Source organism: Miscanthus floridulus, chromosome 15 (genome assembly GCF_019320115.1).
Source record: "Miscanthus floridulus cultivar M001 chromosome 15, ASM1932011v1, whole genome shotgun sequence".
Classification (NCBI taxonomy): domain Eukaryota; kingdom Viridiplantae; phylum Streptophyta; class Magnoliopsida; order Poales; family Poaceae; genus Miscanthus; species Miscanthus floridulus.
Window position 1 is genome coordinate 5,330,010 of NC_089594.1, and position 70,708 is coordinate 5,400,717.

Genomic DNA, 70,708 nt, shown 5'->3' on the forward strand with positions numbered 1-70,708 from the left:
ATCCAACTCTTCATTAAGAAAAGTTGTATTCACGTTCATTTGATGAACGAGAAGACCATATGAGCCAGTTAGGGAAAGTAGCACTCGAATAGTGGTCATTCTAGCAACAGGTGAATAAGTATCAAAGTAATCCTCGCCTTCCTTCTGGATATAACCCTTAGCCACTAGCCAAGCCTTGTACTTGTCAATAATACCATCAGGTCTTAGCTTCTTTTTGAACACCCACTTACACCCAATAGATTTACAACCAAATGGTAGCTCAGATAACTCCCAAGTTCCATTAGAAAGAATCGAGTCCATCTCACTACGAACAGCTTCTTTCCAATCATCTACATCTGGAGATGCATATGCATCTATAATAGAAGTGGGAGTATCGTCCACAAGGTACACAATGAAATCATCACCAAAAGACTTTGCAATCCTTTGTCTCTTGTTCCTCACAGGAACTTCATTGTCATCCTCCTTAGGAACTTCTTTAAGTGGTTGCTCAAATGGCTCAACAAGATACTCGATAAGTGTAGTAACATTAGGAGCTATTTCAGAGGAAAATTTAGCATTGCTATGCATATCTTTCATAGGAAATATGTTCTCAAAAAATGTAGCATCACGCGATTCAAAAATTGTATCCATATGCATATCAGGAACTTTAGATTTTACTACTAAAAATCTATAGGCAATGCTGTGGTGAGCATATCCTAGAAAGACACAATCCACAGTCTTCGGTCCAAGCTTACGCTTCTTAGAAATTGGAACATTGACTTTCGCCAAATATCCCCACGTGCGCAAGTATGAAAGTGATGGTTTTCTTCTGACCGAATTCTCATATGGTGTTGTCTCTTTATTTCTGTTTGGAATTCTATCCAGGACATGACTCACAATCAATAAAGCTTCCCCCACCATGCTTTAGATAGATCAGCAGTGTCTAACATGGCGTTCACCAAGTCAGTCAGCGTGCGGTTTTTCCTCTCGGCAATCCCGTTTGATTCGGACGAATAGGGAGCTGTCCTCTCATGAATAATACCATGTTCCGCACAGAACTCATCAAATAAAATAGAAAAGTATTCACCACCATGATCTGACCTTAGATGTTTAATCTTTCTCTCTAGTTGATTTTCAACTTCAGCCTTATAGATTTTAAAGTAGTCTAGCATTTCATCTTTAATTTTCAGCAAGTAAACATAGCAAAATCTAGTTGCATCATCAATTAAAGTCATGAAATATCTCTTTCCACCTTTTGTCAGCACACCATTCATCTCGCAAAGATCAGAATATATGAGCTCTAGAGGAGCCAAGTTTCTCTCCTCCGCTGTTTTGTGAGGCTTTCGAGGTTGCTTAGATTGCACACAAGTATGGCACTTAGAACCTTTAGCAATAGTGAAATCTAGAATTAAACTCAAACTAGACAAACATGACATCAATCCAAAGTTCACATGACATAAACGAGAATGCCAAACACTCGAACTATCATTAATTGTGCCATAAATATGATTCACTGACTTATTACAAAAATCTGCCAAAGATAGGTGGAACTAGCCTCCGCAATCATAGCCTTTACCAATAAATTGTCCATGCTTAGATATAACTACTTTATTGGACTCTAACACTACCTTAAACCCATCTCTTAAAAGAAGGGAGACGCTAACAAGGTTCTTGCGAATAGTAGGGACATGTTGCACGTTCTTCAGTTTCACGATTTTCCCCGAAGTAAACTTCAGATCTACTGTGCCAACACCACGAACAGAAGCATGTGACCCATTCCCCATCAGGATGGAGGAACCTTGGAGCCCCTGGTAAGAAGAAAACAAAGAGATCAGCACACACGTAAATATTAGCACCTGTATCAACCCAGCAACTTGGAGATTGAAACACTGATAGTACAATAGGAAAATTACCAAACCCGTCATCAGCTTTGCTAGCAGTCACGAGGTTGACCTTCTTTTTCTCTTTTCGGTCCGCTCGCTCCGGACAATCTTTAGCAAAATGACCAAGCTCTCCACAAGTGAAGCAAGGCATCTCTGCTTTGTCTTTCTTCTTCTTCTTGAAAGCAGTAGTTGATTTGGCATTGAAAAGCTTAGACTTTCATTTATTCTTGCCATGGTTTCTCTGGACAAAGTGGGCGCTAGCTTTTTTCTTGTTTTCCTTCTCAGTGTTGTCTTTAGCCCGAGCCTTCTCTTCAACATCAAGAGATGCTATCAGATTTTCAACTGATATTTTCTGTCTCTTGTGTTTAAGGCTTGTGGTGAAGTTCCTCCATGAAGAAGGTAACTTTGCAATAATGCACCTAGCCACAAATTCATCAGGTATGACACAATTAAGGAGTTCAAGTTTCTTAGCCAGGCGCTGCACCTCATGAGCTTACTCGACTATAGATTTGTTTGCAACCATCTTATAGTCATGAAATCTCTCCATGATGTACAACTCCTTGCCTGTATCTGAAGCATCATAGGTAGCATTCGGATGATCCCACGGAAGCTTTGCATCTCTCATGTACATCATCATATCGAATCAAACAAATGATCTGACAACACATTACGCACAGCTTCCTCAAAGATCTCATTAGCTTCCTGGAATTTTCTCTGTTCTTCATCAGATATATTTTTCTCGGGCAAGCCATCTTTGACCCAGAAAACTTTCATGGCAGTCAACCAATCTGTGACCTTGACAGACCATCTCTTAAAATGCGCACCAGAAAACTTATCTGGCTTCAGTGCGTCAACGAAACTAGCCATAAATAATTCTGGAAACCTATAATAAGATTTTTGGATTGTTAAATAATTAGACAGTTTCTAGATTAAAATCAGAATATAAATCATGACAAATTGATGAACTAGATTAAATATGTATAGTATACTAGCATGATAGATGAGCATGTTGCATAGCATGAACACAATAACTGATGTAAGCATAGCTCGTACACCAGATAGATTAGACTGTATGAACAAAGAGATTAGATCATGAGAATTATACCTTCCGGTTGTAGATGTAGTAGTTGGTGGTAGAGATGCAGATGGCGATGAAGCTGATGGCGATGTGTCGATGTCGAGGTCGTCGATGAGCGGCGGTGGAACTTTCCCGTTGTCGATCCCACGAGCCTGACGACAACGAAGACGACGTGCCGATGCAGCCTTCGGAAGACGAGCCGTCGTGAAGGGTATGGGAGCAGTCGCGCGAAGCGCGCTTCCCAAAAACCTTATTCGCCTTCTCCCGGTGCAGGATCGCAAAGACGAGGGTTCCAGAGACCTGCTCGCCCGGTCGCCGGTGCACGCAAACGATCGGACTGGGGAAACTATGGCGGCAGCGCAACAGCGAGATCGAGAAGAGGCAAAAACCCTAGCTTAATTGGATGCGTTTTGGCGTGGCCGGAGGTGCCGCGCACCCATGCGATGCGCCCCGCCCGGCGAGCGAGCGTGCGTGTGGACTTCCCTTTCTCCTCACACTAGACTTGAGGAAGTGGAGAGGACACCTATATTTAAGTATGGCTACCTTCACTTTCACAAGCAAAGTGATACAAAAGAGCTCCCACACATCGCCTCTTGCATATATGAATGGGCCTTTGAGATTTATTAAAAATTTCTGAATTTTGTTATTGGGTAAGCCCATACAAATTCCAACAATATACACCTTATTAGTCACCATGTCTCCTCCATGTTTCAAAGTTTCACTGTAACTGCATGTGCACGCGATGGCGCCCTGCACTAGTGGACTTCATTCCAGTATCGCATTGTTGCGCTTTTCCTCGTGCTGCTGCTGGTGGGGGCGGTGCTGATTTTTGCTTTGCCCTTCGAATATTGAGGCGGCTTATACTCCAAATGCAAGCAAAGCATCTGCTACTACTAGTTAGTTTGAAAGAAAGGCAACCTGCTCTACTACTCGAGGGAGGCACAAAGCCAGTTTGGTTGAGACAGGCCTCTGGCAAATTGCCGGCCTAGGCCTGAAGGCTGAAGCTGTCATCATCGATCATCTTCCTCGACTCAAGGAGACCAGCAAATAAGTAAGCTGGTTGGTGCTGCGTGGTGGTTTGATTGAGTCCGATTGCTGCTTGCTTTGGACTTTGGGAGTGAGGCAGCAAATGGCGGCATTGACACAGGCTCTGGTTGAATCCATCATACGTCCCGGCATCCGCACCTTGGGATGACTAGCGCCCTGGAGCCAGGATACACAGGAGCTAACACTCAACCTGTCGCTGCTAACGGAGGCGTTCCTGCAGCTGCTCGCGTCGGGGCTCGGCACGCTCGCCCTCGTCTGGGCCACCGTCGTCCATCTCGGCGGTTACTCCACCGCGCTCGTGAGAATGGATTTCTGGTTCACCACGGCCATCGTCTTCGTTGAAACCGCCAGATAACCAAACGAAACGTGCTTTCAATTTTCATATATATATATATATATATATATATATATATATATATATATATATATATATATATATACACTCAGCCCATCTTCCTTCATTATTCTGAATCCTTTTTTATCTTTAAAAAAAATCCTTTTTTATTTTTGAGACCTTCGGATTCGGTATATATAATATAATTTAGGGTATGTTTGGAATGCAGGAATAAAAAACATAAAAATGGAAAAAATATAGGAATAGAAAGTGAATAGAGGTTTATAACAAAGAGTTGGAAAACGTAGGAATTTTGTGGGATATAGTGTTTGGAAAGGAGGAACCGAAAATTTCAGTTAGAACATTAATACCATTCGAACGTGAGAAATGAGGTACGGTAATGACATTTTTTCTATTATAATAATTAGCAAAGTAGGCCTTAGACCAATGATCCCATGCATGTGGACAACAGCAGTACCGAGGAATGAGCTAGAGGTCTTTTGTTTATCTCCTCTCTGCTCCTTTCGCCTCGGTCTTACACAAAACCAGAGCTAGATGTATTTTTTTCTTACGTTTTGTGAAAGGGCCTGAACCTTTCCTTTGGAATTGGAACATGCATTCCACCATTCCAAACACTACATGACGTCAGCAAAACACAGGAACTACGGACTAAACTTTAGTCCCTGGAACCAAACACCCCCTTCTAAATTACTCTCCTCCACTTAGGAAAGTTGCAATACCCTAGCATGGACCACGGAGATGGGGTGCAGGGTTAATCTTGGCTTCATTGACGATTACATTAATGGGGTCTCCTACCTTCATTGCAACCTTCTATGCCAAATCTCGCTTCTTCATCAATCTATCCAGCACCCCCTTGAATGCGAGCCTAAACCGGAATTTTGTCCAGCTTGTACGTAGCATGTTAGAAAACCCAACATACTCTTCGATCACCACTGCCGCTGCCCAGAATAGGGCACGACCCGCCTTCCACCATACTACTCCAATCACCAAGACTGTGCATTTGGACCAGGAAAGGATTTCCACCAAGAACCTTGATGGTCACCTCTTTTGCTGCTGCCCATGCAATTCTTATTGCACTGAACAAGGCCGCATGACTGAATGGCTTTGTAGTATGAACCCTAAAAATGGCAAGCCAGCGTACATCCTTGATTAATTCATCAAGTTCCGCCAAAAAATCCAAATCCTCCTCCTCCCCTTGCAGATTCAAGCCTTCCAGCTGATCATCCAGGCATGGCTCCCACGACTTCCTCGTGCATCCCTTCCCCCGGCTCCTTTGCAGTTTGATTCGCCATGCAAGTATAAAATATAATGATATATATAGATAATTTAGTTATAATTTTTTAATTTTCTAGAGTTATTCTAAATTATGTTTTTCATATATATATATATAATTTTTAACTTTCTAGCGTTATTCTAAGTTAGGGGTGTTGTGATAAAGGGGCAAAACAATACACAATTAATCCCTCAACTTATGATGAATCATGAGGATAACATCTACCACCAGATATGTAGCGGAAATAATCAATCACAATGCACAATAGACAACGATTTACGTGTAAAACCTCCTCAAGGTGAGGAGTAAAAACCACGGGACCAACCGGTCCACTCCAACCAAACTTCTACTATAATCAACAATGGGTACAAGAAGTCTTCTCTAGAGCATCTAGAGGATTACACCAGCAGCAACACACTCATCAAGTTACAACTTGGCAACAATTACAACCACAACCTTCTCACAAGAGGAATAACAACAACAAACCAGAGAACGCACAAATTTTGTCCACCTCGGTAATCAGTTCATGTCTCACAAACTACAGCTCAACTGTGCATGAAATTTGGTAGGAAAGTATATCCACGAGTCCCCTAACCACTGACCAAAAATCAGCTGAATCGTACACCGGTTTGACCACCCAAACAGATCATCTACTAAAATTGCTCTGTCCTGAAACTACGGTGACCTGAACTGACAAAACTCCTCTCAAATCTGGTGCTCTACTCAACCAATCCTCAAACCAACTGAACAAATCAAAGTACTCTAAGTGAGGAACGAGCTCACCAAGTTTGGTGCCAATGCAACCACGTTTGAGCCTCCAATCACCGGCTTGAAGAAGATCGGTCCACAACCACCAAATCTGGACATATTTGCTTCTCCTTCTTCTTGCTCTCTCCTCTCATGTTTGTGGTGTGTATTCTTGTGTTCTGCTAGCAGCAGCAGCTCTCTCACTCTTGCACTGAAAGGAGGCTAGGGTTTGCCCTCTTTTATCCTTGTTAGGATCAATCTCAACCGTTGGTTCAATCCGAGATCAATGGTGCACAAGCACTAGGCTTGTGGGCTGGTTTTTACTGCTTTGCTAGGCTCCAAAGTCATCCTCCATGTGAAGGGATAGCCCAACAAACTCCTCCTCCCGACATCATGGAGGGTCTCACTGCCTACCAGCAACAAACCTCGAGCTTTCCTCTTGTCATCACCTTAGTCAACATATCTGCCTCATTGTCATCGGTGTGGACTTTCTCAAGCTGCATTTGCTTAGAATCCAACACATCTCGAATCCAATGATAACAAACATCAATATGCTTTGACCTTGAGTGAAAACTTTTATGCTTACTCAAGTGAATAGCACTTTGGTTGTCACAAAATAGCACATACTTGCCTTGATCAAACCCAAATTCTCTAACAAACTTTTTCAGCCACAATAGCTCTTTGCTTGCCTCTGTCGCTGCAATGAATTCAGCTTCAGTTGTGGACAATGCAACACATTTCTGCAACTTGCTTTGCCATGACATAGCTCCCCCTGCATAGGTGATCAAATAACCTAAAGTAGACTTTCTACTATCAACATCTCCGGTCCAATCTGCATCTGTGTATGCAACCAACACAGGATCACTTTTCCCAAAACAAAGTTTCAAGTTAGTGCTACCCCGGAGGTACCTCAAAATCCACTTCACAGCTTCCCAATTTGGTCTTCCTAGATTTGACATAAATCTGCTCACAGTACTAACCGCATGAGCAATGTCAGGCTTTGTACACACCATAGCATACATGAGACTTCCAACTGCTGAGGCATAAGGAACATGCTACATTTCCTTCTTCTTTTCATCAGTAGTAGGGCATTGCTTGGTGTTTAACTTGAAATGAGCTGCAAGAGGATAGCTCACAACATTTGCATTGTCCATCCTAAACTTGCAAAGTACTTTCTCAATATACTTCTCTTGAGACAAGTATAGCTTGTTGGAACTTCTGTCTCTCTCAATTCTCATCTCAAGAATTTGCTTTGCTGGCCCCAAGTCCTTCATGGCAAAGGACTTGCTCAATTTTTTCTTTAGCTCTGCAATCCTAGAGACATTCTTGCCAACAATCAACATATCATCAACATAGAGCAACAAGATGATAAAATCATCACCTGAGAACCTCTTAATGTACACACAATGGTCTAAGCTACTCCTTTTCTAGCCTTGCTCCCCCATAACTGAGTCAAATTTCAAATACCATTGTCTTGGTGCTTGTTTCAGGCCATAGAGACTCTTTTTCAACCTGCACACATAGTCTTCTTTGCCTTTCACAAGAAACCCCTCAGGCTGCTCCATGTATATCTCTTCCTCCAAATCACCATGGAGAAAGGTTGTCTTCACATCCATTTGTTCAACCTCCAAGTTGAGACTAGCTGCCAAGCCAATGATCGCTCTAATTGATGTCATTTTCACAAACGAAGAAAAGATCTCATCAAAGTCAACACCTTTTCTCTGGCCAAATCCTTTCATAACAAGTCTGGCCTTGAACCTTGGATGTGGCGTGTGCTCTTCTTGCTTGGTTCTGTAGACCCACTTGTTTTTCAAAGCTTTCTTGCCCTTGGGCAACTTCACCAACTCATATGTATGATTCTTATGCAAGGAATCCATCTCTTCTTGCATAGCTTTCATCCACTCCTTCTTATGCTCATCTTCCATTGCATCTACAAAATATTCAGGTTTTGAACCATCAGATAGTAATACCACATACTGATCTGAGGGATACTTGGTGGAAGGAACTCGATCTCTACTGGATCTTCTGAGTGGAATTGGTGGATCTTCTGGTACTGGTGGCTGCTGATTCAGATCATCAATTTTAGCATCAAACTCATGTTGTTGGGGAGCATTCTCATCACCTGTACCATGCACATCATCATGTGCATCATCTTCAACATCACCTTTAGCTTGTTGTGGAGCTGGAGCTGCAGGAACTAGGCCTAAATCAACAAATGGCTCTTGCTGAGGAGCCTGCACCTTTGTCTTCACAATATCCTCAATTGTTTGATCTTCAAGAAATACAACATCATGGCTTCTCATAACCTTCTTTGCAATTGGATCAAAGAGCTTGTACTCGAACTCATCTAATCCATAGCCCAAGAAGATACACTGCCGTGTCTTGTCATCAAGCTTTAGCCTTTCATCTTGAGGAATATGAACAAAGGCCTTGCACCCAAACACTTTTAGGTGGTCATAGGAGACTTCCTTGTTATACCAAATCCTGTTAGGAACATCTCCCTGCAAAGGATAACATGGTGAGAGATTAATAAGATAAACTGCAGTCATCAAAGCCTCACCCCAGAAGTTTTTGTGTAGCTTTGCATGTGACAGCAAGCATCTCACTCTCTCCACAACTATCATGTTCATCCTCTCAACAATACCATTCAACTGGTGTCTTTGGAGGTGTAAATTGGTGCCTAATCTCTTGCTCTTTGCAATATGCATCAAATAGCCCAATGTATTCCCTTCCATTGTCAGTGCGAATGCACTTGATCTTCTTCTCAGTCTCTCTCTCAATTGAGGCTTTGAATTGCTTGAAAATACACTTAGCACTTGATCTTTGGACTTCAAGGGAAAAACCTAAACTTTCCTAGAGAAGTCATCAATGAAAGTGACAAAGTACTTAGCACCACCAATTGATCTTACTGACATTTTTGCAAACATCAGAATGCACCAAGTCCAGTAACTCTGGCTTCTTGTGAGGAGGTAGACCTTTGAAAGCAACCCTGTGCTGCTTCCCAGCTAGGCAATCTGCATACTTTTTCAAATGCACACTTTTCTCCCGTTTCAAGAGATTTTTCTTCACTAGCACTGTCATCCGCTTCTCACTCATGTGCCCAAGTCTCTTGTGCCATAGGACACAAGAATCTTCTTTCTCTAATGCATTGATAGAAACACTAGAGAGGTTAGCAATAACATGGTACAGAACTAAAACTTGGTTACCTCTTGCAACTACCAAGTTGTCCTTGGTGAGCTTGCACTTCTCATCTCCAAACTTGCTCGAGTACCCATCATTATCAAGCAAACCAACTGAAATAATGTTGAGCCGAAGAGCCTCAACATGCCTCACAGACTTGAGGACCAATTTGGTACCATTTGCAGTCACCAAATGCACATCTCCCTTTCCAATGATTGCTGCCTTATCATTGTTGCCTATCTTCACAACACCAAAATCACCTGCTGTGTAGTTTGTGAAGTATTCTCTGTGAGATGTAGCATGTATGGTAGCACCGCTATCTGGTATCCAAATCATCTCATCACCATTCACATGGTTGATGGCTGCATCATCAGAAACTACAGTGATCCTCTCAACAACAGTGGAACTAGAACAACCATCATTACCTTCATCTGCGGTGACAATCATAATCCCCTCAACTGCTGAAGTAATACGGCCAACCTCACTGTCACTATCACTGTCTTGTTTCTGTTCTTGCTGCTGCTTCTTTTTACCCTTTTCCTTTTTCCACTTGCGGCATTGCCTTCTTGTGTCCCTTATCATGGCAGTGCCAGCATTCAACCTCAACATTTCTACCTCTTGGCTTGCTTCTACTTTCAGCTCTACCTTTCTTTGGACCTCGTCTCTTGCTTCTCCCTCATGACTCGGTGACCAACACCTCAGATTTAGAGGAGGAACTGTCCCTTTTAGCTAGCCTTCTGGTTTCCTCATTTATCAATTTGGTCCTGACAAGGTTCCAAGTGACAACACCATTAGGGGTTGAATTGCACAAAGTGACCTTCAAAGTCTCCCAAGTGTCCGGCAATGAACCAAGTAGCAACAGGGCCATATCCTCATCTTCAAATGAGATTCCCATGGAAGAAAGCTGATTAATAATGCCCTAGAATGCATTCACATGATCAGCCATAGGAGCACCCTCTTGGTACCTCAAATTCATCAACTGCTTGATCATGAACATCTTGTTTGCACCTTCCTTTCGGGCATACAACTCTTCTAGCTTCTGCCATAATGTACGTGCATATGTCTCCTCAATGATATGGTTCAAAACATTGTCATCAACCCATTATCGAATGAACCCACAAGCTTGTCAATGAAGAACCCACCATTCATCATCAGATTTGTCATTTGGCTTTACTTCAGCAAACACTGGCTTCCAATACTCTTTCACATAGAGTAAATCCTCCATCTTTCCTTTCCAAGCTTGATAATTTGTACCATTCAATGAGATCATTCTGCTGGTATTTGTTTCCATCTACACCACAAGGCAAATCAGCAAGTAATTAATGTGAATACAAGCTGAACACAATCTGAACCAACACGGCTTTGATACCACTCTGTTGGGATAAAGGGGCAAAACAATACACAATTAATCCCTCAACTTATGATGAATCATGAGGATAACATCTACCACCAGATATGCAACGGAAATAATCAATCACAATACACAATAGACACAACGATTTACGTGGAAAACCTCCTCAAGGTGAGGAGTAAAACCACGGGACCAACCGGTCCACTCCAAACTAAACTTCCACTATAATCAACAATGGGTAGAAAGAGTCTTCTCTAGAGCATCTAGAGGATTACACCAGCAGCAACACACTCATCAAGTTACAACTTGGCAACAACTACAACCACAACCTTCTCACAAGAGGAATAACAACAGCAAACCAGAGAACGCATAGATTCTGTCCACCTCGGTGATCAGTTCATGTCTCACAAACTACAGCTCAACTGTGCACGAAATTTGGTAGACAAGTAGATCCACGAGTCCCCTAACCACTGACCAAAAATCAGCTCAATCGGACACCGTTTGACCACCCAAACAGATCATCTACCAAAACTGCTCTGTCCTGAAACTGCAGTGACCCGAACTAATAAAACTCCTCTCAAATCTGGTGCTCTACTCAACCAATCCTCAAACCAACAGAACAGATCGAAGTACTTTAAGTGAGGAATGAGCTCACCAAATTTGGTGCCAATCCAACCATGTTTGAGCGTACAATCACCGGCTTGAAGAAGATCGGTCCACGACCACCAAATCTGGAGAGATTTGCTTCTCCTTCTTCTTCCTCTCTTCTCTCATGTTTGTGGTGTGTGTGTTCTTGTGTTCTGCTAGCAGCAGTAGCTCTCTCACTCTTGCACTGAATGGAGGCTAGGGTTTCCCCTCTTTTATCCTTGCTAGGATCAATCTCAACCGTTGGTTCAATCCGAGATCAACAGTGCACAAGCACTGGGCTTGTGGGCTGGTTTTTACACTGCTTTGCTGGGCTCCAAAGTCATCCTCCATGTGGAGGGATAGCCCAGCAAGGGGTTACTCTATGTATTTTTAAATAATGGAAGACGTTTTTTTAACGGGGAACAGAATAGATATTATGATCTTAATTTTTTTGGCTAAGATAGCAATAGTTATATATGCATGAACTTGTGGTAATTAATATGAAAACTCTCCATTCATTCATATATAGGATCATCGGCTACAACTCAGCACCCGAGGCCAAATTCTTTATCGGTTTTGCGGCTGCTTCCTACTAACTGAAACACGTTTTGTGGGTCACAGCAAGGGCAACAAATATTGTAGGCCTACTCGCCATGGGGCCAGTATTGGTTGCTGTAGCTCCCATGTTCTTAGCAAAGTTTTAAATAGCGCGCTATAGCGGACGCTATAGCGCTATTTAGCGGATCAGGAAGACCAACGCTAAGCTACCAGGATTTTAATGCTAAACGATTTTTCCCGCTATTAGCTGTTAATAGCGTGCTAATTCCGCTAAATTGTGGTTCATTTAGCGCCGCTATTTGGCCTGGGCTTTCATTTCCATCGGCCCAATTAACGTGCAGGCCCAAAGCTGTCCCAGGCATAACCTTAGCCATTCGACACAATTTCCTCCCGAGCTCGAGTGAGTGCTGGCGGTGGCGCCGCCGGATGCTGCTGCTGCTGTGACCGGCGAGGGTGCAAGCTGCAAGACCGGCGAGGGAAGTCGGAACTCGGAAGTTGGCGACGGCAACCGGCGAGGGGAGTATGAACTTTGAACTCACGTATGTCCCTATGTGATGTATGATGTATCATTTATGAACTACGAACTTTGATGTAATGTGTTAGTAAGACTTTGAACTATCTGTCCCTATTGGTATTTGTAATGTTTTCATCTTCTATATCTTTATTATGTGTAAAATTACATGATGTTTGACATATTTTTTGCTCAGCCGCTAAATGGCTTAGCCCGCTATAGCCTTTCTTAGCCTTTTGGAGAGGCTGCCGCTAAGAGGCTTTGCCCGCTATTTAAAACATTGGTTCTTAGCAATAGCATGCATGTCGTTAGCACTTATTCGTCTTCTTGGCATTACTAATCATACTAGAAGGCATGATGAGTACGGAGGTCCCAACAACAACGGCAATCTGAAGCCAGCACTCATCTTGTTCTACAGCCTGGTGCTCGCTCAAGGTGTTCCGCACCATCAATACTACTCTAGTCTCGTTTGCAGCAGAATTGCTATTGCAATCTCAACACCCCGATGATGACCACATCTCTGCAGTTTCAGCTCTACACTCACTGGTGATTAATAAGGACAAAAAACGTTCAGATGCAGCGGTTGACCAGATTTGTGCCTCGATCGGACAAGTTGGTTTGCAGGCTTGTTCGGATGCTACGCTCCTCGATCAGAGAGTCTTGTTTCTATTCCTCAACCTCCGAGAATAGAAATTGTCAGACAAACCAAGAACCTTGATGCAGATATCAAAGGCCCACATCGCACAAAATTGTCGCGAAGCCTAGCTGCGCCTAGCAGACATACCTGGCGCAGCGCACTGCATATCATCCCTACTTAATTTCACATTCCATTTCCATGAAGGTGAGAATGGCAGGCCGCAGCGACGACCTCACTCCTTCCTCAACCAAACAAAAAATGTGGGTTCGTCCCGTCCCACGAACCAGAGACAGAACCATCTCACTCCACCTTGCTTTCCAATCAAACTCTACCCTAATAAACACCGGCCACGAGGAGGTGTAAATGATCAGCTGTCGAGAGCGAGAGCCGGGACCGGGAAGAAGAAACCAGCAAGCCCCTTTTCCTCCATGGACTTGTGATTCTTCGCGAACTTGCTGCGGACCAGGAGAACTGCACAGAGATGTACAACACCATGAATCTTGTGCCCAAAATCATATATAGCGCCAATTAGCAGTGGACTACTTAAGTCCATCAAGAATGATGAAACAACAGTTGAGATTATTGTGAGGGAATCCTTACGCGTGGTGTGCAAGCTTACCACCAGCGGGACAGAAGGTGCACAGAGCAGTAGGAAATTATGCCATGAATTAACAACAACAACAAAATATGGCAGGACAGCTGAAAACATACTTTGGGTCTTGAGCAACAGTAGCGATAGCGACCAAGAAATGGCAGAGAGAGCTACTGAAATCCTCTCAAGGCTAACTCTGAGTAAAGAAACAATGAGCGACTTTGTTGTCGTGCTGCAACGCCTACTTATGGAGCCTCAGGACAGCCCACTGAGAGTGAGAATTGAGGCAGGGAAAGCACTGAGCGCCCTTGTAAGATCCCATGGGGACGAGTTTCGTGACAAGTTTCCAGACATTCAGCAGCTGGTCACAATTATGGGTGCTGCTGATGATGCATACTGTAAGGAGTACCGGGTGGTGACGGCAGAGATGTTGGCAAAACTTTGTGCCAAGTCCACAGCAGATGATCGGGATAGGAACCTCCTCAGCTCAGTAGCGTCCAACGCATTGTCCACGGTATGTTTCAATACCAACTAAGATGCATGCTAATAACTATGTATGCAAAGATTTACATCCATGTTTACCTTTCCCTGCCCATCTTTCAGATTTTCGTCTTCACCACGAGACATATTTACACCAATTTCACATAGATAATAACGGTCTTTTTTATGAAAAAAACAAATAGTGGTAGACTGTTTGCCAGTAAAACAAATTTTCAGTATTTTAGGTTGCAAGTTTTCTTTGTCGTCGTACTAGTAGTGTTCAAACGCCGCAGGTACTGAAACGAATTCGATGAGGTGAGCCGACATACAACAGTTCTTCTTCTCCTCCTCACTGGCAGCTTATGAATCTTTTTTTTCCTTTTCTTTTCCATTGCTGCTGCTGCAGGTACTTAAAGCGATAGTAACTGAAACTGGCATGGACATGAGGTTTCTCGCGTCGTTCTTAGGCCTTGCAGTGCAGATCTGTGAGAAGCTCGCGACCGCGGAGGCTTTTGCGGATGCGGTGACAGGGCTGCTTCCAATGGGGAACAATGTTTTTGCAGAGAAGCTGGAGAGGATCATCGATGAGGTGACGAACGACAGCGACGATGAAATTTGCCTGGCGATCATGAAGTCCGTGACTAAGCTGGTTACGTGGGTGGCAGAAATCGGCACCGCCATCAGCCCTGCTTATTTGGACTACTTCCGGCAGGTGAACATTGTTCAGAAACTGGACGCCGCCGTGGAGGCCATGGCTCACCTAGAAAGGTACGTGGTTATGACCGGCGGTGCTGATGAGAAGGAAGGTCATGTGACGCTTCAGACGCTTGTGGAAACAGCCAAGAACAAGTTGGATTCACAGCAGCAGCAGAGTTAGCATATGCAAACCAAACCAGCTATGAGCGCGGAAGTTCAACTCTTGTCATGTACTCATGTCGTTGTTCTGTTCCCTAGCTTGTATGTTTTTCTTGAGATCAATCAATGTATTGAATAATATCAACAAACAAACATTGTGGTTTTATTTTCTTATGAAACTTGGCAGAGTCCAGAGTCTGTAATAATCGTGGTTATTTTGATTTATGTTCTTAGAGAGGACACAGGCCAGGTAGCCAGAGCTATTTCTATTATGTAAACATAATAAATGTTAGTGAAAGAAATCTGTTCCTTATGCTACAGACTACAGTGCACGGTCACCTTAAGAGCAGCTGCATTGTAGATGAGGTTTGAAACGTTAATCCATTACCACGTCAGCAGCGGTGCTTCAGCATTCAGATGCAGCATGGGCCTACATTTTTCAATAAAATACAACAGCTCAACTTAACTGCCATCGAACAAATAAATGATATTCTATTTATTTATCAATTGAAGCTTCCATGTCTGCTTTCTCCAAATTAGCATTGGTAGCTGCAGTGCAGAAAACGATGAACTCACTGACGATGAAACCGTTGTCGGAAATCCGTCAGAGGATTCAGTGGGTGCGACCGCCAGAGGGTTGGTTTGCTGAAAATAAATTCAGATGGCGCTTTCAATCCAGTCAGGTAGGATGGAGGCTGGGGTTTCTGTCATCAGGGATGCCCAGGGAGCGGTGATCAGGGCCGGTGCAGGTGGAGAAGGTTCTCTGCTGGATGCATTCCACTCAGAACTTGTAGCCTGTCATGCAGGTCTGAAGGAGGCGGCCAGAATAGGGGGTGCGAAATGTCTGGCTTGACACCGATGCTACACAGGTTCAGGCGGCGCTCATGAGTGATGATTTCAGACTACTCAGCAATAGGGGGCGTTATAACTGAGATGAAGTTTCGTATTAGTTCTGAATTTAGCTCTTGTTGCAAACATACTTATAATATTTCGGACTCTCACATGCTTTGCCCACAGTTGGTTGTACTCTTCCTTTTTTTTGAAACATGGTTGTACTCTTCCTAGTGGCACAAACACCACTTGGGATCCTGTACCTCAGGAGCTTAAGGGTTTGGTGACCAGCTATTTGGTTGTGTCGGATGAGTAATAGAAAGTCCGAAATTAAAAAAAAAAAAGAAAACAACGATGCTCCAAACATGATAGTTCCATTTCCAGCGCCAAGGTACTCTGGGTTACTGGACATCAAAATCGAACGCCTGTCTGGCTTTTGGCCCAAGCCCAACAAATAATAAGATACGGCCCAGTGCACAGTGCAGCCCAACAACAGAGTTAAAAAAAATGCATGCCTGCATACATATCCCATCCAGTTGCCACCCCACCATGCATCAAGCAATGATTTCATCATTAAATTTAAGAATGAGTAACCATTCCATTTCCATAGATGATAGATCGATCATGTTGATATGGTGTCACAAACTAATCGCACCAACAAATTACAGTTACAGCAAACGCAAACGGCAAACCCTTGACGGTTCACGCAACCAGTCACGCACTGTTAAGTAGCAGTAGTACTATATCTGTTTTGAAGCCACATGCGAGCAGGATGAACAAGAACAACCATTCAGATTGAGATTCAGCCTGGGAATGAAGAAATGCTACTCCTATCCATATCACCTCATCCGTTTCAACAACCTGAATGCGACAGGACCATTACGCCAATCAAATCCTAGAAATTGAAATTCCTTTTCAATTTGGTTGCCTCGGCTCCATCGGTCCATGCACGAATGAATTTATACGTCAACCCGCCATGAAAACGATGGCCTCCCTTCAATTTGGCCAGGAATTGATGATGATCAATCCCGATCCTCGCCGTCGTCTTCGTCCAGCGAGCTTGACCGCCTCCGCCAGCTCAGCACGCGCCCCAGCCGTGGCAGCCTGATCACCGAGTTTGCCCGCGCCACCCCCTCCAGCGCTCTCCACACCGTCGCCCCCTCCTCCGACGATGCCTCGCCGCCGCCGTTACTCGACAGAGCCCTGCGGAGGCTGCTGCCCGTGAACGGCACGGCCGGCGGCTTCACGTCGTTGCCTCCTGTGCCTGGGACTCGGAGCAGGCTGTCGTCAGGACCAGGAGAGGCCCGCCGGTTCAGGTACAGGCACACGACGGCGCAGTCGTCCACCAAGGACGTCGGGTACTTGCGCCGCCACGCTCGGACCGCACGATCGATCAGCTGCCTCGCCGCCTTGGATGGGTCGGTCGCCGATGACACCAGCTTCACCACCTCCTTGTTCGACAGCACGTCCCAAATCTGCAGCAGGTTTTGAATGGCAGCAAAGGAAAATTCAGGCTTTCTTGCTCATTCTAAGGTTTTGGCAGCAAGAAAAAGTCAGACTTTGTTGCTCGTGCTACAGTAGAACCGCCGTCTGAGACTTTTGTCTATTGCATAAACAATCATTATCAGCTAAAACTATCATGACAAATTGACAATAAATAGAGGATAGTGATATGCATGTATGGTTACGGTTAACAGTTTCTTTTGTGGGTCTAATCTGAAAGGGACTTTTTATGCTATTCTGTACCCAGATCATTTGGAATAGAGTTGCATGCAGGCCTTTCTGATTAAATAAACCAAGGACAGTTAATGGACGGAAAGTGACAGGAATCTGAAACTGCCAATCAAATAAATGATCACATTCCCCTTTTTTGATTACCCCGTCAGTAGCAAGCACCAAGAACTCATCTTTCTCGGACAGTTTCCTGCAGTAGACTTCAGGTGTGCAGATAAGGCCATGGTTCTTCAGGCAGAAGTCACCGAAGGCCCTTGCCATGGCGAGGCCCGGCGCATCCTGGTCCGGCAGCCACATCCTAGGCACGTCCGGTTCGTCGTCCATGGCGAACACTCTTCCCTTGCAGTCCAGGATCCTTGCAAGCTCGCCTGTTGCCATGTGTACAGGAATAATGCAAAGTGCAGTCAAGATGTGTATTCATGTGCATGTGCCGAAGATCATGAGATGAGAAGTTTGGACGCTCACTTGGAAGATCTGGCTTCAAGTCAGTGGTGAGCTGGATGGGGATCAGACGGTCCTTGCTGTCCCTGGTGCAAAGGACAGCACGTGAATCTCCCAAATTGGCAACGATCAAGTTATCACCCTGTGAATAAAGACAGTTGGGAAGCAGAATAAATGAGGCTTATGCTTTACATATGTTGATTTAGCATTTAAGGTGTAGTTTTTAGGATTTGTATCTACAACTGAAAGTCTGAAACATGCATGATTGCAAATGACAGCCAGTGGTTACATTACACAAGTAAATCAGTAAGAGTAGTAGAATCAGTACCTGCCTAACAGCAGCAACTGCAGTTGTGCCGCTACAAATGCAGTCAATTCCTGAATGTTGCCTCAGCTCCTCGTCCACCTGCTCAAATGTCTTCACGAATATGTTCTTCCAAGTGGACAACAGCTGGCTCTCATCGCTTGTATCATCACTGGACGAGCTGCTATCTGACTTGTCAAAGGAATCCAAATCAGTGTTGCTTGAGGGATCTTCTTCAGTTCTGAGCTTCACACTGTTGCTGGAATCATCTTCTTCAGATTTGAGCTTCAAATTGTTGCTTGAATCATCTTTTTCAGGTTTGACCTTCAAATTATTGCTTGAATCATCTTCTTCAGGTTTGAGCTTCAAATTACTGCTTGAATCGTCTTCTTCAGGTTTGAGCTTCAAATTACTGCTCGAGTCATCTTCTTCAGTTCTGAGCTTCAAATTACCCCCCGAGGAATCTTCATCTGAAGTTTTCGGTTTCAGAGCAGAGGCTAGTTTCACTGGAAGGGTGTCGCGAACATGACGAGCAACTTCCCGGCCAAGAGGGCCATGGCCATCAAATACCCCGCAGAAAATGTGGCCTTTGTGGCCAGCAAAGTCCTAAACATCTTGACACAATTGAGACTCATCAAGATCAAGCGAATGGCAGGAGTACAAGAGATAAGTCAATGTACTTGCATTGGAGATGCTAATAATAAAGGTCCAAATATATGGATGTGCCAACATAGCTTTAAATGTTCCGGCCCAGGCACCAGGTTCATGTACAATGCAAGCTCTCAGGACACTGGTAGTGTGGGCAATAAAGATGGTGAAGTACATAATTTCAGGTTGCTAAAAAGATCAGTTTTTTTCCCCTTCTACTAACATCTCAGGTTGTTAGATTTCCAATTCTTAGCAGCTATAGTAGATAGATGATAGATCTAGTGCACTTTGCTCAAACTAAGTTGGTAGATACAACTTGCATTGTATTGGAAGTTGTAGCAACACCATGAACAGATTGCATATTGGCAAAACACACATACACAGCGAGAAGATTAGTCATGTATACGGAAGGGAAATCATCATATTATCCAAAGATATTTCAGGTTTCTTAATTGCTATCATTCTTGCTGGTTGGACAATATCAGCTGTGCAAGGAGCTACCAAGTGCGACGGACGAACTAGTAGGCACAACCGCACAAGCTCTGCAACCAATCCAAGGTGCAAGCAGAGAAGAGAGAGAGAGAGAGAGGGAGGGTTCGGTGATGCACCTGGGAGACGGTCATGGCGTCCTGGTTGGCGCCCTTCCACCCCTGCTTGGTGTGCACGGAGACGCCGGCGCTGGCCAAGAGGCGGCTGTGGAACAGGTCGTCGTGCATCCATGGGAAGCCCACGCCCTCGTCGTCGTCCAGCTCCCCTGCTGCCGCCTTGCTGCAGCAGATCCCCATTGCTGCTTATGCTTTGCTTGCTCGTGAGCTCCGTCCTCCCCTCTCTTCTTGGATTGCCAAGCAAGAGCAGGAGCAGCAGGAACGGTGGGTTCAATTTATGCTTGGTTCATGGTTGGTTCGTAGGTGTGGCGGCCTTTGGAGGCATTAATGACAGGACCGCTAGCGCCTAGCGGTATGGTAGGGTGTAGCTGGCAGCGTATGACGACGGACCATTCTAATGAAGTCATGAAGATGAAGCATTGAAGCTTCTTCGGACAGACAAACGGACACCCTGCTCCAGCTTCAGGTTCAGCTTTCAGGAGAAGGAAAATGGCTCGAGCAATGCAGCAGCTGCGCTCTGCCCTGGGCGCAACGGCGAGGAGAGCCATGGCGGAGGGGCGACGCAACCCGGCAACAGCAGATGGAGATGGAGATGCCATGCATTTACTCATCAAAGGACAAGGGGTAAAGGGATCACGGACGAGAACATCGGCCAGCTACCCCGTGTGGTTGGAAAACTACAATGGCAACTGCCTGTGTGTCCGGCGCCAACGTGATGCCTGCGCCGCGCCGCCGCCCAAGTCGCCTCGCTCTCGTTCCTGCCAGCGGCTAGCTGCCCATGGCCGCCTGCCTCTTTACCTGTCGTCCATTGCAACGCAAGCTGCCAGTCTCACCCACCTTTCAGTTCAGGCATTATGTGCTTAACTGCTTATGAATTCCATGGTCCCGTCCACCACTGACTCTGAACCGACTTGACCAAACTCCGGCACCCACAAACTTGAAGCTGATGCACTGCACCAGATCCTGTATGGAGTATATGCAACTATGCAAGCCACTTCATTCAGAGGCACTATAAACAAGCAGAGATCTCCAGTATCTTGTGTATCCCAAACTGGACAGATAGATGCAAGCCACTTCGTTCCAGCTAATCTCAAACATAAATGCACCAGCCAACAAACACAGGCACTGCAATGCATGGCATCTCCATCTGTACTCCATGAAATTTCAAAACCATTTCTATTATCAACCTTTTCCATATCAATATCTTCCCTTCATCTTACAGGCTAATATTTTCTATACAGCAACTTCCTATCTGTGCTCCACGAAAATGTAATGTGCCCCCACCTCCCAGGCATATGATCACCTCACCAAACAAATGTAACAAATGTGAGATTAGGATTTGGATTGGATATACCCATTGTTAGATATTATGGGCTTGGCCCATTTATTTAATATCTCTATTAAACTCTATGGTCCGTACATGTACATTAATGGTTTTTATACCATATGGGAATTTAATCGAGAGACGACTCTACTTAAATACCTGATCACTGATCGATCTATTTGAGAAGTAAAAGTGAATCACCTGGATGCCACACGCGCGCGCGCGCCGCCGCCGCCGCCCGGCCCGGCCCGTGGGCGGCGGCGAGCGAGCGGACGGGCGGGCGAGGCCTTTATTTTTGAAACTCCATTTCCTGTGACGAATTGAAGGGAGGAGTTTCTGTTAACTCCCGTGACTTCTGGCTCTCCGTCTTCGTCTCTCCCACCGCAGAAGGGAGGTGTGACCCCTCGGTGCCGTCGGCTTCTCGTCTTCTGGCCTCTGCCTATAAAACAAATCCTTCCCTCTCGGTTAAGTTCTCTTGGCGAAGTACACCACTTTCCAGCAGCGCAAGTTCTTCTCGTTCCACCTCTGGCGAGCACCAGAGATGGAAGAGTAGGCCTCCGGAACGCGTCTCCATCGTGGGCTTCACCTGCTCGGGTGAAGACGGGCGATTACGTTTTTGGGGAGTGTCGGTGGTGGCACGACTACTCGTTGGTGAACCTGTAGCAGTGCTTCTTCACGGCGTCCTTTTCTGCACTGCATCGAGTGGAACGACTACAACAACAAAGCACCATCATGGCTTTTCCTGGTGCGAGCGGCTCCGCCGCAGGGTATAATCTCCTTCACCCTCTTCTGAGTTTCATCATCAATATCATGATGTTCCTAGGCAATACTGCTTTCATATTCAGCATGCTCTGTTTGGTTGATCTGAATGATTATGCTAGTACTGGTTTTCTGGTTCCTTTTATTTTTGTGATCATCATGATCTTAATATTTGAGAATACATCTTTTATATTTATAATCATGTCTGTGATGCTTCAGCTATGTAAAATAATGTTTCACATATGTTTCGGCTCCATAATTTGTCTTATCAGCATGTTAACATTTGTCATGAATTGTCTCTGTCTTTCTATTCATGACTTCACTCTCATTTTTATTGCGTTATTTTTATGGATTAAAATAAATATGAAAATGCCTTATTATTCAACATTCCAAAAACGTAATTTCAGGCCATTTTCATCTGTTGGCTTTGCGGGCATGCTAAAGCCTACGCCGTTTGAGGGCACTCACTACAAGAGGTGGCGTGAGAAAGCCCTTCTGTGGTTGTCGGCCATGCGTTGTGGTCATGTGCTCAATGAGCAGCCTGCTACTGTGAGATCCGATGAGGATGAGCAGGCTTGGGGACATGCTGAGATCATGTGCAAGGCTGCACTATTGAGCATCATCAATGATTCTCTGGTTGATGCCTACATACCACTCCCGACTGGCAGAGCTGTGTGGGAAGCCCTTGAGGCCCGGTACGGTCTTTCCGACGCCGGTTCTGAGCTGTACATCATGGAGCAGTTCCATGACTACAAGATGGTTGATAACCATCCTGTAGTCGAACAGGCTCATGAGATACAGGGACTGGTGAAGGAATTGGAGCTGTACGGCTGTCCTCTCCCTGACAGGTTCGTGGCAGGGTGCATTATTGCTAAGCTGCCACCTTCCTGGACTGATTTTGCTACTACCTTGAAACACAAGAGGTAGCAGTTTAGCATTGCTGAACTTGTTGGCACTCTTGATGTTGAGGACAAGGCAAGAGCAAAGGATGTTAAGGGAAAGAGCAAGGGCGGAAATGGTGAGGCGACTACTAGTGCACATGTGGTGCAAAAGTTTCGTCCTAAGCCACAAAAGAAGAAGCCCCAGCAGGAGCTTAAGCAGAAACCCACTACCTTCTTCAAGAAAGGTAATAATAAGAAGATGGGATTAGACAAGGCAAAGATGAACTGCTTCACTTGTGGGAACACTGGGCACTTCTCTAGAGAGTGTCCTGAGGCTAAGTGGAAGCCTCCACCAAAAGCGAAGATAGTCAACACCATTGAGACTAATGCAGACGCTGCTGGGTACGGTAATTTATCTGCATTTACAGTTTGTTCCTCACCTGATTGGTGGGTTGATACAGGTGCAAATATACATGTGTGTGCTGATAAGTCCTTGTTTTCTTTTTACCAGGTCGGGAGGAGTGAAGCCTTGCTGATGGGGAATGGCGCGCGTGCTGGTGTTCATGGTGTTGGTATGGTGGATCTGAAGCTTACTTCGGGGAAGACCGTGCAACTCAAGAACGTGCATCATGTCCCCTCAATAAGGAAAAATCTTATTAGTGGCTCTCTGCTATGTCGAGACGGTTTTAAACTTGTGTTTGAGTCGAATAAATGTGTTATGTCAAAGTATGGAACTTTTGTTGGAAAAGGCTATAAGAGCGGAGGCTTGTTCCGCTTGTCTTTGGTTGATACTTTACCTCTTGCAGTGAATAATGTCGTTAATAACGTTAATGTTGAGATGAATGTTTGGCATTCTCGATTATGTCATGTTAATCTTGGTTGCATGTCCCGCTTAGCTGGTTTGAATTTAATTCCTAAATTTGACATTGCCAAAAGCTCCAAATGTCATACATGCGTTGAGGCAAAACAACCTCGCAAGCCTCACAAGGCAGTTGCGGCGAGAGAGTTGGCACCACTTGAACTCATCCATTCCGATATTTGTGAAATGAACGGAATTTTGACAAAAGGTGGTAAGAGATACTTCATAACGTTCATAGATGATTGCACTCGATATTGCTATGTGTACCTAATTAAAACAAAAGATGAGGCATTACATTATTTTAAAACCTTTAAAGCTGAGGCTGAGAATCAACTTGAAAAGCATATCAAACGGTTACGGTCCGATCGCGGGGGAGAATATTTCTCTAATGAATTTTCTGAGTTTTGCGCGGTGCACGGTATAATTCATGAGAGGACACCTCCATACTCACCACAATCCAATGGGATTGCTGAAAGAAAGAACCGCACTCTAACAGACTTGGTGAATGCCATGTTGGAGACAGCTGGTTTATCTAAGGAATGGTGGGGTGAGGCAATTTTAACTACGAATCATGTCCTAAATAGAGTGCCCACAAAGAACAAAGAAATCACTCCATTTGAGGAATGGGAGAAAAAGAGATTAAATATTTCTTATCTTCGCGTTTAGGGTTGTTTGGCCAAAGTGAACGTGCCAATAAACAAAAAGCGAAAGCTTGGACCAAAAACTGTAGATTGTGTTTTCCTAGGCTATGCCATTCATAGTGTGGGCTATCGTTTTTTAATAATAAATTCTAGTGCTCCTGATATGGCTGTTGGAACGGTCATGGAGTCTAGAGATGCCACGTTCTTTGAGAATGAATTTCCAATGAAAATAGGTGCATCTAGCATGTCTAGTCATGATCCTATTCCTGAACTTCATGAATCAAATATACACGCTGATGATAACACCCATGAGCTTGAGCAAAATCCTGAGGAGGATGATAATACTGTCACTCGAAGGAGTAAGAGGCAAAGAGTTGCAAAATCCTTTGGAGAAGACTTTATTATATATCTCGTGGATGACACTCCCACAACCGTTTCTGAGGCATACTCTTCTCCTGATTCTGACATGTGGAAGGAGGCAGTGCAAAGTGAGATGGACTCCATTATGTCCAATGGGACGTGGGAAGTGGTTGACCGTCCATTTGGTTGCAAACCTGTGGGCTGTAAATGGGTGTTTAAAAAGAAGCTGAGGCCTGATGGTACAATTGAGAAGTACGAAGCTAGGCTTGTTGCTAAGGGTTATACACAGAAGGAAGGTGAAGATTACTTTGATACTTACTCACCTGTTGCTCGATTGACGACCATTCGTGTGTTGCTATCCCTGGCTGCCTCACATGGTTTTTTCATTCATCAGATGGATGTTAAGACAGCCTTCCTAAATGGAGAGCTTGAGGAAGAGATCTACATGGATTAGCCTGATGGGTTTATTGCAAATGGTCAAGAGGGTAAAGTTTGTAAGTTATTGAAGTCCCTGTACGGCCTAAAGCAAGCCCCCAAGCAGTGGCATGAGAAGTTTGATAAAACTTTAACATCAGCCGGCTTTGTTGTGAATGAAGCTGATAAATGTGTATATTATCGGTTTGGTGGTGGTGATGGTGTGATACTATGCCTATATGTGGATGATATATTAATATTTGGCAACAATCTAAATGTGATTAAAGAAGTAAAAGATTTTTTGTCGAGTAACTTTGAAATGAAAGACTTGGGAGAGGCTGATGTTATTCTCAACATTAAGCTTTCAAGGGAGGAAGGAAATGGTGGGGTAACTCTTATGCAGTCTCACTATGTGGAAAAGGTCTTGAACCGATTTGGGTACAGTGAGTGTACGCCTGCTCCTACTCCGTACGATCCAAGTATTCATTTGAGAAAGAATCACAGAATTGCAAGAGACCAATTGAGATATTCACAGATAATTGGTTCTCTTATGTACCTAGCTAGCGCAACCAGGCCTGATATCTCATTCGCTGTAAGCAAACTGAGCTGGTTTGTGTCAAATCCGGGAGATACTCACTGGAATGCTCTTGAGAGAGTGCTGCGCTATTTGAAAGGGACAATGAGTTACAGCATTCACTTTTCGAGGTATCCGAGGGTACTAGAGGGTTATTGTGATGCTAATTGGATTTCTGATGCGGATCAGCTGTATGCCACGAGTGGATACGTGTTTCTACTTGGAGGTGGTGCTGTTTCTTGGAAGTCTTGTAAGCAGACTATCTTAACGAAGTCTACAATGGAAGCAGAACTGACCGCATTGGATACCGCTAGTGCTGAGGCAGAGTGGCTCCGTGATCTCCTGATGGATTTGCCGATTGTTGAGAAACCAATCCCGGCAATTTCCATGAACTGTGATAATCAAACTGTGATCACTAAGGTAAACAGTTCTAAGGATAACATGAAGTCCACAAAGCATGTGAAGAGATGTTTGAAGACTGTCAGAAAACTGAGAAACTCCGGAGTAATTGCATTGGACTATGTCCATACATCAAATAATCTGGCAGATCAATTCACTAAGGGTCTGTCACGCAATGTGATAGAAGGTGCGTCGAGGGAACTGGGTTTGAGACCCACATAGAGCCATCAACAGTGGTAACCTATCCTATGTGATCGGAGATCCCGTGAATTAGGATGGCGAAACAAGCTGTTGATTGACTGAGGGAGAGACCCCTTAGATTATAGCTCAGTTCGTTGGAGATGCACCGTCTCTCCAATACTGTTAGGCAGGATGATTAAGTTCTTAATGTGATCCGAGCGGCTTGTATAGCGGGGATGTTGTCCTACAGAACATCCTATAAGGAACACACCTATATGAGCTTGATTGCTAGTCACAATCTATGAGATGTGGGTAATCTCTAGATGCTCATGAAAAGGCCTCGAAGTGTGACTTATATGCTTCAAAACAGAGGGAAGGCACTTAGCAGCCTAGTATCAGTTAAGAGGCTATGTGAAACTCATCTCACACAAAACTGTCAATTCAAGGTTTTGTCCATTGTTCAGTTGTGGATGAGTGTAGCTAGCTTTCTAGATGGATGTTCAACTTAACAGTCTTCATCGAAACACTAGTATATAAAAGGAATGTGGTTCTGAGAACTTCAAACTGCATACCCTAGAGTTTGGTGGGGATTGTTAGATATTATGGGCTTGACCCATTTATTTAATATCTCTATTAAACTCTATGGTCCGTACATGTACATTAATGGTTTTTATACCATATGGGAATTTAATCGAGAGACGACTCTACTTAAATACCTGATCACTGATCGATCTATTTGAGAAGTAAAAGCGAATCACCTGGATGCCACACGCGCGCGCGCGCCGCCGCCGCCGCCCGGCCCGGCCCGAGCCCGTGGGCGTGGGCGTGGGCATGGCGTGGCATGGCGAGGCGGGCGGCGAGCGAGCGGACGGGCGAGGCCTTTATTTTTGAAACTCCGTTTCCTGTGACGAATTGAAGGGAGGAGTTTCTGTTAACTCCCGTGACTTCTGGCTCTCCGTCTTCGTCTCTCCCACCGCAGAAGGAACTCCCGTGACTTCTGGCTCTCCGTCTTCGTCTCTCCCACCGCAGAAGGGAGGTGTGACCCCTCGGTGCCGTCGGCTTCTCGTCTTCTGGCCTCTGCCTATAAAACAAATCCTTCCCTCTTGGTTAAGTTCTCTTGGCGAAGTACACCACTTTCCAGCAGCGCAAGTTCTTCTCGTTCCACCTCCGGCGAGCACCAGAGATGGAAGAGTAGGCCTCCGGAACGCGTCTCCATCGTGGGCTTCACCTGCTCGGGTGAAGACGGGCGATTACGTTTTTGGGGAGTGTCGGTGGTGGCACGACTACTCGTTGGTGAACCTGTAGCAGTGCTTCTTCACGGCGTCCTTTTCTGCACTGCATCGAGTGGAACGACTACAACAACAAAGCACCATCATGGCTTTTCCTGGTGCGAGCGGCTCCGCCGCAGGGTATAATCTCCTTCACCCTCTTCTGAGTTTCATCATCAATATCATGATGTTCCTAGGCAATACTGCTTTCATATTCAGCATGCTCTGTTTGGTTGATCTGAATGATTATGCTAGTACTGGTTTTCTGGTTCCTTTTATTTTTGTGATCATCATGATCTTAATATTTGAGAATACATCTTTTATATTTATAATCATGTCTGTGATGCTTCAGCTATGTAAAACAATGTTTCACATATGTTTCGGCTCCATAATTTGTCTTATCAGCATGTTAACATTTGTCATGAATTGTCTCTGTCTTTCTATTCATGACTTCACTCTCATTTTTATTGCGTTATTTTTATGGATTAAAATAAATATGAAAATGCCTTATTATTCAACATTCCAAAAACGTAATTTCAGGCCATTTTCATCTGTTGGCTTTGCGGGCATGCTAAAGCCTACGCCGTTTGAGGGCACTCACTACAAGAGGTGGCGTGAGAAAGCCCTTCTGTGGTTGTCGGCCATGCGTTGTGGTCATGTGCTCAATGAGCAGCCTGCTACTGTGAGATCCGATGAGGATGAGCAGGCTTGGGGACATGCTGAGACCATGTGCAAGGCTGCACTATTGAGCATCATCAATGATTCTCTGGTTGATGCCTACATACCACTCCCGACTGGCAGAGCTGTGTGGGAAGCCCTTGAGGCCCGGTACGGTCTTTCCGACGCCGGTTCTGAGCTGTACATCATGGAGCAGTTCCATGACTACAAGATGGTTGATAACCATCCTGTAGTCGAACAGGCTCATGAGATACAGGGACTGGTGAAGGAATTGGAGCTGTACGGCTGTCCTCTCCCTGACAGGTTCGTGGCAGGGTGCATTATTGCTAAGCTGCCACCTTCCTGGACTGATTTTGCTACTACCTTGAAACACAAGAGGTAGCAGTTTAGCATTGCTGAACTTGTTGGCACTCTTGATGTTGAGGACAAGGCAAGAGCAAAGGATGTTAAGGGAAAGAGCAAGGGCGGAAATGGTGAGGCGACTACTAGTGCACATGTGGTGCAAAAGTTTCGTCCTAAGCCACAAAAGAAGAAGCCCCAGCAGGAGCTTAAGCAGAAACCCACTACCTTCTTCAAGAAAGGTAATAATAAGAAGATGGGATTAGACAAGGCAAAGATGAACTGCTTCACTTATGGGAACACTGGGCACTTCTCTAGAGAGTGTCCTGAGGCTAAGTGGAAGCCTCCACCAAAAGCGAAGATAGTCAACACCATTGAGACTAATGCAGACGCTGCTGGGTACGGTAATTTATCTGCATTTACAGTTTGTTCCTCACCTGATTGGTGGGTTGATACAGGTGCAAATATACATGTGTGTGCTGATAAGTCCTTGTTTTCTTTTTACCAGGTCGGGAGGAGTGAAGCCTTGCTGATGGGGAATGGCGCGCGTGCTGGTGTTCATGGTGTTGGTACGGTGGATCTGAAGCTTACTTCGGGGAAGACCGTGCAACTCAAGAACGTGCATCATGTCCCCTCAATAAGGAAAAATCTTATTAGTGGCTCTCTGCTATGTCGAGACGGTTTTAAACTTGTGTTTGAGTCGAATAAATGTGTTATGTCAAAGTATGGAACTTTTGTTGGAAAAGGCTATGAGAGCGGAGGCTTGTTCCGCTTGTCTTTGGTTGATACTTTACCTCTTGCAGTGAATAATGTCGTTAATAACGTTAATGTTGAGATGAATGTTTGGCATTCTCGATTATGTCATGTTAATCTTGGTTGCATGTCCCGCTTAGCTGGTTTGAATTTAATTCCTAAATTTGACATTGCCAAAAGCTCCAAATGTCATACATGCGTTGAGGCAAAACATTCCTAAATTTAATTCCTAAACATTGCTCTGTTTGGTTGATCTGGATGATTATGCTAGTACTGGTTTTCTGGTTCCTTTTATTTTTGTGATCATCATGATCTTAATATTTGAGAATACATCTTTTATATTTATAATCATGTCTGTGATGCTTCAGCTATGTAAAACAATGTTTCACATATGTTTCGGCTCCATAATTTGTCTTATCAGCATGTTAACATTTGTCATGAATTGTCTCTGTCTTTCTATTCATGACTTCACTCTCATTTTTATTGCGTTATTTTTATGGATTAAAATAAATATGAAAATGCCTTATTATTCAACACCCATCATCCCATCTACTACTATACAACATCAAGATATATACTTCTGCTCAAAGTCAGTATCTGCCGCGGTACCCCACCGATTACAGCACAAAATTTTGAGCTCGTTATTCAGACTTCACTTCTGGATGCCAGTCGTTCTTCAGACTTCACTTCTGGATTCCAGTCAACGACCCACCCCCATCCACACCATGCATGCCCTGGTTTAGGTCTTCTCATCGTACAAGCACATCTTGTGACTGTTGCTTCCATACATCACATGGTTCCATCTCAACCTGCACAATGCCACACCTGTTATTAGACACTTTTTGACTTTCACAGGCTCGTAATTCTAGTAAGAACAAATTCAGAGATATAAGAGAACTGTGCTATTATGTTCTTAGGCATTTTTTTAACACCCTCTAAAAGCAAATCATGATTTGTGTGTTTTAAAGCATAGACAAAATCTTGAATGTGAAAAAAAAAACATTGCATTTAGATCTGGCAGCACAAAAATAGCTTAATAGAACCACAATTTTTCTGAAGCAAATAGTATGTATAGTGTTTTTAAGTAGCAAATCAGGAAAGACACCTAAACAAGTTGGTAAACACGAGATTCTAATTTGTGTAAAGCAACCAGGGGAGCAGTAGAATACCTTAAATGGTTTATCGATCCACTGGAAAACACAGCCGTGTGCCTCAACATTTTTTATCATATGAGGAGGCACCATGGATTTGAATGCTTCATGAAGCTTCACTTTTGTCAAACAACCACAAAGCATAAGAGTAGCTGTCAAGCCATTAGGCGTTATACCCGCTAAATGGACGATGGTCATGTTCTGCAAGCCGGATATGCTAGAAAGGGAAAGAAGTCCAATGTCGGTGACTGAACAATACGACAAGTTTATCTGTGATGAGACAGAGACCGTATTAGCACAATTGCGGAACATACATGGTACTATCAGATTCTAGTTACAGTTACACGAGAAAAGGACTAATACCTGACGAAGGCTATGAGAGAACTGGGAAAGGTAGAGCATTCCCACATCATTAATCTCAAAGCATTTCTTAATATCAAGCTTGGAAAGTAGCCTGCACCCCATTGCTATTTCTGAGAGCCCAGTGGATGTAATCATGGGGCAGCCACGAATCTCCAGAGTATTCAGCTTTGTGCATTTTGAAAGTGAAATCAGTGAACGATCTGTTATTTCTGTACAGTAGGATAGATTAATAGACTCTAGCATCGGACAACCCTGAGCAATTTGAATAATTCCATCATCGCTAAGGCCTCCACACCTGAAACAGAAAATATAAGTTAGTTTACTGACAAAGAACTAAAGAAAGAAAACTACAAGGCATGTCTAGTACTGACCTGTACAGATCAATGTCGCGGAGTTTTGGACAAGACCTTCCAACGTGAGTAAGACCTTCATCACTTATCTTCAAGCAAATGCCAATTTTTAGACTTGAAAGTTTGCTGCATCTGGCAAGAGCTTTCAATCCTACACAAAACACATCCAGGGTCAACTTTATGTTCATCTGGCAAAGAATAATTCAGTAACCAGTTAAGTATTAAGTACCTTCGTCATCCAAATCACTGTCAGTTAGGTCCAACTCTTCCAAGTGAGAACAGTGCTTCCCGATCAGTTGGAGTGCATTACTGGAAACACGGCTACAAGACTCCATCCTCAGAGAGATGAGGGAAGTGCATGAACTGGTTATGGCCTCTAGTGAAACATCAGTGATATTGCGACAACAAGTAATGTCCAACTTCAGCAGGTTCTTTAGTCTTGACATGGTAAAAGAGAGTTCTGTATCCGTCACTCCACAACACTTGCTCAAGCTTAACTCCCTTAAAGAAACACAAGAGGTTCCAATGGCTTTTAGTCCATCAGCCATGAATTTGCAGCCTTCCAGCTTCAGGGTCCGCAATTTAGGAATCTTCTGGAAGCTTCTCACCATAGAAGGAGTAACCTGATACGTGAAGGATTAAGTTAAGCTGTGAGGGCTCAAGTTATGCCTAGGTGATAGAATAATATGACTAGATGATTAGCTACTTACAGGACAGCAGAATGAAAGATCCAGTTCCAATAGATTGGGTACCGACTTCATTATGGATGAAACTCCCACATCAGTGATATTCTGACACTGAGACAAATCAAGCACCTGCAATGGTAAAAGCACGCGAGTTCAGTAATAAGCAGAGCCTTGTGCTACTATCAAACACTTTCTTTTGTGAACTATGAAAAATACATATTTTAGTACAAGTAACTAGTTCAGACAATGCATTTACAGAGTTCAGAACCTAACAGTGTAAGATCAAGCAGAAAACACTACATACTTGTTTGAAATGAAGGTGGCAAATCAGCAACCATGAGCACCCACCTGTAGTGATTTACTGCATTCTTTCTCAAGACTACAAAGGGCATCGTCATCAATTCCAATACGCAGGGTCAACTCTTGAAGATTGGGTAGCTTCATGATGGCAGGAAAGCTATCCTTTGTGATCTGCAACACAAGATACGTTCATTTTATTATTACTCCAGCACAATACAATAAGCTTGGTTGGCCAGTAGGTACAAAACAGCAAGAGAAACTAGAGTTGGCAACTACTGCTCTGGTGATCCATTGTTGCAAAGATGATTTGCCATGTTTATAGATATAAGAACGTCTGCAGATCAAGAATACTATACTACCTATATACACTGAACTACTGAAGTGGACAAGTGGTCCAATGCCCTAAGCTAAGCACTAACTGAATAAATTAGATTAGATTGAGCAAATGATGTACATGTAACTGATGAAGGTAACAGATTTAGCAAAGGGAGTAACGGAAGCCCATTTTGCTCGGGTGAGTTAAAGAGGGAGCCTGATGATCAAAACAAGGAGTAACGGAAGCCCATTTTGCTCGGGTGAATGAGTTAAAAGAGGGAGCCTGATGATCAAAACAAGAAACTTACTAGAAGAAAACAAAGACGACGACAGAATCACCCGTCGCCTTTGCTCCAAAGAAGAAACGAACAACAGAGCAACCAAGAAACCCGCAGCGCGCTCACCATGGTGTAGGAGAGATCGAGGCTGGTGAGCTTCCTGCACTTGAGAGCGAGGAGCTGGATCCCGAGATCCGTCACCCCAAGGCACCACTTGAGCGAAAGCTGCCTCAGCTCCGCGCACCCGACGGCGACGCACCCGAGCCCCATGTCGGTGAGCGGCTTCCACCTCGCCAGCGACAGCCTCCGGAGTCCCTTCGCCCGTGCGACCTCGGCCGCCGCGGCGTCCCCGAGGTCGACCCCATTGGATAGGTCGAGGTCCGCGAGTTCCGGGCACGAGGAGGTGAGCGCGGCCACGCCCGCCGCGCCGAACCCGCGGGAGCGGGAGAGGTCGACGGCGCGGATGGCGGAGGCGGAGCAGGAGGAGGAGGAGAGGGCGGCGTCGGGGACGCGCGCGCAGAGGGAGAGGTCGAGGCGGGTGGCGCAAGGGTACCGCGCCAGCGCGGCGGGGAGGAGGTCGGCGCGGAGCGGGCGGACGGCGCGGCGGTGCCGGGACTCCGCGGCGTGGCAGGCGCGGGAGGCCAACGCGAAGGACTTGAGCGCCCGCGGGTCGGTCACGGCCACCCGGTCCAGCACCAGGAAGAGGAGCTCGTCGGCCAGCGCGTCGAGCGGCGGCGCGGCGTCTGGGGTGGGGGATGTGGTGAGCGCCAGCGCCAGGCGGCGGCGCTTGGGGTGCCTGTGCTGCTGCTGGTGGGATGCCGCCGCGGCCATGGGCAGGGAGGGAGGGAGGGGGTGGGATGGTCTTGGTGGCTTTCTTGACACGGAGGACGAGACGGACGGCGGCGGCGGCGGTCTCGGTGGCTTCTTGATCCGGCGGTGGTTGCAGGGAGGAAGAAAATGGGCAAGCGGCCGGCGATGGATGGATGTCCGTGGGCAACAACAAGTCAAGAACTAGACGCGGTGAGATGTGAGGAGTAAAATGACGAGGATGCCCCTGGAGCGTGTCGTACTGGGGAATACGCGTGTTGTACCTACGGTACGGCGGGTGTACTCGTCAGGGGCAGAATGGGAATGGAAAAGTTGGGAAGTGAATGAGGTGGGGAGGGGAGGACAGCCAAAGGACGGCCGATCGTACAGCCTGGTGGTGCGGACGGGTACGTCGTGTCAAAGCGAAGCGTACCATGTGCGCTGTCTACTCGTGACACAGACGTGTGGCCCCTCTCTTTGCTTGCAGCTTGCCTGTGTGACCCGTGGGCCGCCTATCAGACAGACGCACCGCACCTGCTTGGCTGCTTTGCTTGCAGCTTGCCTCCTTTTTCTGTTGACTACTGTAATCTTTAGGATCCGTTTAGTTTAGCATAGCCCTGTTTCATGGTAATAAATTTAGTTTTTTTTCTTTAACTAAATGAGTAACTATACTAGCTAGTGGAGTTTAATATATTGTAGTAAAGAGTTTAGTACAACAGCTTTTCAGGGTGAAAAAAAGAGGATTTGTCCATAACATCTTTACTTTCTTGCCTTTTATTTATTTTCGGTTATACGGAGTATCCTTAAGAGTCTCCCTCAAGTCACGTCCACTCTCTCCCACAACCACCTTCTTCGGCGTCGAGCGTGGCATCCCCATGCATGTTGCGTCGGTGGCCCCTTGGCTCCACGTCACCCCGCCTCTATGCTAGCGCCTTCTCCCGCACCAACACACACCTTGGGTCAAATCGGGCAGCAACGAAGCTATTATTTTCTTTTTCCTCCAATTCTTTCTCCATGCTTCTCTCAGTGGGTTACTAACGTAGCGCAGCGGCGGGAGACCATTTGGTTCGGCGGCACACGGAGCCGTACCAAATGGATCGTTACCCATCATGTCTCATGCACCAAAAATACGGCGTGCCATGTAGTATATTTACTATATTTGAATTGGTTGTCTATTTCTCCGACCAAAAAAAAAGAAGGACATAACTCTTGCTTTCTCTGAATTCAAATTATTTAAAAGTTAATCAACTTTCACAGAAAAAAAAATAAATTTTATAATATTTATTTAACCTAAGATCATTCATTACAAGCTTTTCTTTATATGACTTATGTGACCATAGTATTGCTTCACTTTTTTTGTATTACATATTATAAAAATTTTAAGGTGGTCCAAAATATGTTTTGGAGACTGCCTCGACGTGCTCCACATACTCTTCCATCTAAAAAACCAACTTATAGATATTCTTGACACCAAATTAGGATCATAAAATATATTTTCATAATATACTTATTTAGTGTTATAGATGATACTACTTTTTTTATAAGTTAGTCGTACGAACTTAAGTTAGTTTGACTTTAGATGATTCCAAGAATTGTTTTTTTAGACTGAATTTGTGATTAGAGGAAGTACAAGAGACATAAGCTAATATGATAAATTTTAGGAATCTCCATTGCATTTAACGTAGCCACTTTAAGCCCCCTCGTAATCTCCATTGCATTTAACGTAGCCACCTCTCTATTGGACAACAGCATTTAATATGCATATTGAATCCATTGATATATGGTGGACAACAACATTTAACATTCTATTAGACACTCCAAATGACGATGCTCATTATGAATTTCGATAACTGAGGAGATATACAACAGTTCAATGAGGGATACTATGGTCTTTTTCCTTGTTTGCTAATTTGTCCTAAAATTGCTAGGAATTGATTCTTTCATGACAGAGGGAGTATTTACGTTTCTCCTCTCTCTACAATCAGATATGTACCATAGATTTGGTTGTGACGACTGTATGTGATGATGTTTACTGGGCAATGGAAGTGGTGTAAGAAAACAAAAGTGTATATGTTCAGATGTTACCCTGTAAACAGCTCCATATGCTCCTTCACCAAGTTGTCGGTCCTTGGAGAAACCATTTGTAATTTCTTGCAGGAACTCATACGGTACTTCATCCAGCTCCATACTAATCGTTTATTCTAGCTCGCTGCGGCCCTGTTAGCTTGTTGTATGTAGTTTCTGCGTGCGTGAGCAAAGAGAAGCTTGATTAATTAAGCTGATGAGTGATGCATGATACTAGCTGTTTGCGTGTTCTCTGCAAATAGCTGTCGAGATGAATAGAGATCAGATGCATAACACCAACATGACAATTAAGCCGATACTACGACCTGGGGGGCAATATATAGATTCGAGCACAGATGGAAGACAAAAGCTCAGATGAATACGACGTACAGTTTACGACTGGCCAAGCCACCACCCACCAGTACGGTGACTGTCTCCGATGATAGCCGGTGAAGAAGACGACGACGAGACGCGTGCAGCAGGCCTTCCTTGTCGTCCTTCACCAACGGGATCAGAGGCACGGAAATGAAAATGATATACACCAGCTGCTAGCCATGCCAGCTGGAGTGAAGGCTATGTTTAGTTGCTCCAAAACTCCCAACTTTGACACTATGTAAAAAGAAGATTCATCGTCACATTAAACTTATGGTACATGTATGGAGTACTAAATGTAGATACAATAAAAAACTAATTGTACAGTTTGGTTGAACTTTACGAGATGAATCTTTTGAGCCTAATTAGTCAATATTTAGACAATAATTCACAAATACAAACAAAAGTGCTACAGTGTTCGCTGTCACATCGAACACCGTACAAACGCCCAACTTTGCAACGAACTAAACGAGGCCGAAGTAATAAGCCCTTGTTTAGTTCGTGAAATTTGGATTTTGAGGCTACTGTAGCACCTTCGTTTTTATTTGACAAATAGTGTCCAAACATTGACTAATTAGGCTTAAAACGTTCGTCTCGCAATTTTCCACCAAACTGTGTAATTAGTTTTTCTTTTCGTCTACATTTAATGCTCCATGCACGGGCCGTAAACATTCGATGTGACAAGTACTGTAGCAACTTTTTGGATTTTAGGGTCCAACTAAACAAGGGCTAAATTTCTTCCATCCAGATCTCGACGCGCAGTTGACCATGAACAACACCGCACATGTCAGCATTTGCGGCCCCCCATCCCAATTCAAAGCGTGTTGACAACATATACGATATTTAATTTGTGCATACGGAGAATGCGGCTCCCACCTGAAAGCGATAGGTTCCCAAAATCCTATATCCGTGACCAAGAAAATGACAATAAAGCTTTTATAAGCCAACTTTCCAATCCTTCATGCTTTGAAAAGTGAAACTGTTGATGATGTTCAGTCTATCCTTAGCGCGTGTTTAGTTGGCCCAAAGTTGGAATTTGGGCTACTGTAGCACTTTTATTTTTATTTGATAAATAGTGTTCAATCATGGACTAATTAGGCTCAAAACGTTCGTCTCGCAATTTCCAACCAAACTGCGTAATTAGTTTTTTTTTCGTCTATATTTAATGCTCCATGCACATATCACAAAATTCGATGTGATAAATACTGCTTTTTGGGATTTTTGGGTAGGAACTAAACACGCGCTTAACAAATTGAATCTGAATTTGAACTTACAGAATGGCAGTGTGTTCGTGATGGACTGCTGGCGCCCTCCGACCTCCGCCGTCCGCCCTTTGCCCGGTCCCGACGCCCCTGCCACCGCCGCCTGCCGCTGATGCCTAGCGCGCTCCTGGCTGCAGCTTGTAGTGGCGGCTGCCCTGCCCGTGCCCGCCGCGGCGGCGCCGGCAGCCACTGCTGACTGCTCCCTGTGTGGCCTGCTGTGTTTGTTAACCTGTTAGAAAATATTAGAAATAAATATAAATACTACAAGGTTGGGCCCGTCAAGAGGTATATGGCCAGTTGTTGGGCCCAGAGAAGGCATGGGCTTGCTAGAAGATCAACGAGGAAAAGCAAACAGGATAAAGCGATCACCATCGAATTTTTGCGCACAACTTTGAGATCCATTATGAATATATTTGTATTTTTTAAAATTATAACTTTACTAGCAAAATTGATCGTGCGTTGCAACGGGTTAATAAAAAATATATACTAATTTTTATTTGATTAAAGATTTAGGTGTAAAAAAATATTTTTTAATGTCAAAATGTCAATTTTTATTTAATGTGTAAATATTCATGGCAGTTGTGGTTTGTCTCGTCCACCTCGTCGATCTCTTCTCAAACACCACTACTATTACCTCTAGCTCGCCTATGCATGATACGACGTCCTCTCTCTGAACCTTCTGAAGTGTGCACTCCCACCGTGCCACTACATTGTTGCTTTGAGCGTAATGCTCGGCGTGGTCGGAATGCCAGCACTGCATCTAATCCACCGCTAACAAAGTAGTGTCCCAGATAGAGGCTCATCGTAAGCGCTGACCCCAATGGGATGATTCACATATAGTATGATACTTTGCTTGCAGAGATTGGAACACCAGTTGCTAAATTTGGCTCTACACCACCACTCCATTGCATTGCACTCCGTGCACACCACACCGTTGCCTCACCGCCGTGATCTTCAAGCCATGGAATCCTAATCTTCCTATCAATTGTTGTTTGTGCAAAAAATACAATGAGGCGTCTCTGCACGGTGGCGGTCAGACGTACATTAAATTTAAATAAACTTCTAGGGAGATGGTATGAAGCGATTTCGAGTACAAATTCCGTAAAGGTGTGCATAGAAGTCGTGCATGTGTGATAGTTCATGTGGACTCTTTGAGTCATAGAAACTACTGTGGCAGGGTATATGTACTAAAAGGTACTGTATTTCAGACAAAGCAGTTTTGTGCCAAAAAAAACCTACAATAAAGGATAGAAAACAGAGGCATGCTCTTCTTCTCTAAACTAAAATTTAAAATGTGAATTGGTATCAGGAGTGCACCCAACCTGTTATTATGTGTATACAAGTGTGAATTGGTACCAGGTGCTCTGCCTTTGCGTTAAAGGGCTGTTTAGTTCTCCATTTCTAAACTAAAGTGGACTAAAATATTTTAGTCACCGTTAGTACCTCTTAAGAGATTAGAAGAACTAAAGTGTTTTAGTTACCTTTTAGTCAGCGTGTTTGGCACTTTAGTCCCTAAAGTGACTAAAGTTTAGTCCACTCTAGTTTTAGTCGTGGGAACCAAACATGACCAAAATAGATGTGGTAAAAACAATACAAGCTTACACTCTTGCTAAGAAATTCATGACGCTAAAAAAGGAACAGAAAAAAGTGGGAAGAACGAAATTAGCAATGACTAGCCTTGCTGCAGTAGATTGCAGCCAAACCTGAATATATTTCCTCCGTCCCAGAAAACATGCAAGTTGCGTGCTATGGGTTGCGTGCCGTCAAAAGTAGAGTATGTTTGACCAAATTTCTACTGAATACTATTCATATCTATGACTTCAAATTAATTTATTAAAAAACTACACTTCGTGATGAATATCAATCCGAGCGGTCCTGAAGGCACAGGCACCCGGCACCAATCCACGCGGTGGAGTGCACACTGGCCACCTGCAGGCTGACACCAGTCGCATGCTGTCCATAGCTTTTCTTTGCCGCTGCAGACATATTGTCCGGCAAGAGCGGCCACAGACGGACTGCCGACGGGTCCTATCGGCTCTCCTGCCGCTGATATGCCTATCGGCCCGTAGCCCCGTACTCCTTTCGTCCCTTAATAAGTGTCGCTCGCTCGCGCTTTCTAAGAAATAACTTCAATTAAATATATTTTAAAAAAATTATTAATATTTATAATACATAATTAGTATTATTGAAAAAATCTTTGAATCTAGTTTTTTAATAAATTTATTTGGGGATACAAATATTACACGTAAGTTAAATTTGTGGTACGCACACCAACGACGACAATTAAAAAGAGATAGAGGGAGTACGTACGAGTATACTCTGTACTAGCGTGTCCTGGTCCTTGTTTAGTTCCCTCTAAAATCCAAAAATTGTACAAGATTCCTTGTTACATCGAAACTTTGAACACGAGTATTGAATGTAGGTAAAAAAATAACTAATTACATAGTTTGCTTATAATTTACAAGACGAATCTTTTGAGCTTAATTAATCAATGATTAGACAATAATTAACAAATACAAACAAAAATGCTACAGTATTTTTGACACCTCCAAAGTTTCGAACTAAACAAGGCTCTCTACCGTTCTGGTGACAACTGACAACACAGCAGATCCGGGACGAGGTGTCCAAACACGACAGCCGAATAGGGATCGACATGAACATCCCTGACGCCTTTGGCTCCACTACCGCAAGCTTCTACACCTCTAACGACGACGGTGCGTTCCATGGCTGAGCTTCACCAGTGGATATATAGCCTACGTAAGGTGTGGTTGTAGTTTGACAGCAGGCAAGCCATGGTCGCTGTCAGGGTATGTAGTGCCTTGCTGCCCGGCGACCAAACCCAGCAGACCACGCTTCCTGATAAATTCGCCGTTTATATGCCAACCACGCCGATGTTCGCCGGATTCTCCTCCGCGGACGGACGGCAGCCATTACATTCTGGGCTGGAGCTCAGGTCGACGGAGGAGAAGCCGGAGCACTCAACTATATATACTCCGCACTCTCTCTCGAGTCTCGAGACTGTTGAGCAGCTTGCGGTTTGCCCACGCAGCAACAAAGTTATATGCATGCGATTGTTTTGCCAACGCTTGGAGTTGGTTGTTGCCATGCTGGTTTCCGCTGTTCTTTTCAAGCTCCATATCAAGAGGCGCGGCACGGTCAAATTAAAGTTGAATCTAGAACAACTAAAACAAAATATGCTCTCCATACATGATACACCTGAGGACTCACCCATATGATGTAATTAACGTGGACTTTTCCAAATATAAATACCCAACCCAGGAAGGAAATAAAAGCACGGCCCAAACGGATCGAATCTAATCGGACCCGGACATGGACTCGGCGGAGCGGGCCGCGCTCTGGCCTGGATGCCCCACACAGACATAGTACGGAATTCCACATAGTACACACACCAACCCTCTCGAGTCTCGACGTCAGATCCATAACCTTAAGTCCTTAACCCAGCTCCCGCGGCGGATCGATTCGCCGAATTCGAGAGCAGCAGCCCTCGCTCGTTGCCACGCCGTGAACTCCCTAGCTTTTTGCCCCGCCGGTGAGCCCAGCGCAGCCGGCATGTCGTCGCCCAGCAGGAGCAGCTCCCAACACGACGGCGTACCTCGTTATTTCGTTAAAAACCGTTGGGACGGTGTTCCGCGACCGCAAAGTAAAAAACTTTGGCCTACTGACTTTTCCGGCGGGTACGTATACAGTATCATCCACCATCTTATCTTATTTTTGTTACTTCATTCCTCTCTTCTAAATTATATTTTGCTATGGCTTTTCTATGTATAAGATTTGGGCCACATATATAGCACGTACATAATAAAAAAAAAGTATATAGGTATCTAAAAATCGGAACGATTATTTCAAGACAAAAGCGAAACAATTTTATAATTTAGAATAGGAGGAAGTATTACGTTAGACGAAATTGTTGTCATGCTTGTTCGGTTGTTTTTGGATGTACTCCTTCCGTCCTAGAAAAAAATTCAGTTTTAGCACAGTGTCAAAATTTAGTATCTTCGATTTTTGAGAGCTAAAAAAAGTATCAATACTTATGGTATCAAATAAATATCCTTGATGTCGAGTATTTTCATAATAATTTCTAGGGAAAAAAATGATGTACATCTGATTTGCAGGGCTTAAATTCTTTATTAGCTGTATATGTAGGTTGCATCACTACAGCGATCTCTCGATTTGTACTGATACGAGTAAGTTTGTACTCAACTGATGAGGTTCAACTCTCTGGCAAATTGAACTTACTCCTTGGCCTGCAACAATAGCATTAAACATGACAGCTAGCATCTTCTAATCACTACAATTTTGTTGCTTGACTCTGTAGTTGGACCGCGAACCTATATATTATATTGTATATGCACCCACGCAATAATCATGTCGTTTAACATTTTTTGCTGCTATATACTGCGCTTAAACTGATAGTTATTTCATTTTTATATTTTTTCTCATGCAGTCTTGACATAAGGTTGGAGAGTTGGAATGACCCCACTCCTAGGGAATCAGAATTTACTGTCCATGATCTTCATGACGCTTGTGTTGAGGCTCTCAGTCATGACTACAGCTACTTCCCTTTTTCTTCGATTAAGCCTAGTGAGGAGGAAAGAAAAGAACATGATCGTAAGAGCTCGGTGATAGCATTGGAAGTCTATACCAAGCAAAATAACATGCAGGTCACACCCACATCAATCAATAATTAGCGTTCTGGTTATTCTTATACTATTGTAGTACGTGTTTGGCATATTGCTATTCCATTTTGATTTCAAGATCCTCTCCCTTCCACCTCCCCTCCTCCTCCATTGTTGAGAGGTTGGCCGGCGGCGACCCCCACGCTCCAGATCCGAGCCCTCTAGCTCTAGATCCGTCGGGCCCCGCCCCGGATCCGGTGCGCAGCGAGCAAGCGGGGGTGGTGCTGGCGTGGACGCGTGCCGCGGCGTACGCGCGCGCCGAGGATGTCGCGGGCGTCCGACTCGGCGGTTGGCGCGATGGAGCAGCGGACCGGCCAGCAGAGACGCGTGTGGCTCGTCCTGGGACCAGTCCGGAGCGCGCCGGTCGGACGGGAGCGGATGCCGGGAGCGGGGCGGCCGGCTCGCGGCGCACCACGCCGTGCGCGGGTAGCGCGTTGGTCCCCTTCCTCCCCGCCCTGTCAGTGGCGTCGATCGATGACCTCCCGTCCAGCGCCTTTGGCATGCAGGCGCGGGACAAGGTCGCCCCATGGCCAACGCTTCCTCTGGACCCGGATCCAGCGTCCCCTACCCCGGATCCGGTGCTGCCGGGGGGCGGCGAATGCAGATGCGGCGGCCGCCAGGTGGAGCCCCCAGGTCTTCTTCACCAAGCGTCGCGGCTATGGAGGCGTAGGTGGCTCAGCCAGAGTGCGGCGTCCCTCCCCCTCCTCCACGCCTAGTTGCTCGGCTCTGCAGCACCGGCTCGTCCAGACCTGCTGCGAAGTGGGATGGGGCGCGCAGTTCGGCCGCGGGCATGCCGGCGGTGGGGCAATGTGCCGCGTTCCTCTCCGAGTTCTCTGCAGGGGTCCAACAGCGACGCGGTGCGCGAAGTTTGGCCGCGGGCTTGCTAGCGGCGGGGCTGCGTGCTGTGTCGTCTGGGCGGTGCGCCGGCGTCGGACAAACCTGGGTGAAAACTTTGCCATGCTTCTTGCTGGCCGGCAGCGGTGGCGCAGTCTGCGCCATCTACCTCCTTGGAGGCGCTGCCGAAGGTTCCGTTTTGCCGCGCATGCTGTGGCCTCTTGGGTGGAAGCCCTACCCGCCCCGGCCTACGACGGTGGCGTCTGCGGACGTCACTTCCTTGCTGAAGGCGTCGTTGCATGCGGCCATCCTTGCCGTAATGCCACCTTGAGCCATCCTTCCTCTCTACCCCCTTCCCCTCCAAAGTAAGACCGGCCTGGCTAGTAGATGCTGCCGTCGCTCCGTTGAGTGTCTGCCTCTGCTGCTCCGTCGACACTCTCCTTGATGGTGCCACAAATCATATGCCGGGTGGAGATTCCACCGTTGCCGCCATTCCCCTTCACGGCTTCCTCCCCGTGGACGGCGTTGAATGGCGGTACGTGGGCCCGGATGCATTGGAGGTGTCACCATCAGCATAAAGGAGGTTGTCGTGTCCGGTGATCTTGGGCTTGCATGTTCATCACCGCTCTTAGTCCCCATTTCACTGTTCATTCCCATTCCACATTTCGCTTCTAAGGTGGAGGGCAGCAGCGGAGTGGCGTAGCTACGAGGAGTGGTGCAGGGCACAAAGGCTTCGGTGAAAACGGCGAGTATGTTGCTCGGTGGTGGTGCAAATCGGCGATTCAGTTAGCGATTTACGACTGCCGTCTAGGCTTACCCTAGGGTTATCATTTCGTCTCTCCTTTCTCCTGCTAGAATGTTGCTGGTATTGCTGTGTGTTGTTGTTGTAATCTCTCTCTCTCCCCCGTTGTACCTCTATGTGTTTGTTTGTTTTGGATTGGCGCCATGCCTTTCCACCAACCGGGGGTCCCCCCTCGGGTATCTATGGAATGAAAAAGTAGGTGGGGATGGCTTAATCCCCCCGAAAGTTCTCAAAAAAAAAAGAATGGGCATGTAGTAGTAGTTTTTACTATAGTTACTAATATCTAAACCAATCCATACTACTTTTCATCAGTGTTCTGGTTATTCTTCATCGACTATGCTACTATGTTATTTAATATAATTGCTATACTTATGTGTTTCAGAATGGATGAAACTAACTCATAGTAGTTAGGTATTCTACTACTATTCTTATTCAGTTTTCAGAAAATTGACATGCGGTTTATTTTTATCCTTTTGTAGGTCAGACCATTGATTTAGCTCATTATTTAAGCTAGCTCCCTAGCTGAAACGCATTTTACCATTTATTTGAAGTGGACCTGTTATATTAACATCATTTTTATATTATTATTACATTGCAGCCTACCGATCTTGAATTCGTGGAAGTGAAACATAGAAACATTATTGGTGAATTTTGTAAAGGGTATTTGCATCTCAACTTTTTAGTGAAAGGGCTCGATGGTAAACATACAATGTTTTTTGCTGAAGTGCATCATAATCTCAGAGACGAGAAAGATGTGTATCTCTGCAAGCCTTTGGGGGAGGATGACTGCAATCCATCAAAAAAGAATGACCAAGGTACGTACCTTCACATTTGCTCATCTTCACATCTCCTTCAATATTCTATATTAGGACACTATATATGCTCTAACATTATATGTTTATTTTTCATGTCTGTTTTTTAAGCTCGCTGCAAAGGGTGTCAATTTCGGGCAAAAGATCTTATACATCCTAATTGCGGTAGCTTCATTGCTGGGCACAACACTATTCTTTATCCAGAGGATAGTGACGAAGAAGAGCGTGATTGGGATTTCATTTAGTGAGAAGACCTTGTTATTCACTTCTGTTAAGTTTATGTGAATGATGCGTTTTTTCTTCTGTGCTCAGAATCCTACCCTCCATGGTGTAATGCAGTAGGAAGTTTGCTTCAGTTTTATTCCGTGTGAGAGGACCCTTAATTTATGCTAGAAAAGATTTGTTTCTCAATACAAAGCCTGCACTGTACTATTTGGTAGACTTCTGGCCACTTGTGGACAGCTAGCATTCAGAGTGTCCAATATTGTGTTGTTAGTGCCGATGCATATAAATACAAATTAACCAAATTTACAAGTTGAGCATGCACGACCTGTGAAACAAGACTGAAAGCTAATAGGCTATTACATTCAGAAATTTGAACACCCCTTGAGCATCATGTGGGCTGGTTCAATGGAATGGTTTCGCACCATCTTACATCACTGCTACACGCACTTTCACACCGTTCTTAATGATCGATCCCCCTATCAGTCTCATCCTATGCACATTATTATCAACTCTTAATATGGGAGCCCTCCGATACGACGATAGATTTTATACCAGAGTACCCCCCTGCAAACCTGAAACAACCATCATCTACCAAATGATAAGAGGCACAACAATGCTTTCCATAATTCACCACTAACACAAGGCCACAAATAGCAGTAACGGATCCAGGGGAAATTACAAACACAGCACAAACTCCACAACACAAGCAAAAAAGAGAAAGAAAATCTTAAAACAGTAGTCAGTATCTCACAACTCATCTATGCGAGGTAGATAGGCAGTGCAGTTTAGACTGTTTAGTCAGCTAAAAATATGGTAATGAAGGCTCCATAAGGTTGGAGTTTCAATGCCCCTGCTATCAAAAGTGCAGCTTTGTGCAGGAATTTACCTAGACAAGCCCACAAGGACTCCAAGAAGGAGACACCGGCCACGTCGCTCGAATTTTTTTCCTCCGTCAGATTTTCGAATCGATGGCCTAGATCTCTTGAAGCTGATTCTCTTCCGGAGCAGCTTCCCGTCGTCCTCTCCAGCTTCTTCGAATTTACCCAGACAAGCCGCGCCTGCTAAGCAAATATATATCTCACCTTCCACTTCCCAAAAAAAACACGTCTCTTCTCTTCCTCTCCGTCTCGATTTCTCCCGAAGCGGCGGCCACAGGGCCGACTGCGCCGGGCGAGACGGCGGGCGCCGCCCTCCTCCTCCCGTGCCTCCTCCTCCTCCGCCCAGCCTTGTCTGCCTCTTCTTCCTCGCCGGCGGCCGTGACGAAACCTAGCTGCCTCTTCTTCCTCGCCGGCCCCCCTGCGCTGCATGCGGTCCGCGCCCGCTCGACGAAACCCTAGCTGCGTCTTTCTCGCCGGCAGCAACGGCGGCCAAGTTTGCCAACTTTGTATGGCGGTGCATCACCATCTTCTTCCCCTACCCCTCTCCTTCTTCCTCTCCCTCTCCGTGTGGTGCCGAAGGCGCGGTACGGGGCGAGCACCCTACCCGGTGCGAGCGCGCACCGTAGCGTAGCGACGCGGACGTGCGGTGGCGTGGGCAAGCGTGCGCCCTCCATGCGTGGCCATGGGGCGGCGCAGGGCCGGTGCGCCCTTTGGCGGGCCACGTCGGTGAGCGCGGCTTTGGGGCAACTGGGCGGAGCGCGCGACGGCTCCAACACGAGCAGACCAACAAGGACCACCTCGTCGCTTTCCCGGCTATTCCTCTCTCGCCCATCTTCCCCTTCCTCCGTTCCAGATACTTATTGGTGAGGCTCCATTTTTCTGCCTCCCCTCGTGCTCTTCCTGCTGCACACCACAGATGAAATTATTTGAGGGGTATTTTTCACCTTTGTCCCTTTCCTCTTTGGTCTCGAGGATTCCATTCGAATCCTCTTCGATTCTTGGTGATTCGAACTGAATCTTCTCCGTTTTTTGCGGATTATAGGAGGAACACGCTGATAGAGAAACGAGGTACTGACCAATCAGTTCTTTTGAGGAAACATATAAGCTGATGACTTTCTTGTGCTTTTGTCCAATCTGTAATTTTCTATGTATATGGCCAGATACTCCTACAACATGATCAGGTGATGATCTACAATATCTGATGATTACATCATAAATTATGTCTAACTTTTACAGCAATGATCACGGGAGATCTTTCCTTCTTGTGTTTTTCTTTTTCTAGAATTCACCGTATTTTCGGTGAGTTCCGTTCTTAATGTTTGACTGATTTGGTGTGTTCGAGTTTTATTAGAATCAAATTGGGTTTGAACCCATTCCTGGTGAATTTTTGACAGCCTCCGTTTGTACACTGCATACTATTGTGCTTTTCAAACAATGGTTTTCACATACACAGCAATAGCAAAAGCAGCACTCTTCTAATTTTCAGAACCGTGACTTCTTCCCCGCAACAGTTACCTACTCATTGTCCTTATCTAATTTTCCCACCTTTTATTGGTTTGTTTTTTTTTTTGGTGGATTTGAGAGTTGTTTAGTCAGCAGGCTTATGTACTGTTCCGAAACTTATTGAGAAGCAATAGTTGGCAGGCTGCTTTGGTTTCTCAGTCTAGCTGCAATGCAGCGTGTGCTATTCCTCCGACCGCCAGATAGCTGCTGACTGAGTTTGGACAACAAGTTCAATCCGCTGAACCTGGTAGCTGCATCTCCTTTCAGTGTTTTAGTCATCGGGAGTAGTAGGATTTCGGTGGCTGCAATCTACCAGGAAAACATCAGTTGTAGCTAGGCCAATATTATCTATGCACTCCGTAGCTTGTGTAACAAATTTGTACTATTATGGAATTCCGAATACAGGTATCGTATTTGCATTTGCTTTTTTCAGTTCCTAATTCCCATGACTCTACACAAAGGAAGTTATCAGTCATGGTTGATCCTATCCGTTTTACCTTGAATCGTTGCATCCATTGTAAGATGCTTATCTACTTTTTCCTGTTTAAAACTGAAAGCTGAGTGCTGATCAGGTACTTCTTTGCATCCATTTAGAATCCACTGTTCTCTATTTTCATACATAAAAATAAATGTATTGTCTTCTATCTCTTGCTTGTTTCAAAGTTCTGCTACACACATATTAGAGATTCATAGTATGATAGTACAAGTCTTGAATTTCCATTGGTAGTTCTAGATTTGCTTACCACATTAACAAGCAATTTATCCATTGCAAACTTGGGATCAAAAGAACAAAATCAATGATGCTTTGTACATTCACTAAAATATTGTGTTTCTTGTGCTTACTCACACTTAAATTTGAAGCTCCCTCTTCATGACACTGCTTAACTGCTAATGTCGATTTATTGTACAGAGTATTGCTTCATCTGGTTGATCTGCTATTTTTTTATAATGCCTCTTCTGAGAAGATTACATTTTAAGTTTACATAAGCTAGCCTTGTATCTTGCTTCCAGTAATTTGTTAACATGGTGATACACTCTATTTTTTCAGAGAAACAAGAGCCAGTGAGGAAGCTGATGGAGACCTCAGGTATCTATGAATCTTTTTTCTAGATCTCTGAATGTCTTCCCTCCTAATGCTACAGTTGTCATATCCTCCATTAATTATTATATGCCTTTAATACGTTGGGGCTAAAGAGAATTCAGGGTGTAGCTTTTTTAGAGCAAGGTGGTGCTGGAGGTTTTGTCGGTATCAAATTGAAAAATCCTGAAATGAAACGTGTGTGTGCTTCTATGGAATAATTGCATTATGGTTCTACCTCAGCTTTCTATTAGGTAACTAAAGGTACCTGTACAGATAAAAAGTGGTATGCATTTCCATCAATTTTGTACCATTAAATGGTGCATTAACAATTGTGTTCCCTGGACTAGATATAGTGGCCTGATCCTATTCATGGCTGCTGATATGCAGGTTTTTTCCCTTATCAGGATCTCGGGTTGATGATATTTGTAGCTCATTCTAAGGTATCCTGTTTCTTTGATGTTAGGTTCTCATAGTACATGCTCATTTCTTTTTATTAATCTTACATATAGTGCCATGATCCTTTTCATGGACAAGTGCTCTGCCAATTTGAGTTTTTCAATGATTCTTCCATAAACATACCATGTCACAATTTTTTGAGTGCCTCATCTAACCCTCTATTCGGCTGGGGCCTCCTGGGCAGCCAGCCCAGACACGTCGCCCCCAAATCCCTGATTGGTCCAGCCGTCAGCTCCAGCCTCTTCTATTGGTCCACCTCCGCTGCTTCCTTCACTTGGCCATCAGCCGACCACGTCGCTAGAAAAACCCTAGCCACATCTCCACGAAATATCTCCTGTCTCCCCCTCGCATCGGCAAAAAAAAGGACCTTCTCTCGCTCTCTCCGTCTCTCTTGATGCCACAGCAACGCCGGAGGACACCGGCCGCGCTGGCGCCTCCGCCTCTCCACTTCCCCTCTCCTTTTCTCCCTCTCTCCCTCCTCACGCGCGCGGTGCGACGACGGCAGTGGCGCGGTTGCCGTACGGACGTGGGCCCTGCGGCGCGACGGTAGCGCGAGGCGGCACGCATCGGCAGGCCAGCGGCACAGGCGGTGGCCGCCCCCTGCGACGACGGCGCATCGGCGTGGCTGTGGCCATGGTGCTGCACCCTGCCACCGGTCCGTTTGTGGTCCACAAGTGTAAGTAAATGGTCTTATTTCTTTGCTTTACGGTTAGGGATTCACTAAGATTTGGGGATTTTGATTTCTATGGTTGTTGTTCTCAGTGTAGATGTGCTTTCCTATTTAATTGTGGTGCGAAAAAAAACACCCGTCTGGAGACTGAATATGCATGGTTGCCTCTAAAACTTTTTCTGGTATTATGAATGATGAACTTGCTAGGATCACGTAGAGCAAATGTTATATTTACATAGTCTACTCTACGAAATTGATGGTAAATTTATTTAGTTCGTCTTTGAAATTTCCAATGCAACATATATATGTTCCATGGTCTACACTTGCCATTTCAGTTTCTCTGTAGTTTGTATAGCTGATGTGAAGTTTAGCCCGCAACTTAAGTATTTACTTCCTGTTGTTTTTTTTATAGCTAATATACATGCTCTTCTTACAAATTTATTATAGCACTACAATATTTTCCCATCAATCTATCTATTTGATTTCTCATCCAATGTTGACTTCTCTCTTATCTGTGCACTCTATAATCATAGTCATACTACTTTTCATTTTTCCTTCTTGTGACGTATAAACGGAATTCACCCATATATGCTTCTATACAGAACCTCCCATTTTTTAAAAATTTGGCACGTCGCTCATTTCATTGACACCAGCTTTATGTACTCTAATTGTTTGTGTTTTTTTATGTACCTTACGATCCGAAAGGTATGCCACTTCATGGTTACAAAAAGGTTGCTCCATTTTTTCTATAGTGACTCTTTTTTTTTGGCTTCCAGCGTGATTCAGATTCAGGTACTTATAACAGTTGTTATGCCTTTTCATAGTCAACATTGATTTTCTTGTGTAGTTTCCCTTTGTCGATATGTGTAGACTGACTGTCAATGTATTCTTCTTATATACGTATATAGGAGTAGGCCATGTCGGGTGATATTGTAGGTTCAGAGGTAGACACCAAGGGTCAGCACATACGGCAAGGTGCTGCGTTTGTCAGATAGGACAATGCCATTTCTGCTGCAGTTTTAGATTGCTACTGTCCAGCTTCCAATTGGAAGAACAAACATATGACTTCACAAAACGATCTGACAAACTGACTGTGATATTTATTCTTTGCATTCAATTCCAATTCATCTTGTGGTTCGCACTAATTAAGAGAAAAGAAAAAGACAGTTCTTCAGCCAATACAAATGCCTTCATGCCATAGCCCAACAAGTATAAACCAAATTTGCACTGAGCTTAAGCATAGTGTGAACTTACCTATCCCTACGAACGCGCGCAATGGCGCGCGCCTTCCACTAGTTTACCTAGACAAGCCCGCAAGGACTCCAAGAAGGAGACACCGGCCACGTCGCCCGAATTATTTTCAGCCGTCAGATCTTCGATCGTGTGGCCGCGGTTGTCCGGAGCGGATTCGGCTGGAAGCGGCTTCTGCAGCTCCTTCGTGGCTTTCATCTGCTTTTCTCAAATTCCCTCAGTGTTGTGCGGCTTTTGCCTCTGCTTCTCCCGTCGTCCTTTTCTTCCGCCTCGGTTTCTGCCCGATCGGCATCGCCGCCATTCTTCCTCCCTCTCCTCCGATCCACCTTGTATGTGCTTCATCGCCACCGCTCCGTCCTATCGCCGCTCGTCGTCGCTACGTCCCCTCGCTACTGGTGCGCCCTCTCCCTCTCTCGCGACGTGGTGCCGTGCCAGTCAGTGCCGGCCGACGGCTCCCCTGGCCTCCAGCGCCGCGTAGCGCGACTCGCTGCGTCTGCCTCTGCCTCCTCTCTCGCTCCGCCTCCCTCCCTCTCGATGGTGCCCAGCCCAGCGGATGGGTGCGCGGTGCCGTGCGTGGTTCCAGCCGGCCCCTGCCGGCACGTCTTCCCTCAACCCTAACTTTCTCTTCGTTGTCGGTGGTGGTGGCGGCCGCGGTGTCTCAGCTCGGCGGCTTGGTCTGCCGGTACCTCACTCTCTTCTCCTCCCTTGTCTAACGGACTGTCGCAGGCAGCAACACTCCTCCTGCCTCCTGTTGTTGTGTTCCCAAATTCCAGCGGGCGGGGCCGCGGGGGTCGACTGTCGCGCTATGCCACGGTACCCAGCCTGCAGCGAATGCCTGTGTTTGCCTGTAGACCCACGTCCGCCGGTGCGCTGTGAACGGCTGGTTAGGCCCGTGCTGCCTGCGGTCGGCTGGGCCATAGTCCGACCCCTGCTTTGGGAATCTCCTTTTTTGGATGAACCAGAAAATCAGAATTGGATGGGGAACCACATCATGCTGTGTCAGGTGATACTCTTGGTTCTCGATGTTGTCTTTCTTTATTAGCTTTACTCTTACTTTTGATTTTGTGACTAACATAAATTTATTCGGAATCATTTGGACGCCTGGTTATTTTGAGACAAATAGACACAAAGGAAATAGCCCAACCAAAAGGTACTATCTGGTCCAGTGCAGTTTAGTATTTTCATTTTGCCTACTGTCATTGGTTTGTTCAGTTATTTGCTATTAGTGTTGCGGCACGATCCTTATCTGGTCAGTATGGATATTGCAGTACAAGCTGTAATGTTGTCATCAGAACTGTTGCCTGAGCTGCAAGTTGAGGAAGCTCTTAATTTAGTGTGAACTATGAAAACCTGTTCCATGTGTTGCTAGCTTCATTTGTTAGCTACCTATTGATTACAATGGACTTGGCGTCATTCCTTTCAGGCTACAATAGACATGATTGGGAGTGCATGGACCACAAACCCGTTAGGGAACAAATTTTGGTCCTATATTATTGCGCAATGCAAAGATACAGGAGCAGGAAGGTCTACCTAGAACAAAAGTAAATTGTGGGCAACGTGAAATGTATAGTCCTTTTACTTCTATTTTATGTTACAAATCCATTAGCTATATTTTTGCTAAAATTATTTGATTTCCAGGAATATGGCCACCTGGAGGTCAGAGGCTGCTACATTCTCTAGCCATCTGATGGCAGTGCTTCCTTTAGTAGACGGTGCATTGAGCAAAGTATGTGTTCTTGAGAGACTTCCACATAAAAATTACGCACCTGTAGGCACATTGGCTGGTTTTTTGCCACACGATTTGACATATATATCTAACCTTGGATATGTATTATCAACCTGCCTTCGCAATGCACTAGGTAAAATGCATGAGCTTAATTGGGCATGCACTTATATAGCCTACACTATTGTTGTCCAGATATAAGATAGTAATATATACCACTGTCATGTTAAGGTCTAAATAGGTGATGACAGCATGTCAGTGAAAAAATGAATTAACTGCAGGTTCCATAATAGTGGCTCTGTTAAAAGGCTATTGGGGTTTTGTCATAGAAATTTAGAATGAGATCCAATCGAGGTTTGTGTTTAATCATCCTCTAATACTGCTACAGATCCTCTAATAGAAATAGCTAATTTGTATTGGTAGGGCATAGCAGGTTAGCACTATGCATGAGTTTTTTTTCCCAGAGCCTCTGAAAAAGGGCATAATATACTTTTTTAGAAATGCATATACATGTACTGCATAAAAAGTCTGTAGTTTGAAGGACATATCACTATCTCTAGACAATTGCGAATACTTTGAAACTCCCACTATCTCTAGACAATTGCGAATATTTTAATTAACTCAACTAATTTTTTTTACCATATAGACGTTTTGTGGAGATGGAAATCTTTCCCTGGGTTTGTACATTACTTTGAAATCGGTAGTATGTCATGCAAACTGCCACTTTCTAGGAACGATGTAAAAATGAGAACGTTTCATAAATTCCCACTATGAACTGAATATTCACTGCTTGAATGGATGAAATTGCTTCAAGCTGTAAAATCATTGGACATGCTCTGATGCAGCACATAGGTACTGTTTGGATTCATTTGCAGGTCTGTTGCTATGATAGCCTTGTTCCTTTGGGTTATGAGTACATGACTCTCGGATGCGAAACCTATCTATTTACGTCTACGAGTTTGGTAAGTGGTAGAAGATACAGTATGATTCTGTGGTGTTTTTATATGTCCATTCCTGTGTCCAGATTCTTGATGTAGTCGCCTCCATGGCCGTTTGGTTTTCAAGAGTTTGTGAAAGTTCACAGCTCTAAAAAGTCGCTGAGTTTCTATATCTGTGTTGGACAAAAACTTGATTTGGTCAGGTTTTATCTCTGCATGGTTTTAACTCCCGAAAGTGTTCTGGACATGGCCAGCAGCCCCTTGCCCCTTTCTCCATGTGGTTATACAAATTCAGTACTATGTTGCTGTTATATTTTAGTTTTTTTTCACAATGCTCAAAAAACTATTCCGTTGTAAGTGCCATGTCAGGATGGTAAAAAAGATCAGCTCTTCGTAACTATTATTTGTCTATAGTTTTAGTGCTACCAAAATAAATGATTGCTGAGTTTCAATATCGGTGTTGGACAACGAATCGATTTGGTCAGGTTTTATCTCCGTGTGCTTTTAACTCCCGAGATATGCCCCGGACATGGGCAACAGCCCTTTGCCCCTTCCTTCATGTGGATATACAGATTCAGTGCTATGTTCCTGTTATATTAAATTTTTTATTCACAAGCCTCAAAACCGTTGTAGGTGCCTGTCAGGGTTCTAAAAAGAGCACCTTCTTCATAACTGTTATTTGCCTATAGTTTTAATTAGTGGAAACAAAATAGCGATCCCTGAGAAACTTTGTTATCTTTTGTACAAATTTAATAGACTGTAAGTGGCATGTCAGGATGCTAAAAAGAGCAGCTCTTCCATAGCTATTATTTCTCCATAGTTTTCATGCTACCCAGATAGCTAACACTAAACAAGTTTCATGGTTATCTTTTACAGGTTGGGATGAAATAAGAGGCAATTAAAATATATGAAGTCCAATTGTTCTACAACCGTCAAAACTTCATGCAGATCGACCCCTCCAAGCTTTGGTCTCTTCATAGATGCACTAGCGATAAATGTATGTTATTGTTTCCAGCATTATCAACCTTCCATTACAACTGTTTCTGTTCAATTTCAGATTGCATATATGCGTCCTCTTATTTATGGGGCCATCGAATTTCAAATAAGATTTTGCTCAGGTTACATTCTCCTCCTCCTTACAGTTACTATCATAGTTACCATTACAATATATCTTTATGGGCCTCTTAGCCACGTGCGTTGTGTAGGCAGCCATCTAATTATGCTTATTCCATTTGTTTCGATTGACTACAGATTTCACATGTTGCTGCTTCCACTAATTGGACTTGATTCTATTCGCTTTAATGTCCATCAATTTCGTATACGCAAATGCATTCTGTGCAGACAAGTTCAGATGTCCTCTCGCTGTGATGGCTGAAGATTCAGCATTTGCAATACCCTATACAACCCATTCAGTGGTTCTCACAGCATGCAGCGCAAAAAAATAAGGTTCGATTTTCCATTCCCATTAACAATCCAGCAAAAAGAAGAGGTTACGCATTCCTGTAGTGGAGGTGGTCGCTGGCGCGGCTGCCCCCGATGCGGCATCGTCCCGCCGGCCGTCTTCTCCCGTGCTCCATGAAACCCTAGGTGCCTACCTCTTCCTCTCACTCTCTCTCTCTCTCTCTCTCTCTCTCTCTCTCTCTCTCTCTCTCTCTCTCTCTATCTCTCTCTCTCTCTCTCTCTCTCTCTCTCCCTCTCACTCTCCTTCTCCCTGCTGACTCCCCTATCCCAGAGCGCGTGGAGGTTCCTCGCGGTGCCGGGGCTTCCTGCTCTGGCTGCACGCGGCGGCTGCACCAGGGGATCGATCCTGTGGTGCATTGATTAGTTCCAGGTTCATAGTATCTACTTAGATGTATATTGCTGCTGCTGATTTCAATCCTATTGACCTTAGCCCTATCTATTGCAGCAACGGTGTGTGAAGATTGCCATCATGGTGCTTCCTGTGCTCCTCAAGGTACAGCTCACAACATTTCTTACGATTTCCTCTCCATCTCTCCTAATTGTGCTCATGTGGAGTATTCAGATTGACTACTAAAATGTCCTTCAGTTTCGCAATACCACATCAGGTGTTTTGGTTAAGCAAGGCAATCAAATAGTTTTTGTTTTCTCTTTGTGAATATACCAACTTCCTTCCCTGCCAAATCATCATTGTCTTTGTAACCTCTGTACATGTCTACTGTCATTCTCCTTTTTAGATTACTTTTACTGCAGGGTTTATAATGATGACCACTTAGCATATGTGCAACTGTGTAGACTGCGATAGAAGTACAGCCACGGTGGTGCAGCGCGTGCAGACGCTGGACATGGCACTGCAGTCGCCGCATGGAATCCTCTTGGGGTCCTCTCTGCTGTTGAAGAGGGGTTCGCTTGACTAGGTGGGGCTCCAGTTCATCTAATTGCTATTGAATGTATGCATCTGTGCATCGATTTTGTGCTCATGGATGTGATCTAGCACCTGTCCTATCGCTGCAGCAAAAACGACGTTTGATCGGCATGCTTACACATTTTGCTGCTACCTATTTACTTAGTGCTTTAGTGCTTTTCCCCCTACTACAATGAGTTACGGTCTTTCTGCCCCTCAAAATTAAACTAGCTGAAATCATTAAAATAGATTTTGATTATTTGGAAATGTTGTGCACAGCCATGTGGTGGATTCAATCTATATATATAGAACCTCATAGGCTAAGGCATACATTATTCTTATTTTCAAAATGGTTAGCTCAACAATTTCAGAGCTTATCTATTTTTTTTGGATATGAATGCTCATATTTTGCAAAGATGGAATCTTATTGTTCTTTGAATGGTGTACGCCATTCAGAGAAGTAGGATTTTAATTACCTGAACTCACGATTCAAAGAAGAATATTTTTGTGGCAGACACAATTTTGATTTAGGTGCCTTGTTTCAGCTGCCCAGGTGATGTCAAAAAAATTTCATTAATTCTAATGCCAAAAAAATGAAGAATAACTGCCTACAAACTGAATCCTGCTCATGCATCCACATATTGGATTTTGCTGTCATGATTACCTCAAAAGAAAAGATGATGTCCTTATTTTCACACAATGTTTTAGGCTTCTAAAAGGGGTCATATATGTGGATTGATTTACATCTTTCCCCATTATCCTTTTATGTTTGGCCATTATCTGTGAATTGAAGGGATTTCTGGTGTCATTGGTTACAGCAGCGTTGAGGGTGAGGCATGCCAATGGAGGCCCTTTAGCTCCCACAAGCATGCACGGTCTGGGAAAACAAACAACCAGGTAAAGAGCTCCCAGGCAGGAGGGCCAGAGTTTCCATGTCGTGTACCTTCTTCTTCAACTCTTAACTAAATTAGTTAACCGTCTCTAAACTTGATAGGAGTACATTATGCTATGTGTTTTCCATTTTTCAGCAGATTCATGTTGAAGCTTACGACCCCATTCCCTTATTTGTAGTTAGTTTGCAGCCACAGAGAAATTGTGTTCCTGCTGGCCTACAGCATACTGATTTCTTCCCCTTCAATACTGTATTTTCTATTGCTTGAATTGCAGTCTATTTGTTTGTTCAAATACAGTAACTCGACCAGCTCTATCCATTGCTTAGGATGGTTATAGCTAGCAGCTTGATACGTTAATGTGTCTACAGATTGAAGCCTGCTCATGCATCCACGTATTACATTTTGCTGTCATGATTATCTCAAAAGAAAAGATGTCCATATATTTAGACAATATTTTAGGCTTCTAAAAGAGGTAATCCATTTTGTTTCTTCATGTAATCCCGTTGTAACACATGATGATATGGTAGTTCCTGCGATTAATTTGTTCAAAGCCTTTTGAAAACTTTTTTTTTTCTGATAGCCTGCTATTTCTCCTTTTTAATCGCTTTTAACTGACCCTCCTCCCTATAAAATATGTTGTTGGATGTCACACCCCAGAATTGGAAATTTTGGGTTGTGCATAAAAAAACTAAAAACATAATTTGTTTTAATAGTTTCATAAATCTTTTCAGGCTTAGTTTAGTTTAGCACAAAATAGTTGTAAAAAATTGTGGATTTTCAAACTTTTCCGAACTAATATGACGGGCTTGTGCTTTCTTCTATCCCTGCCACGCTTTCTTCGTCCACGCGCGCAAGGGCGCGCGCTTTCTACTAGTTGATGAACAAACGGCAACACACTAAGTCCAGCACAGGCCACAGGTGCAGCAGCGTAATGGTTTTAGTAAGAAGCCTAAGGTGGAGAAGCCCAGGGATCACTGGAAACTGAAAGCAGTCCATTCTTTATATATGGTGGAACATGTGCAAGGAGCAAAATCGACAGATGTTTTTCAAGAAGAGTGTCTTGATCAGCACCAGGTATCCTGGCGTGCAAATGGAGAGATCGACATGCACTGGCTACTGTACTAGGAGAGCAGTAAACTGCAGCTTTTTGGACTGCATGGTTCATGCTGTTCCTAAGAACCTTAACCTGAATCAGTCCCAATAACTGTTTATCAACATAACTTTCCAACAGGATACTCTACCAGACTGTGTCCAGGTAATTATTATCCATTGTCTTATAAGAAGGGCAGTGTTCCAACCATTTTCTGTCAAAATTCAAAAAAGATATGGTACAGATAAGGATGAAAACGGCTAGAAACAGGCGGGAAACATCCTCTCCCATCCCGTTACTGCATTTTCCCGCAAATACGAAAATGGTCCGGATAAAAGCGGTAAACAGTACGGGATGTTACGGGATTTATCCTATTCGTTTTCATCCCTAGGTACAGACATCTTCAGACTAATAATAGCAGTTAGTAACAAAACAATACATGGCACATGAAAAATAATATTACCAAAACAGGAGCATGACTTGGAACTACTAATGAACATTCAGGTCATTACAAATCCGCATGACACACTAAGAAAAGGTTTGATAAAAAAAACCCTTTAACTCAGTCATCAGCATACACAAATTGCTAAGACCAAAAACACTTTGGTCCTATTCCATTCCCGCATATTTATACCTCAGCAGCAGGTTCCTCTTCTCCTACATACAAAATAACAAGAACAAAAGATAAGGGAGTTGACTTCAGAAAGCAATTCAAGAATGGAATCAAAAGACATATAACTGATGAGCAGATGTCCATTATTCACTCAATAATAACTGGGGAAGGGGGGCATAAATAAAAAACTGATCAGAGGATAAGGGCTCCAACTTTTTTATGCAGCAAAGGATTAATCTTTTCAGTTTTCAGACCAAGTCATTTTAATGACAAAGTATAACAGAGAGCAAGCACTTATGGTAGTTCAGGAATTTAGCAGCTGACAGATAGGCCCTAAGAAGCCCCAGCTCATGGTGTAATTTTTACAGGGTACCAAATCACAAAATGGAAACAATGCTCCTCATATGTAGCAAACCAACCAAATAGAAACAAGTACGAGTCTGAAACTATATAGATGGGCCTTTATCATTTTCATCGATCTCTGTTCTTCAACTCACCATCTACTGCATTTGTTTGTCATGAAGAAAAGCAGAAAACCTAAAACTTCACAAGAGTTGTTTTTGCAAAACCCCAATCACCACAACCTCACCAAACATTTTTATGGTGTTTCCCGACATAAGCCATCATCCCATTTTCCAACAATGGAAGTCCCTCTAGGACGGTAAGCCCTATCAGATGATCTCTACACCACAGTCCACAGGTGGGCTGGCACTGCTGCATTTTGCATCATTCATGTTGGGCATACTAGAATTGAGATTTGCTTTCCCCCTTTCAATCAATAATAAAGCAATTACAAGCCCCCAGTGCCCATTTGATATGACTTAATAAACTACCAAGATTCCAAGAGTTATTCCTCACCAAAAGGGGAAAAAATACAGGAGTTGACTAATAGGTAGTGTTCCTTAGCTTGTTACCAGAAACTTCCATTACAATGCACGTGATTGGTTTGAAACAAGGAAGGCACACAAGAGTTCATGCAATCTGCCTTGAATATTCAGGTAACTGTTAAACGGAAGCAATCAGTATGAAATGCCAATTTAGGGCTTTAGTCAACTGTAGATATAGATTATAGTCGCTATCCAACTGTTGTAATAATGTTCAAACAGGCCTAAGCAACTAAGGAATTCGAAACACCATTTTGTGTCATCCATTAATGGCATGTTGGAATTGATATTCTTGGTTCCTCTCCTCCCATCCTCACCAACTTTTTAGTTGGTAACGTCTCTTGCCAAATACAATTAATCAATAGTACAATAGTTGCAGGCCTGCTATACCCAACTGTTTTGGCTTTGTAGATCATCAAAATTCTAACAGTTTTCACTTAAAAAATGAAGAGCTATCTAATAGATACTGCAACTGTACAAGTGCCTCTTATCCCGTTACTGGATAGTTCTATACTAATGCATGCAGCTTGGTTCAAAACAAGAAGTGCATGGGAGAATTAAGGCAACCTATGGTGAATGCTGAGTGGAACCAAAATAGCTGCATTCTGTTAAATGGTCGAATCTAATGTTACAAGACAAATTCTAGCACTAGGCAGTTTAGCTGCCCCCCTATCCCGCTATGCAAGGCTTATCTAAGTTTCCCATGTTGAGTGTTGACAAAATATCCACAATGCAACTGCTACAAATTCAGTCTCTCTATCTAACAATGGACAATTCTAGCACTAGGCAGTTTAACCAATTATTAAGCCAATCGATCACACAGAAGCACAGTTGTGCATGTTGAATCGAAAGCTATGATGAACATCAATAGTGCAGACGGAAATCACAGGATTGGAAAACCAGACCTGCTCGAGCACACGGAGATTGCTCTTCTCCACCTCCCTGGCGAGCTTCTCCAGCTTCCTGAGCATCCCTGCGTACATCTCATCCATCTCGGCCGCCTGCCCCGCCGCAGCGCCGAGGACCCCCTGCAGCCTCGCGACCCCAAACCCGTCCACCATTTCATCCACCGCCTTCTGCTCCCCGATGGTGTGAGCGTGCCCAGGCGCCGGAGCCGACGGCAGCCAGGGCATAGGCGACTCGGCGGTGAAGGCGTGGTACTGGTCCCGGAATCCGGGCCCGACGTTGACGACGGCGAGCGAGGCCGGGACGAGGAGGAGGAAGGCGCGGTAGTCGTAGGAGTGGGTGGAGTGGTTGGGGGAGGCGGAGGGGGAGACGAGGATGAGGAGGAGCGGATGGGCGGCGGATAGGGTTTCGGAGAGAGAGTGGGCGAGCGCGGCCTCGCGCATGGAGGGGCGGAGCGCGGTGCGGCGGCGGGAGGAGAAGAAGCCGATGATGGGGGAGGATGAGGAGGGGGGATGGAAGCGGCCGAGGGAGTCGGAGAGGGAGGAGGGCTGGGAGAGGGAGCAGTGGCCTGAGACGGAGATGGAGAGCGCGGGGGTGGGAGGGGCCGCCGCCGCGGCGTCGTCGTAGTCGGAGAGGGCGGCCGGCGGCGCGGGCAGGTGCGCGGCGCGGCCGAAGAGGAGGCCGTCGCAGTCGCCGGCGGCGGCCGCGCAGCGGTGTAGGAGCGCGGCCAGGGCCGCGCCGGAGATGGAGAGCTTGGCCACCGCCGGAGTGGCGGTGGCGCTGTCGCCGACGGCCATCGGATTCGAGGAGATGGCTACTGCGCGCGAAGAAATTTCAATATCTAGCACTCAGCCTCGCAGGATTTAAGACTCAGTTCGTATCCCTTTTAAAATATAGGACTGACCACACGAAATTCCTTCGAGACTTAGAGCAGCTATAGCGTATCGAACCGGGCTCGGTACTACGGAACGACATGACTGCATCTGTTAACTAGTCCGCAATGGGTAGAACCGAGCACTGGATCGATAGATGGGACCCGCATAGGGAAAGGTCGTCATGCCTCAACCGTTTCTTCCTCCCGCACAGCCCCTCCGCACGGTCCTTGATTTCATCTTGGTGGCGGGAGCAGCAACGGTAGAAGAGAGAGGAAGGGGCAAAGCTTTGAACCCGGTTCGATACAAAGACCATCGAATCGACGCCGCAATGTATAGGACTCGGTCCGATAGCCGCATTTATTGTATCGGACCATGCTAGCGGATGCTCTTAGGACTTTGACCATTTTCTATAGTTTTCACTTTTCTTTTAATCTTTTCACCTCTCCCAGTCATCTAAAATGACCAAACTGCCGATGGCTTATTGGGATATCTCTATGCCCTCCTGTTTGTTCGGTACGACACCGAGGGTGCGGCTAACTCCAACTCGGGCTCTGTTGCCCGTGCTGACTCGTCGTCGACGCCACGGCGTTGTCGATCTCCCGCATCTTCTCCTCCATCGCCGCCCTGGCGTCGGCCAGCTTCATCTGCACCCGCTCCTCGCGCCAGAGCTCGGCGACGCGCAACATCCACCGCTCCTCCTCGACGCCCTCCAGCGCCGCGCGCGCGACGCTAGCCTCCTCCCGCAGCGCCCGACACTCGGCCGCCGCGGCCTCGCCCCACCGCCGCCAGCGCCTCCGCCTTGCGCCGCATGCGCCGCTCGAACTCCAGCTCCGCCCTCAAGTCCTTGATGCGCTCCACGCAGAGCTCTAGCTCTGACGTCATGTCGCCGTACCCGTACGACCCTTCGTCGAGCTCTTCCACTTCGTCGTCGTCGTCGGGCGCAATGAGAGACGACGGAGCTCTTCCACTTCCTGGTCCAGCCGAAACCCTAGCCGGCGGCGGAGCATCGGCCTCGAGAGCTGAGGGGCGGAGGGCACTGAGGGCGGAGGGGAGGGGTAGGGCGGCGGAGGCCTGGAGGCCCCTCGCCAGTGGCGGAGCACCGGCCTCGGCTCCGCGTACGGGCAGGCGTCCAGCATCGGGCCGCGCTCGCGTACGACGGGCGTCGCGCGCTGCCTCTCTCGGTGTCGGACCGAACAAACGGCCTGTTCGCTGGTTGGTTTCTGGGCTGTTTTGGGCTGGTTGGTGCTGGTTTGTTGTGAGAGAAAAACACTGTTGGCTGGCTGGTTTGGGCTGGCTGAAACCATCAAGCGAACAGGGTGAAAGAGAACGGGAGGGCAGAGAGATATGTCCCAATAAGGCAGGGACAATATGATTATTTTAGATGACTGGGAGAGGTGGAAAGATTAAAAGAAAAGTGAAAACTAGAGAAAATGGCCAAAGTCCTAAATCTTGAAGGAATTCGCGTGCTCAGTCCTATATTTTGAAAGGCAGACGAATTGAATCCTAAATCTTGCGAGGCGTGCGAATTGAGTCCTAAATATTGAAATTTCTCATGCGCCGACGATCGGTTGCTGTGTGTGGTGGGCTGCTCGTCGGATGGCCAAAGTCCTAAATCTTGAAGGAATTCGCGTGCTCAGTCCTATATTTTGAAAGGCAGACGAATTGAATCCTAAATCTTGCGAGGCGTGCGAATTGAGTCCTAAATATTGAAATTTCTCATGCGCCGACGATCGGTTGCTGTGTGTGGTGGGCTGCTCGTCGGGAAAAGAAAAAAAAAAGTGTGCTGTCTCGGTTGTACATAAAGGTTGTCAGTTGTCACGATCAAAGTCTAATAATTGTTTAATCACAATTAGTACTTTTTCGTATAACTTTATTCAAAGTTTAAATTGTTTGACTTCTCTACACACGAGAATTTCATTTTTTTTTTTGGAAAAACACTTCTAACGAATCAAATCAAATTAGTGTAAAACGTAATTCAAAGCAAGGGATGTGCCTCCTGTTGCAAGATGGAATGCAATGACCATGTAGTACAGCTCCTCACTCCCAAAGAGTGCTCAAAACCAGTAAGAATACTCTAAAATCATCTAGTAGAGCGAAAACAAAATGTGTTCTTTCATGAGGCTACGCCATTGACTAAGTGTGAAAACTTAGATGTAAATCGGTGGATCTTTCCATCACGTATCAAAGTCATTGTGAATCAACAATGACGGGGCGAACTAGATGAGAAAACAACACCCATGAAGAAAAAAAAACCCTACATGCATAAATATCGCATAAAAGCACTCAAACATGAGAGGGATTCTCTATATCATCGCAAAGAGGGAAAGAAAAGGTAAGATCCGGAGGCGCATCGATATCGCAAAAGTACTCATAAAAATAGCATTGCAAGATGGGAAGAAAATCCAAATACAAGAAAGATTCAGAACTACCAGTGAATTTGCAACTACATATATACTTATTTGCATCTCATGCAAAGCATGCCTAAGTAATTTTGGGTCTGTTAGGATTTCCTCCTCTAAACTTTAGAGTTGAAGGTCCAAATAAATGGTCTAATGTTAGCTTTAAACTTTAGCACACCTAGCATTAGAGAGCTCTAAAGTTTAGAGGAGGGGGATCCTTAAGATATATGTAATAAGCACGGAAGTTTAATAATAAATGTGAAGCTCTCATAGCCAAACATTTTTTTTTTAATTTTGCTCTCTCTTATACAATATTCATATATATAAGTACTTTCTTATCTTTGTCATATATATTGTGATAAAACTATCAACCACTATAACACAAAACAATTTTATATGCAGTTAGTAGCTCATTTACATAGGTTCATTTTGTGGGCCAGGCCAGGTTCGAGCTCGGCCAAATAAAAAAAAGCTCGGTTATATGTCTCACTACCGGAGACTGTGTAGTTACCGAGTGCCCCGACAATTACCGAGTGTCAAAAGTCAGGGCACTCGGAAAACAGTATTTACCGAGTGCCAACACTCGGAAAACATAAACACCCGGTAGTATACCGCTTTACCGAGTCAGCACACTCGGTAAATTAAGACACTCGGTAAAAATACAATTTTACCGAAGGGGCACACTCGGTAAAAACAGACACTTGGTATTGAGGTGCCACGTCACTAGGATAGCAACCGTGGGCCAAACGGCGTCATGGTATGACATGTTTACCGAGTGTTATCAGCACAACACTCGGTAAACACTACCTTTTACCGAGTGTATTGGCGCAACACTCGGTAAAATTCAACCAAATTTCTTGTTTTTCCTTCATTCTTTTTCCTCTATCCACATATGATATTTAGTACTCCATTCCAAAATATGGTGTTTATTTCAATTTATTTACTATATTTCACAAACTTTTCATTCTTTATGAAAATTAGGTACATATCGTGTAAATTTAATTGTAATAATTAAAATCAAACTCGATAAATCACGAGATTGGAAGAATTAACATTGAAGCATACATCTATGTTATAGAAAAATTTTCATAACGTTTCGGAAGTATTTTTACATTCGTCGCTGCCGAACCGGTACATCTCCCAAAGAGATGTTAAAGATTCACATTGACGAGTAGGATTTCTATTAAGAGTGAAATTCAACATTATGATTTAAACTTGGAATTTTTTAGATAGTAAATAGATGACATGAAATAGTTCATGTGAAAGTTTGGTGAATTTTAGGATTAAATTGGCATTTTTTTTCTTTTTTGTTTTGCATGAAATAATGGATACTTTTACCGAGTGTGACCTCAAACACTCGGTAAAGGTTAGCCACGGCCCACCTGTCTGCCACAGTGGGCTATGTTTACCGAGTGTCGTAGATCTGGGCACTCGGTAAACATGTACCAGGCCCACATGTCACTGGGCTGCGGTGCTTGAGTTTACCGAGTGCCGTACATCTAGGCACTCGGTAAACAGAAGCATTCAACACTAAGCCGTGCCTCCCTCAAATCGTGCACAGACACACACACACCGCCGCGGCCGCCTCCTCCCCTCCACCACCGCCGCCACCGGGCGGTCCCCCACAGCCGCCGCCACCGGAGAGACGGAGAGAGAGACAGCGGCACCGGCGCACCGGACGACGATCCCCTCCGCCGACGCCGCCCCGTGCTCCCTCCTTCGCTCCCGTTCCCGCGAGGTGGGGTGGGGTGGGCCCCAGCAGCAGCGGCCGCCTCCTCCCCTCCACGCCGTCGCCAGCGCCTCCCCGCTGTCGCCGGCGCCTCCCCACCGCCGCGGCTGCCTCCTCCCCTCCACCACCGCCGCCGCCACCGGGGGAGGGTGGTCACCCGTCGCCACCGCGGGACTGCCGCCGCCACGGCAGCCTCCTCCCCTCCACCACCGCCGCCACCGGGCGGTCCTCCACCGCCGCCGCCACCGGTAAATGCCCTAAGCCACCATATTTTCCTTTTTTCGAGTTATGACTATATGCATTTGTGCAATCTCTTTCTAGTGATGTTTACACAATAGATCTGTACACAAAGACTAATCGAATCGCACATGATTTCACTTGTGAACTACGAAATATAAATTTTTGATTTGGCATACAAATATTTGTGATATAGTCAATATGAATGTGCAAGAAATTTCTAGTTTGACCAAATAAGCAGTGGTGAACTCCTAATGTAAATAAAAAATCCAATGCATGTGGGATCTCAACTTTTCATGAACATGTGATGAACATATGAAAAAATAATAGAAGAAATTGGCAATTCTATACAGAAACCATTAAAATAAAGGAGATAAGTCCTACATATCACCAATTTCAAAATGTCCGATATACTTTTTCTCAAATCCTACCTGCAGAGAGGATTGACATTAGCTTGTCCCTGGTGGTAACAAAACAACCAGTTGCTGTCACCTCGTCACAGACAGAAGGGGAGCCATATTTGGTACTTCAGATTTCACATGCAAAGTGCAATTGGATGCAATTTTCCAGTACCAAGAGTTCTATACTTCTATACATGACAAACAAATTTAACAATCCTTGCCAGATCTTGCAATGCCATTCAGTGCATGAACACTTGTGACAAGACAGCCAGCGATGGTCAGTTGTTACTGTATAATTTGCTTAAAATTAAAATCTTTTTTTTTGGGGTACCAAGTGAAACACAATCAATATCAAGGTTTAGGATCCCACTATCAACTGAACAATTAACACCAGTTTCTGGAAATCATGGGCTTACACATGGTATGGAAAATAATGGATGGATGGTTGAGGAAAATACAGATCAAAGTTTTTAATAGATTTTCTTGAGATAGGCAAAATACCAAGCATGGGAAATTCAATGATACAAAAATCAGTCGAGCAATAAACAAGATAAAATTCTATTAAAAATGCAGCAACACTGCATATGGAACAAAAACTGAACATAGTCTTAAAAGGAACTATGGATGGCACAGTCAGAGAAACGACGATACTGAAGTATCAGGCAACATATTACTAATTTTCTACAGCATAAGACAATACTGAAGTAAAACTGTACCACAGGGACAAGTAACATTCAGAATACGTACCTTTCCCCACTCAGAACCTATGCCACTGCATCTCATTTTGAGGTGTATCATTTTTGTCCCCAACTCAGTCTCCACCTTCTTTCTTAGATAATTTTCCTAAGGGCCAAAGGACTCCAGATATGTCATGTAGCGATTATATGCAGCTTTAACAGCATCTTCAATATAACCAGGTAAGGGACCCACATTCTGCAAAAGATCTGCCTTGATCAGACTGATATAAGCACACCAAAAAAATGCATGAGGAAATAGAGATAACAAGTACCAACTTCGCCAGGCCGCAAAGATCATCAAGAGTCATTCTTAGGGTAACCAAGATTCCACTAAATTCTTCACACACCTCAGCTGCACGAAATACATTTTTCAAAGCCTCTTGACCAGCCTTATCATCGGTGGCTTTAGATACTGCTTTCTTTGCTTCTGCTACGAGAGAATCTGGAAGTTCATTCCAACTAGCAGCCAACAAATCCTTAAATGCAGATTCTGTCTCTGGGTCAGATATTGCAGGCAAGTGTTTTTCATTTGAACTGAAGAAGCGCCTCAGTTTCCATGAGAGAGGATTGTTCCCACCTGAGCTTATAACATGGACAAGCTAATTAAGAATGAGAAGTTTTAAGTGAAGTGCAGTATTAGAATCACATCATAATGAAAACAAACAAGGCATCATTGAGTCTTCTAGCATTTTTCCCAAATATATAAACACAAATCAAACAAAAAAAATACACAACTCGAACGATTTCACATAAAATAATCTAATCTTGTTAAAGTAAGTTTAATCACTTTGAATCCTCTTTAACCATTTCTCTCACAGAATTCAGCGCATATTATATTAGAATGAAAGATTAGTATTAACTAAGTATTTTTGTTTAAAAATAACATGGAAAAGGCAACCTTTGTATCCCCCTTTTAGTTAATGACTATATCCCTAAGTCCATGGTTAAGAACATGATATATTGGAATAGAACTGTTGGGGTTACAATGTTACATAAAAGCACATCCCCTCCTCCCCCATCCACAAACGTGGTGTGTGAAAAAAATACAAGATGTCCCTTATTCCCTTCCACCTTCACTCAAACCAACCCTCCTTGCAGCCATCAGCACAGGATGGGCGAACCCTAAACAGTCACAATCTCATGGCACCCCTGATCCCATGCGTGAAAAACATAAATAATGATTTGTTGTCGCTGACTTCCTGAAGCCCGTGTACTCAAACAAAGGCTAGACAACCTTGTGTGTAGTTGCTTCATAAGCAAAGGCCTCATTGTCAAGTAACCGATGTTCTAGCATGTGTTCAATAAATGAGAAAGTGAGTCCATTCAGCCTAGAAAGAAACGCTCTAGGACCACACATTTCACATCTGAGCAGGTGTGTCTAGGCAACTCTCACTACCGGAGATTCTCTCGTATTGTTAAACTGAGAACTGAGATACATCACTAATCACCTCATTTGGATCCTACCTAAGCGCTAGGCTATGAGGATACATGCCAGTAAATGGTTTATGAAAAAGTGGCAAAGACATACATGCTAATTGCCAACTAAAACTGTAACTCGACCAATGAGTATTATATGATGAACCTGCAATGCCCGTGATTAGCTGCAGAATTTTACAAGCATCATAAAAAAAAGGTAAGACTAGGCCGACTACCAAAGCCATATTTGACCGAAAAGCATTTAGCTAAATGCAAGGAGTACTATCAGAACAAATTCTATATCACCTCCACTCTTCGCGAAATATTTGACTACTCATCATCCAATCTAGCAAACATCTTCTATGTGAATCGACCAAGAACATGAATGTCTCTTTATCATCTCATATGGTTTTTCTCTAGCACTACTACTCTATTGCTCTAAACTGCAATATCGCCTATATGTTAGGATGGATGACCGTCAGTGGATGTACACGGGCTATCAGAAGAGGGGTCAATACACAAATGAATGGATTGAGAAGGCCAATGATTTCATGACGAAGGCATTTGCAAACGGATGGCGACATGCCTGGTGTCCCTGTAGGAAGTGTAAGAACAAGGCAATGAAAACATATGAGGAGATGAGTAAAGATCTTGTCAACAATGGATTTGTAGAGAACTATACCCGGTGGACCATGCATGGTGAACGCCATCGTGCGAGAGAAGAGGTCGTGAGACAACGGATCGAGGAGTTTGATTCTGAAGCCGGGGTGGCAGAAATGTTAAATGACCATGACATGGCTTTCGATGAAGGAAGTGCAGAGCAGGAGCCAGAGCAAACTGCAAAGGCGTTTTACGCCATGTTGGATGCGGCACAACAACCCCTTTACGGGCACACCAATGTTTCTAAACTGGATGCCATTGCACGTCTAATGGCTGTGAAGTCCCAGTTTAGCTGGAGTAGAGAATCCTTCGATCAACTGTTGACAGTAGTTGGCACCCTACTTCCGGATGATCACGTTTTGCCAAAGAACACGTATGAGTCAAATAAAATCCTTCGTGCACTCAAGATGTCGTACGAGCAGATACATGCTTGTCTGAACGGATGCATCTTATTCAGGGGAGAACATGCTAACGATAATTACTGTCCGAAGTGTAAGGCATCTAGGTACATTGAGTTAGAATCTGGTGATGATCGGAAGACGCAAACAAAAGTCAGCGCAAAGATCCTGAGGTACCTTCCTTTCATACCGAGGATCCAACGGCTTTTCATGAGCGAGGAATCCGTAAAACAGATGACGTGGCACAAAACTGGATGCTGATACACTAACAAGATGATACATCCGTCCGATGGTGAATCATGGAAAAAATTCGATCGGAAGCATACCGACAAAGCTGATGAGGCTCGTAATGTACGCATTGCACTGGCAACTGATGGGTTCAATCCTTATGGAATGGGTTCTTCACCATACACATGTTGGCCCGTATTCGTCATCCCTCTCAACCTCCCACCTGGCATCGCCTTTCAACGGCAAAATATTTTCTTGTCACTTATAATTCCAGGACACCCGGGGGCTAATATGAGTGTGTACATGGAGCCTTTGATAGACGATTTGGTCCGTGCATGGGACGAAGGGGTAGTGACATACAACTGATTCACAAAGACAAACTTCAGAATGCATATTTGGTACCATTATTCCATGCATGACTTCCTGGCTTATGGGTTATTTTGTGGCTGGTGTGTTCACACGAAGATGCCATGCCCGATATGCAAGTCAGCTGTGGAGTTCTTTCGGTTGGAGAAGGGGGGCAAGTTTTCTTCGTTTGACAAACATCGACAATTCCTCCCTCTTGACCACCCATTCAGGAGAGACAAGAAGAACTTTCGAAAAGGTGTCACAGTGGAAGACTCTGCACCGGAAATGATGACAGGTGCCGAGGTTCTTGAGATGTTAGATGGTCTTGTGATCGACAATGAAAAGGGGGGCTTCGTGGGATACGGAAAAGAGCATGCCTGGACACACAAGTCGTGCTTGTGGAAGCTTCCTTACTTTAAGGACCTCCTTCTTCCACATAACATTGATGTAATGCACACTAAAAAGAATTTCGCCAAGGCGGTCCTTCACACAATCATGGACTGGGAAAAGTCAAAGGACAATGTCAAGGCTAGATTGGATCAAGCAACGCTGTGCGATAGACCAAAGCTAAACATGTTGCCTCCCTTACGCGGGAAGTCATGGAAGAAGCCTAAGGCCGACTTCGTCCTAACGAGGGCCCAAAAGAAAGAAGTTCTTCAATGGTTCCAATCGTTGATGTTCCCTGATGGGTATGCAGCGAATTGGAGGAGGGGTGTGAACTTAAGTACCATGCGAATCACAGGGCTCAAGAGTCATGATTACCACATATGGATTGAACGCCTTCTTCCGGTGATGGTTCGTGGCTATTTCCCTGATCACATCTGGCGAGTGATGGCAGAGTTGAGCATGTTCTTCCACAAGCTATGTGCTAAGGAGATATCTCGGACCGAGATTGAAGAAATGGAAAGAATGGCCCCGGTGTTGCTCTGCAAGTTGGAGAAGATCTTTCCCCCTGGCTTCTTCAATCCGATGCAACATTTGCTCTTGCACCTACCATATGAGGCAAAAATGGGGGGCCCTGTGCATGCCCGTTGGTGCTATGCAATTGAGCGATGCCTAAAGGTTCTTAGAACAAAATGCAAAAATAAATGCAAAATTGAAGCTTCCTGTGCAGAGGCATCCATTGTGGAGGAGGTGTCATACTTCACAACAAGATACTATGCCGACAACCTTCCTAACGTGCATAATCCACCCCCTCATTACAATGCTGCCGACAATCAGTCGACCCTCAGCCTTTTCCGAGGGCAACTCGGAAGTGCAAGTGAACCTACCTTGAAGATGTTGAGCCTAGAAGAGTGGCGCTCTATCTAGCTATATGTGTTGCGGAACCTTGAAGAGGTTGGCCCGTACATTGCATAAGTTTTACACAAACTTGTTTCTTTTCTTGTCAATATTTCGCATGCACCCATCCAACCCTCTTGTTAACGGCTGTTACAGCAAATTTGTTCTCCTCTACCATCGTCCATCACGGAGGGAACCCACCGAAGCGGAAGTTGAAACCCTTCTAAGACATAGCGCGGGAGAACAAAATCCCACTTTTATTTGTTGGTTCAAGGAGGAGGTACTGTT

The 70,708-nt window shown here is 44.7% G+C and overlaps 4 protein-coding genes, 2 long non-coding RNA genes and 1 pseudogene across 37 annotated transcripts; 3 read left to right on the forward strand and 4 right to left on the reverse strand.

The window, feature by feature from the left end:
- Window positions 1-16,757: 16,757 nt before the first annotated feature.
- LOC136508328 (probable protein phosphatase 2C 73) lies at window positions 16,758-20,066 on the reverse strand. The gene is made up of 5 exons (XM_066502982.1): window positions 19,720-20,066; window positions 18,488-19,069; window positions 18,184-18,301; window positions 17,863-18,086; window positions 16,758-17,459 (listed from the first exon to the last, which is right to left on the reverse strand). Exons 1-5 carry the CDS (start codon window positions 19,894-19,896, stop codon window positions 17,007-17,009), a joined length of 1,554 nt encoding a protein of 517 aa, XP_066359079.1. The 5' UTR covers window positions 19,897-20,066; the 3' UTR covers window positions 16,758-17,006.
- A 9,528-nt stretch (window positions 20,067-29,594) lies between these two features.
- LOC136508332 (F-box/LRR-repeat protein 3-like) lies at window positions 29,595-33,563 on the reverse strand. The gene is made up of 8 exons (XM_066502986.1): window positions 32,715-33,563; window positions 32,044-32,166; window positions 31,720-31,824; window positions 31,239-31,632; window positions 31,031-31,160; window positions 30,660-30,954; window positions 30,315-30,566; window positions 29,595-29,954 (listed from the first exon to the last, which is right to left on the reverse strand). Exons 1-8 carry the CDS (start codon window positions 33,417-33,419, stop codon window positions 29,895-29,897), a joined length of 2,064 nt encoding a protein of 687 aa, XP_066359083.1. The 5' UTR covers window positions 33,420-33,563; the 3' UTR covers window positions 29,595-29,894.
- A 7,100-nt stretch (window positions 33,564-40,663) lies between these two features.
- On the forward strand, window positions 40,664-44,677 carry LOC136506882 (uncharacterized). The gene is made up of 4 exons (XM_066501775.1): window positions 40,664-40,788; window positions 41,559-41,775; window positions 44,025-44,241; window positions 44,350-44,677. The coding sequence occupies exons 1-4, from the start codon at window positions 40,664-40,666 to the stop codon at window positions 44,481-44,483; spliced, it is 693 nt and encodes a 230-aa protein (XP_066357872.1). The 3' UTR covers window positions 44,484-44,677.
- Window positions 44,678-45,547: 870 nt separating this feature from the next.
- Window positions 45,548-48,953, forward strand: LOC136508726 (uncharacterized). Of its 8 annotated transcripts, none has more exons than XR_010772095.1 (7): window positions 45,548-46,274; window positions 46,384-46,522; window positions 46,986-47,091; window positions 47,278-47,416; window positions 47,893-47,931; window positions 48,313-48,365; window positions 48,566-48,953. It is a non-coding gene; the product is annotated as an uncharacterized lncRNA (long non-coding RNA). The 8 variants fall into 8 exon arrangements; XR_010772099.1 differs by having other exon boundaries at window positions 48,570-48,953; XR_010772097.1 differs by lacking the exon at window positions 47,278-47,416.
- Window positions 48,954-50,936: 1,983 nt separating this feature from the next.
- LOC136509206 (uncharacterized) lies at window positions 50,937-56,768 on the forward strand. 25 transcript variants are annotated; one of them, XR_010772260.1, is made up of 11 exons: window positions 50,946-51,305; window positions 51,426-51,452; window positions 51,726-51,866; window positions 51,941-52,028; window positions 52,901-52,987; window positions 53,840-54,550; window positions 54,696-54,794; window positions 54,870-54,917; window positions 55,217-55,522; window positions 56,144-56,222; window positions 56,354-56,566. It is a non-coding gene; the product is annotated as an uncharacterized lncRNA (long non-coding RNA). The 25 variants fall into 25 exon arrangements; XR_010772263.1 differs by having other exon boundaries at window positions 56,357-56,566; XR_010772267.1 differs by having other exon boundaries at window positions 50,947-51,305; window positions 55,217-55,338.
- Window positions 56,769-57,700: 932 nt separating this feature from the next.
- On the reverse strand, window positions 57,701-60,549 carry LOC136509242 (uncharacterized). Its single transcript, XM_066504065.1, has 2 exons — window positions 59,711-60,549; window positions 57,701-57,965 (listed from the first exon to the last, which is right to left on the reverse strand). Exons 1-2 carry the CDS (start codon window positions 60,506-60,508, stop codon window positions 57,918-57,920), a joined length of 846 nt encoding a protein of 281 aa, XP_066360162.1. The 5' UTR covers window positions 60,509-60,549; the 3' UTR covers window positions 57,701-57,917.
- Window positions 60,550-66,011: 5,462 nt separating this feature from the next.
- LOC136506883 (succinate dehydrogenase subunit 5, mitochondrial-like) lies at window positions 66,012-67,191 on the reverse strand (annotated as a pseudogene).
- Window positions 67,192-70,708: the final 3,517 nt, after the last annotated feature.

Bases quoted from the DNA above. Each gene is read 5' to 3' on its own strand.
- LOC136508328 (XM_066502982.1), bottom strand. From the start codon at position 19,896: ATGGGGATCTGCTGCAGCAAGGCGGCAGCAGGGGAGCTGGACGACGAC. The intron at 18,087-18,183 runs GTGAGCGTCCAA...ACATGGCAACAG, and splicing joins CTTGAAGCCAGATCTTCCAA to GCGAGCTTGCAAGGATCCTG. The intron at 17,460-17,862 runs GTAATCAAAAAA...AACCTGCTGCAG, and splicing joins TGGTGCTTGCTACTGACGGG to ATTTGGGACGTGCTGTCGAA.
- LOC136508332 (XM_066502986.1), bottom strand. From the start codon at position 33,419: ATGGCCGCGGCGGCATCCCACCAGCAGCAGCACAGGCACCCCAAGCGC. The intron at 30,955-31,030 runs GTCAGTACTAGA...TTTCTGTTTCAG, and splicing joins CGCGACATTGATCTGTACAG to GTGTGGAGGCCTTAGCGATG. The intron at 29,955-30,314 runs GTATTCTACTGC...GGCATTGTGCAG, and splicing joins GGATCGATAAACCATTTAAG to GTTGAGATGGAACCATGTGA.
- LOC136506882 (XM_066501775.1), top strand. From the start codon at position 40,664: ATGTCGTCGCCCAGCAGGAGCAGCTCCCAACACGACGGCGTACCTCGT. The intron at 40,789-41,558 runs GTACGTATACAG...TTTCTCATGCAG, and splicing joins CCTACTGACTTTTCCGGCGG to TCTTGACATAAGGTTGGAGA. The intron at 44,242-44,349 runs GTACGTACCTTC...CTGTTTTTTAAG, and splicing joins ATCAAAAAAGAATGACCAAG to CTCGCTGCAAAGGGTGTCAA.
- LOC136509242 (XM_066504065.1), bottom strand. From the start codon at position 60,508: ATGGCCGTCGGCGACAGCGCCACCGCCACTCCGGCGGTGGCCAAGCTC. The intron at 57,966-59,710 runs GTCTGGTTTTCC...TTTTGTATGTAG, and splicing joins ATCTCCGTGTGCTCGAGCAG to GAGAAGAGGAACCTGCTGCT.